Source organism: Cibotium barometz, chromosome 57, assembly GCF_041138505.1.
Source record: "Cibotium barometz isolate CiBa-2024 chromosome 57, ASM4113850v1, whole genome shotgun sequence".
Classification (NCBI taxonomy): Eukaryota; Viridiplantae; Streptophyta; class Polypodiopsida; order Cyatheales; family Cibotiaceae; genus Cibotium; species Cibotium barometz.
The window spans coordinates 9,140,636-9,212,724 of NC_141102.1; positions in this window are offsets into that span (position 1 = coordinate 9,140,636).

The window sequence follows — 72,089 nt, forward strand, 5'->3', positions numbered from 1 at the left end:
AATTTATGTAATTCTTAACTATCATTAATCAATTAACTTCAATAGCATTCATCAAATTATGTAACTCTTCACTACCATTCATCAATTAACTTCAATAGCATTCAAAAACCATTCCAATTAAGCTTCTCAAGCTTGAGAGGGGTTGAGAAGAGAGAAACATTGAGAAATTATAGAAAAGATCTAAATTCACCATTTACCTTACAAATTGGTTGATTCTTTATTCACGGTAGAGGCCCCCAACCAATCAATTGGTTTAGTATGTTGATGGAGCCACCAATGGGGATTGAAGAAAGAGGGAAGCTCCAATTTCTCCAATTTGGAGAGAATTTTAGAGAATAGTAAAAATTAGCATTATTTCAGCATAATTCTAACATAGTAAAATTCTCCTATTTTTTTCAAAGGATTCATGTTCTATTTATAGGAGAGGGAAGCTCTAACCAAAGCTAACTGATTTCTAGAATTTTCTAGATTTCAGTTTGATTGAACTTGGACTAGATTTTGGACCTAGTTTGGTTCCTTTTTTATTCGGTTTGGTTCAAGAGAGAGGAGAGATAAAAATATCACATTATTTTTTAGTTTAAAACTCATTCAAGCATGTGAAGTATGCACCTCCTTTAAGGGACTCCCCTTCCTTACATATGTGTCAAAATGGAATCATTATACCCAAAATATCTCATATTTTTTATATTACTCATAGTTTCTTACTAATAAACCTTGTACGTATTCAACTCTTCATCTTGTGTGAGCATTTACTCATTTTTGGATAATTTCTTTTACAAATTGGATTTATCTCCTCCCCACACATGGATTGATCTTATTGGCCCATAGGAACCTTAATTGGACCATAATCCAATTTTTTTTGAAAATCTAGACCCTTAGGCTAAGGTCCTTTATACCCTTAGGCTAAGGTCCTTTATACCCATTTTCAATTAATTCCAATTGCACATTGGAAAGTTCTTTTTGAATTTTTGTTTCAGGGAAATTCATTTTAATAAGATGAGATATTTTTTTATCCAAAAATATTAAAAATCTGAATATTATCTCTCTAGAATATTTTCTCTCTCTAGGTTAAAACAGTTAGAAACAAGATCTTTTATATTTTTGAAGAGGGATTTAATTACACGGGAAGATGCTGGACATCTTGAGAGGTTGGGGAGAAATCTTACATTCTCTCCCACTTGAAAAACGCGAGATGCCCTCATCTCGCAATTTCGAGTAATTCCGCAAGATGCACGAATATGAGACTAAGAGAAAATTTAATTAAGAGTAACCACCAAGAAAAGTCTCAAAGAGAGCAAGACTCAAGACAAGAACAAGATTTCAACTTTATTCACTCTTGGAACATATACAGCAAGATAGAAGAACTTTTTACAATTCCATAAGCCCGTCCATCATATGGTCACAAAAGCAGCACTAACAAGTAGCACACGTATAAGATAACTCATCTATGGGAATAATTCGACCGGTTATTGCAGCACCTACCTCATTGGTATGAGGTGACCTAATAAAAGGACCTCTAAGAGGTAAGCCAAAAATGGGATAAAGGCATATCTTCTGGTGAGGAAGAAAACACGCAAGTAAGAAGACCCGCTCAGAAAATCCACCATGCCTTGATCTCATCACACAATAGTATCGGGGACCCAAACCCAAAGCTTCAATAACCATAGCCAAGTGGACATTGTTACGAAAGTGATGCTGACCCCGTGGTGTTACCCTAGTTATGTCTCGATAGGTCCGCCATTTGGTCTGAGCTACAGAAGTTCCCAAGTGAGGGAAAAGTGAGCGCTCATACAGTTCTATAAAATCCTTCTTCACAGACTCGCTTGCATCACGTCTCGCGTAGCAAGGTCGGCCGAGGTCTTGACCAGCCTCGGTTCGATTTAAATGGTGAGCTTCAGGTACGGTGGATGAGGGACCAAGGAAGCGGCCTATGAGTGAAGCGCTAGGTGACCTGCAAAGGAGCCTAGAGGGTGCTGACCATACGGTGCTCAGGCTTTGGGTTGCCGAAGATAACACGCATGCGTTGAGAAAGAAAATGCAATAAGGAGTTAGAGTTGTTTTCTGAACTCGAGTATGGATCTGGTTGATTGGCCTTGCTGGTTCTCAAAATGGATGAGTCCATGACTCTTTTATATGGATCTGTTGGTTGATCTTGCTGATCTTCAACGGAGAGTCCATCTGGATTTTCTTATATGATTATATTGCCGAGTACTATGAGCTAGGAACTATTGAAAAGACCCCTGAGTGAACAAGTGGTGAACGTTCTAGTTGCCAATGATGCCATAGGTACACCGATGAAGGAATGATTGGAAATTAGAATTCAAGCTGGATATTTTAGAGGATTATGATCAGTGATACTATGGTTTCATTAAAAGATTGTTTTAAAAAGATAGCTGAATCTGTGAAACAGGCAATTTCATATTGGGTGTGTAAGTGGTGTGACTATCTTGAAGTTTGCTTGAAGTGCCGGCTAGGGGGCCTAGGAACTCTTTTCCCTGGTACCTCTGGGGCAAAACATAACCAAATTTCTAAATGGATCCTATCACTACAGTGGCTAACCCATGGGATTGGATGGTTGGACTGATGGATCCCTAGAATGAGACTCAATTTTGTTAAGTTATGATAGTTGAAGTAAACCCCAGATAACCCTTATTCTATGGAAAAGAATCAACAGCTGTGCCTCTTGATGAAGAAAAAAGCGTTGGACTCTATGACCCAAGTGCAAGTCTCTTCCTTGATCTGACCATGAGACTTACGAGTTCGGTTGGATTAGTTTGGTTAGTGAAGACCTTGATTACATTAGAATACATTATACTAGGAGGAATCGCCTATGTCTGCTGGGCGAGGAAAGTTTTTCCGGGTTCGGTTTTGGAAGAACCGAGGGATTAGTCTCTTGTCCGGATATTCGTTTTGGCAAGGTCCCAAGTGAGAGACTCTTCCCTGCATAAGAAGTGCTACTTCCACTGCTAGCACCCTAGAATTTGTTGCGCAGAGGGGGTAGGGATCTTTGAGATTTTGGAGTTCTTTATAGATTGGTCAGCCCCCCACAGAATCTTGGGATAAAGATCCCTTGTACAAGAACATACAAAACTCATTACCAGATAATAATTCATATTCTTAATACAATTGGTCAGCCCCCCACAAAATCTTGGGATAAAGATCCCTTGTACAAGAAGAACATACAAAACTCATTACCAGATAATAATTCATTCATATTCTTAACACAATAATGGTCCACTAGACCGGAAGTTCCATCTGAACATTTTCCATGGGAATTTCAGTTATGTAGGTTCTCAATTTGTCATTCCTTAATTAGGTCCACGGGGTTAAAGGTCAAATAGCACCAGCACAATCCACTAATCTCATAGTGATCTGCTGAAAGTCATAATCGTCTTTCAGTTACTAATATCATTCACTGGAATTCTCCCCATTCATCCTCGTTGTGGCTTTGTTCAACTTATCTTTTTTTAACCAAAATTCAAAAATCATCATCTTTCAGTTAGAATCCAAATCAATTCATCAATTCTCAACTAGAATTTTTAAAATCATATCAACCAGCATTCAAATTCATCATCTGGACAACATTTTTGCTTATAACTTCAAGGTCTTAGATTTACTCGTATATATTGCTAATAAAGAGCTGCAGTTATACTCATGGTATATACGAGTAATCACGGTCCTTGGAGCTATAAGGTAAATACCATCATATCTAGGCCTCAAGCAAGTCAGGGATTCCACACAATTGCAGTACTTCCATCTGAAGACCCAATTTCCAATTTATGAATCTTCATTCTAAATATCAATTTGTATGAATTTCATCACATAATTACAATCTTTTACTGGTACTTCATAAAATTTTGACATTTCTTGCTTCTCGATTGATCCTTTTTAGCCAATTCGCTTTGATACCAACTAAAAGATCCTTGCCCCCACTGCGCATCGAATTCGGGGGTGTTAGCAGTGGAAGTAGCACTTCTTGCGCACGGCAGAGCCTCTCACTCGAGGCCTCACCCACCACGGATATCCAGAAAAGAGACTAATCCCTCGGTTCTTCCAAAACCGAACCTGAAAAAAACTTCCCTTGCCTAGAAAGCACGGGCGATTCTTCCAAGAAAATTTATTCTAACGTAGTCAAGGGCCTTAAATTTATTCTAACGTAGTCAAGAGCCTTAAATTTACCCATTGACATTCCGACCAAACCCACAGGTCACATGGCCGGGTAAAGGGAGGAACTTGCACTTGGATCATAGAGACCAACGCTTTTTTCCTCATCAAGAGGCACAGTCGTTGATTCTTTTCAATAGAACAAGGAGTATCTATGATTTTACTTCAACTATCGTAACATAACAGAATTGAGTCTTATTTTAGGGATCCATCAGTCCAGCCTAATCCCATCCAATCCCATGGGTTAGCCAACCACCCAACCACTGTATTGATAGGGTCCATTTAGAAATTTGGTTATATTTTGCCTGGGTACCAGGGAAAAGAGTTCCCAGGTCCCCTAGCTGGCGCTTCAAGCAAAGTTCAAGATAGTCACACCACTTACACACCCAATATGAAAGTACCTTTTTCACAGATTCAGTTGTCTTTAAAACAATCTTTTAATAAAACCATAGTATCACTGATCATAATTCTCCAAAATATCTAGCTTAAATTCTAATTTCCACCAATCATTCCTTCGTTAGTGTACCTATGGCTTCATTGGCAACCAAAACGCTCACCACCTGCTCACTCATGGGCCTTTTCGATAGTCCCTAGGTCATAGTACCCGGAAATATAATCACATAAGAAGATCCAGATGGACTCTCCGTTGAAGATCAACAAGATCAACCAACAGATCCATATAAAAGAGCCATGGACTCATCCGCTGAAGACCAGCAAGGCCAATCAACCAGATCCATGCCCTTGTTCAGAAAACAACTCCAACTCATTGTTCCATTTTCTTCCTCACGACGCATGCATGGGTATCTTCAGCAGGGCGACCCAGAGCCCGAGCACCGTATGGTCAGCACCCTCTAGGCTCCTTCGCAGGTCACCTAGTGCTCCACTCATAGACCACTTCCTTGGTCCCTCATCCACCGTACCGGAAGCTCACCATTTAAATCGAACCAAGTCTGGTCAAGACATCGGCTGACCTTGCCACGCGAGACGTCCTCCATTGACTCTCCGTTCGTCAGTGTTGCAACTTTCACTTAGGTCATCACATGACCATAATCGACAAGATAGTCAAAATGCTTCCCAATATTCTTGACATAAAATAGTCTTTTAAAAAGAGGTTTCATAAATACAGTTTCTAATGAACTCTCATCTTTCCACATCGTTCCACATCATTTCTCCTTACTCCACATTCTTCTACATCAATTCACATTACTTATTCCACATCCATTCATATCTATTCCCATCGTCTTTCATCCATTCTCATCCTTTCACATCATATTACATCTCATCACATCTATCCACATCCATTCAGATCCACATCACATCTCATCACATCCATTCACATCTTATCACATCACATTCACATCTCATCACATCACATTCACATCCATTCACATCTCATCACATCACACTCACATCCATTTACATCCATTCACATCTCATCACATCACACTCACATCCATTTACATCACATCACATCACATCCATTCACATTTCATCACATCTATTCACATCTCAGCAGACCCATTCGCATCTCCTCACATCTGTTCACATCTCATCACATCCATTCATATCTCATCACATCCTTTCACATCTCATCATATCACATTCACATATCATCACATCACACTCACATCCATTTACATCCATCGACATTTATTCAGATCCACATCACATCTTATCACATCCATCCACATCACATCACATCCACATATCATAACATTCATTCACATCTTATCACACCCATTTGCATCTCATCACATCCATTCACCTCTCATCACATCCTATTCACATCTCATCACATCACACTCACATCTATTTACATCCATCTACATTCATTCCGATCCACATTACATCTTATCACATCCATCTACATCACATCACATCAGATCCATCTACATCTCATCACATCACATCCATTCACATTTCATCACATCCATTCACATCTCATCAGACCCATTTACATCTCATCACATCTGTTCATATCTCATCACATCACATCACATCACATCACATCACATACATTCACATTTCATCAGATCCATTCGCATCTCATCAGACCCATTCGCATCTCATCACATCTGTTCATATCTCATCACATCCATTCACATCTCATCATATCACATTCACATATCATCACATCACTCACATCCATCTACATTTATTCAGATCCACATCACATCTTATCACATCACATCACATCCATTCACATTTCATCACATCCATTCACATCTCATCAAACCTATTCGCATCTCATCACATCTGTTCATATCTCATCACATCCATTCACATCTCATCATATCACATTCACATATCATCACATCACTCACATCCATCTACATTCATTCAAATACACATCACATCTTATCACATCCATCTACATTCATTCAGATCCACATCACATCTTATCACATCCATCCACATCACATCACATCCACATATCACACGTGTACGGCATAGAATGTTCATGTTAGGCTCTTTATGGGCTGGTCCTCAATGATGTTGGAAGGAAAAATATTTGGAAATGAGGAAACTCTTAAATAAAGTTGAAAAGTACAGTTCAAATACCATGTACACTAACATACTAAAGTGAAAGCATATAGTTGCAAGGGAAACGAGGACTATGACGATGTGGGCTTAAAGAAATTTACAAAGCCGAGTACACATGTTGCACTAGGGCCACAAATCCATCATGCCTTGTTTCCTTGAATCCTAGTAGACTCCCCTTCCAATGGTGCTCAATCACATCTCGACACCGAACTCGATGAGGTCTAGTGGCACTAGGCTACAAATACACCCAATCTCCCTTTCGAAATTGTTTTTCAACCCAAGCATCGTGTTCATCCCTAGTATTGTGCATGAGCAGAGCCCCAACCTCGTCCCTTAGCCTTCTCCTCGACAAAGATACACTACCCTCCATAGTGTGTTTTGCTAGAAAGGTTTTAGGGGGGAGAGAGAAAGAAATAAGGTTGCACAGTATAGATTAGAGGTTGTTGGGGAGACGGAGGTAGATGTGGGTGTGAGGAGATTCGAATGTGTGTACGAGCAAGTGGTAAAGATAGAGAAGGCTACAAATCTGAGCACAGGAGAGAGAGAGAGAGAGAGAGAGAGAGAGAGAGAGAGAGAGAGAGAGAGAGAGAGAGAGAGAGAGAGAGAGAGGCTCCAAGCTCCCAAGAGAAGAGAAAATTTAAGGGATAATAAAAATATGATTATTTTAAGATAATACTAGCATGCTATAGCTCCCATATGAAAATACAAAGGAATGAGGGTCTATTTATAGGTGAGGGAGGCCACTAACCAAGTCCAACTGGGTTCTAGAATTTTCTAGCTTCAGTTTGACTCAATTTAGACAAGATGGACCAGTTTGGCTCCCTTTTTGATCTAGTCTGATCCAGGAGAGAGGAGAGATAAAAGTATCACTTTAAAAAAAAAATAAAAAACCCAACCACACATGTGAAAAAGGCACCTAACTCAAGAGTCTCCCTCTCCTTTTACCAGGGTGTCAAAAATGCATCATTTCTCCAAAATATCTCATTTTTTTACTAATATCTCTTAATTTTTAACTAATAAACCCTGTACTCAGTCAACTCTTCATCTTATGGGAGCATGTACTCATTTTTGGGTATTTTCTTTTATTCTTTGGATTTATCTCATCCCAACACTTGGATTAATCCAATTGGCCCATTGGAACCTTAATTGGACCATAATCCAAAAATCTCTGAAATGTGGACCTTTAGGCTAAGGCCCCTTATGCTATTTTCAATTAATTCCTAATGCACATTGGAAAGTTCATTTTAACTTTTGTTTTAGGGGAATCCATTTTAGACACTAGGAGAATTTTTGTATCCAAAGATATCTCAATTTTAATTTATCTCTCTCTAGACATTTTATCTCTCTAGGCCAAAACAAGGTAATACAAGATCTTTCTTCTATTTCAGAAAGGGGATGATTACAAGAATAGAAGGGGAGGTTCTTACACCTTTACATCTCAAAAGCCGGAGGGAGGAATCTTACACTGTTGAGCTTGTAAGGGTATCCATGCACCCTTCTTCCTCATCCACTGCTCTTATAACATAAACGAGTACACAAAGTGGTACGAGCTCAGAAGAATCGAAAGGAGACACTGGAATGCACTACATTGCACCTGAGATTCTCTCCTTTGTGCTCCCCCTCCACAATGTCCCACCCTTGTCCAAGAAAATTAACAATCTCTTCATAGCCTACCACCTTGCACATGTACATTATTGGCGTTCATGTGCAAGTAATGGCCTGAAACATGTGGGCAAACACATGCACATGGCATGCCCAGCTAAGACCAACCAATCTTGAGGCCCTTGTGTACTTCAAAGAAGAATGTATATTATTGGCCATCTTTGCTTTAAGAGCAACAATAGTCCAAACATCAGGCAGCATTGGCCATTCAACACTAGAGAGGGAAGGAGAAGGGACTTCTTCAAGCTTATCAAACCCGTTGACCTGTGTTGGGACTACATATTTGTGGGTGTAGAAGAAAATCTTTCAACTAGCAAGGTTAGAAGAGGCACTGTCAGAGAATACACCATTCCCAATGTGCACGTGTACGGCATAGAATGTTCATGTTAGGCTCTTTATGGGCTGGTCCTCAATGATGTTGGAAGGGAAAATATCTGGAAATGAGGAAACTGTTAAATAAAGTTGAAAAGTACAGTTCAAATACCATGTACACTAACATACTAAAGTGAAAGCATATAGTTGCAAGGGAAACGAGGACTATGACGATGTGGGCTTAAAGAAATTTACGATGCCGAGTACACATGTTGCACTAGGGCCACAAATCCATCATGCCTTGTTTCCTTGAATCCTAGTAGACTCCCCTTCCAATGGTGCTCAATCACATCTCGACACCGAACTCGATGAGGTCTAGTGGCACTAGGCTACAAATACACCCAATCTCCCTTTTGAAATTGTTTTTCAACCCAAGCATCGTGTTCATCCCTGGTATTGTGCATGAGGAGAGCCCCAACCTCATCCCTTAGCCTTCTCCTCGACAAAGATACACTACCCTCCATAGTGTGTTTTGCTAGAAAGGTTTTAGGGGGGAGAGAGAAAGAAATAACGTTGCACAGTATAGATTAGAGGTTGTTGGGGAGACGGAGGTAGATGTGGGTGTGAGGAGATTCGAATGTGTGCACGAGCACGTGGTAGAGATAGAGAAGGCTACAAATCTGAGCACAGGAGAGAGAGAGAGAGAGAGAGAGAGAGAGAGAGAGAGAGAGAGAGAGAGAGAGAGAGAGAGAGAGAGAGAGAGAGAGAGAGGCTCCAAGCTCCCAAGAGAAGAGAAAATTTAAGGGATAATAGAAATATGATTATTTTAAGACAATACTGGCATGCTATAGCTCCCATATGAAAATACAAAGGAATGAGGGTCTATTTATAGGTGAGGGAGGCCACTAACCAAGTCCAACTGGGTTCTAGAATTTTCTAGCTTCAGTTTGACTCAATTTAGACAAGATTTGGACCAGTTTGACTCCCTTTTTGATCTAGTCTGATCCAGGAAAGAGGAGAGATAAAAATATCACTTTTTTAAAAAATTAAAAAACCCAACCACACATGTGAAAAAGACACCTAACTCAAGAGTCTCTCTCTTCTTTTACTTACCAAGGTGTCAAAAATTCATCATTTCTCTAAAATATCTCATTTTTACTAATATCTCTTAATTTTTAACTAATAAACCTTGAACTCTGTCAACTCTTCATCTTATGGGAGCATGTACTCATTTTTGGGTATTTTCTTTTATTCTTTGGATTTATCTCATCCCAACACTTGGATTAATCCAATTGGCCCATTGGAACCTTAATTGGACCATAATCCAAAAATTTCTGAAAATGTAGACCCTTAGGCTAAGGCCCCTTATACTATTTTCAATTCATTCCTAATGCACATTGGAAAGTTCATTTCAACTTTTGTTTTAGGGGAATCCATTCTAGACACTAGGAGAATTTATGTATCCAAAGATATCTCAATTTTAAATTATCTCTCTCTAGATATTTTCTCTCTCTAGGCCAAAACAAGGTAAAACAAGATCTTTCTTCTATTTCAGAGAGGGGATGATTACAAGAACAGAAGGGGAGGTTCTTACACCTTTACATCTCAAAAGTCGGAGGGAGGAATCTTACACTGGTTAGCTTGTAAGGGTATCCATGCACCCTTCTTCCTCGTCCACTGCTCGTATAACATAAACGAGTACATAAAGTGGTACGAGTTCAATGTGCACGTTTACGGCATAGAATGTTCATGTTAGGCTCTTTATGGGCTAGTCCTCAATGATGTTGGAAGGGAAAATATCTGGAAATGAGGAAACTGTTAAATAAAGTTGAAAAGTACAGTTCAAATACCATGTACACTAACATACTAAAGTGAAAGCATATAGTTGCAAGGGAAACGAGGACTATGATGATGTGGGCTTAAAGAAATTTACGATGCCGAGTACACATGTTACACTAGGGCCTCAAATCCATCATGCCTTGTTTCCTTGAATCCTAGTAGACTCCCCTTCCAATGGTGCTCAATCACATCTCGACACCGAACTCGATGAGGTCTAGTGGCACTAGGCTACAAATACACCCAATCTCCCTTTCGAAATTGTTTTTCAACCCAAGCATCGTGTTCATCCCTGGTATTGTGCATGAGCAGAGCCCCAACCTCCTCCCTTAGCCTTCTCCTCGACAAAGATACACTACCCTCCATAGTGTGTTTTGCTAGAAAGGTTTTAGGGGGGAGAGAGAAAGAAATAAGGTTGCACAGTATAGATTAGAGGTTGTTGGGGAGACGGAGGTAGATGTGGGTGTGAGGAGATTCGAATGTGTGCACGAGCACGTGGTAGAGATAGAGAAGGCTACAAATATGAGCACAGGAGAGAGAGAGAGAGAGAGAGAGAGAGAGAGAGAGAGAGAGAGAGAGAGAGAGAGAGAGAGAGAGAGAGAGAGAGAGAGGCTCCAAGCTCCCAAGAGAAGAGAAAATTTAAGGGATAATAGAAATATGATTATTTTAAGATAATACTAGCATGCTATAGCTCCCATATGAAAATACAAAGGAATGAGGGTCTATTTATAGGTGAGGGAGGCCACTAACCAAGTCCAACTGGGTTCTAGAATTTTCTAGCTTCAGTTTGACTCAATTTAGACAAGATTTGGACCAGTTTGGCTTCCTTTTTTATCTAGTCTGATCCAGGAGAGAGGAGAGATAAAAATATCACTTTTTTCTAAAATTAAAAAACCCAACCACACATGTGGAAAAGGCACCTAACTCAAGAGTCTCCCTCTCTTTTTACCAAGCTGTGAAAAATGCATCATTTCTCTAAAATATCTTATTTTTTTACTAATATCTCTTAATTTTTAACTAATAAACCTTGTACTCAGTCAACTCTTCATCTTATGGGAGCATGTACTCATTTTTGGGTATTTTCTTTTATTCTTTGGATTTATCTCATCCCAACACTTGGATTAATCCAATTGGCCCATTGGAACCTTAATTGGACAATAATCCATAAATTTCTGAAAATGTAGACCCTTAGGCTAAGGCCCCTTATACTATTTTCAATTAATTCCTAATGCACATTGGAAAGTTCATTTTAACTTTTGTTTTAGGGGAATCCATTTCAGACACTAGGAGAATTTTTGTATCCAAAGATATCTCAATTTTAAATTATCTCTCTCTAGACATTTTCTCTCTCTAGGCCAAAACAAGGTAAAACAAGATCTTTCTTCTATTTCAGAGAGGGGATGATTACAAGAACAGAAGGGGAGGTTCTTACACCTTTACATCTCAAAAGCCGGAGGGAGGAATCTTACACTGTTGAGCTTGTAAGGGTATCCATGCACCCTTCTTCCTCATCCACTGCTCGTATAACATAAACGAGTACACAAAGTGGTATGAGCTCAAAAGAATCGAAAGGAGACACTAGAATGCACTACATTGCACCTGAGATTCTCTCCTTTGTGCTCCCCCTCCACAATGTCCCACCCTTGTCCAAGAAAATTAACAATCTCTTCATAGCCTACCACCTTGCACATGTACATTATTGGCGTTCATGTGCAAGTAATGGCCTGAAACATGTGGGCAAACACATGCACATGGCATGCCCAGCTAAGACCAACCAATCTTGAGGCCCTTGTGTACTTCAAAGAAGAATGTATATTATTGGCCATCTTTGCTTTAAGAGCAACAATAGTCCAAACATCAGGTAGCATTGGCCATTCAACACTAGAGAGAGAAGGAGAAGGGACTTCTTCAAGCTTATCAAACCCGTTGACCTGTGTTGGGACTACATATTTGTGGGTGTAGAAGAAAATCTTTCAACTAGCAAGGTTAGAAGAGGCACTGTCAGAGAATACACCATTCCCAATGTGCACGTGTACGGCATAGAATGTTCATGTTAGGCTCTTTATGGGTTGGTCCTCAATGATGTTGGAAGGAAAAATATCTGGAAATGAGGAAACTGTTAAATAAAGTTGAAAAGTACAGTTCAAATACCATGTACACTAACATACTAAAGTGAAAGCATATAGTTGCAAGGGAAACGAGGACTATGACGATGTGGGCTTAAAGAAATTTACGAATCCGAGTACACATGTTGCACTAGGGCCACAAATTTCCTTGAATCCTAGTAGACTCCCCTTCCAATGGTTCTCAATCACATCTCGACACAGAACTCGATGAGGTCTAGTGGCACTAGGCTACAAATACACCCAATCTCCCTTTCGAAATTGTTTTGCAACCCAAGCATCGTGCTCATCCCTGGTATTGTGCATGAGCAGAGCCCCAACCTCGTCCCTTAGCCTTCTCCTCGACAAAGATACACTACCCTCCATAGTGTGTTTTGCTAGAAAGGTTTTAGGGGGGAGAGAGAAAGAAATAAGGTTGCACAGTATAGATTAGAGGTTGTTGGGGAGACGGAGGTAGATGTGGGTGTGAGGAGATTCGAATGTGTGCACGAGCACGTGGTAGAGATAGAGAAGGCTATAAATCTGAGCACAGGAGAGAGAGAGAGAGAGAGAGAGAGAGAGAGAGAGAGAGAGAGAGAGAGAGAGAGAGAGGCTCCAAGCTCCCAAGAGAAGAGAAAATTTAAGGGATAATAGAAATATGATTATTTTAAGATAATACTGGCATGCTGTAGCTCCCATATGAAAATACAAAGGAATGAGGGTCTATTTATAGGTAAGGGAGGCCACTAACCAAGTCCAACTGGGTTCTAGAATTTTCTAGCTTCAGTTTGACTCAATTTAGACAAGATTTGGACCAGTTTGGCTCCCTTTTTGATCTAGTCTAATCCAGGAGAGAGGAGAGATAAAAATATCACTTTTTTTTAAAATTAAAAAACCCAACCACACATGTGAAAAAGGCACCTAACTCAAGAGTCTCCCTCTCCTTTTACCAAGGTGTCAAAAATGCATCATTTCTCTAAAATATCTCATCTTTTTACTAATATCTCTTAATTTTTAACTAATAAACCTTGTACTTAGTCAACTCTTCATCTTATGGGAGCATGTACTCATTTTTGGGTATTTTCTTTTATTCTTTGGATTTATCTCATCCCAACACTTGGATTAATCCAATTGGCCCATTGGAACCTTAATTGGACCATAATCCAAAAATTTCTGAAAATGTAGATCCTTAGGCTAAGGCCCCTTATACTATTTTCAATTAATTCCTAATGCACATTGGAAAGTTCATTTTAACTTTTGTTTTAGGGGAATCCATTTCAGACACTAGGAGAATTTTTGTATCCAAAGATATCTCAATTTTAAATTATCTCTCTCTAGATATTTTCTCTCTCTAGGCCAAAACAAGGTAAAACAAGATCTTTCTTCTATTTCAGAGAGGGGATGATTACAAGAACAGAAGGGGAGGTTCTTACACCTTTACATCTGAAAAGTCGGAGGGAGGAATCTTACACTGTTGAGCTTGTAAGGGTATCCATGCACCCTTCTTTCTCATCCACTGCTGGTATAACATAAACGAGTACACAAAGTGGTACGAGCTCAGAAGAATCGAAAGGAGACACTGGAATGCACTACATTGCACCTGAGATTCTCTCCTTTGTGCTCCCCCTCCACAATGTCCCACCCTTGTCCAAGAAAATTAACAATCTCTTCATAGCCTACCACCTTGGACATGTACATTATTGGCGTTCATGTGCAAGTAATGGCCTGAAACATGTGGGCAAACACATGCACATGGCATGCCCAGCTAAGACCAACCAATCTTGAGGCCCTTGTGTACTTCAAAGAAGAATGTATATTATTGGCCATCTTTGCTTTAAGAGCAACAATAGTCCAAACATGAGGCAGCATTGGCCATTCAACACTAGAGAGGGAAGGAGAAGGGACTTCTTCAAGCTTATCAAACCCGTTGACCTGTGTTGGGACTACATATTTGTGGGTGTAGAAGAAAATCTTTCAACTAGCAAGGTTAGAAGAGGCACTGTCAGAGAATACACCATTCCCAATGTGCACGTGTACGGCATAGAATGTTCATGTTAGGCTCTTTATGGGCTGGTCCTCAATGATGTTGGAAGGGAAAATATCTAGAACTGAGGAAACTGTTAAATAAAGTTGAAAAGTACAGTTCAAATATCATGTACACTAACATACTAAAGTGAAAGCATATAGTTGCAAGGGAAACGAGGACTATGACGATGTGGGCTTAAAGAAATTTACGATGCCGAGTACACATGTTGCACTAGGGCCACAAATCCATCATGCCTTGTTTCCTTGAATCCTAGTAGACTCCCCTTCCAATGGTGCTCAATCACATCTCGACACCGAACTCGATGAGGTCTAGTGGCACTAGGCTACAAATACACCCAATGTCCCTTTCGAAATTGTTTTTCAACCCAAGCATCGTGTTCATCCCTGGTATTGTGCATGAGCCGAGCCCCAACCTCGTCCCTTAGCCTTCTCCTCGACAAAGATACACTACCCTCCATAGTGTGTTTTGCTAGAAAGGTTTTAGGGGGGAGAGAGAAAGAAATAACGTTGCACAGTATAGATTAGAGGTTGTTGGGGAGACGGAGGTAGATGTGGGTGCGAGGAGATTCGAATGTGTGCACGAGCACGTGGTAGAGATAGAGAAGGCTACAAATCTGAGCACAGGAGAGAGAGAGAGAGAGAGAGAGAGAGAGAGAGAGAGAGAGAGAGAGAGAGAGAGAGAGAGAGAGAGAGAGAGAGAGAGAGAGAGAGAGAGAGAGAGAGAGGCTCCAAGCTCCCAAGAGAAGAGAAAATTTAAGGGATAATAGAAATATGATTATTTTAAGACAATACTGGCATGCTATAGCTCCCATATGAAAATACAAAGGAATGAGGGTCTATTTATAGGTGAGGGAGGCCACTAACCAAGTCCAACTGGGTTCTAGAATTTTCTAGCTTCAGTTTGACTCAATTTAGACAAGATTTGGACCAGTTTGGCTCCCTTTTTGATCTAGTCTGATCCAGGAAAGAGGAGAGATAAAAATATCACTTTTTTTAAAAATTAAAAAACCCAACCACACATGTGAAAAAGACACCTAACTCAAGAGTCTCCCTCTTCTTTTACTTACCAAGGTGTCAAAAATTCATCATTTCTCTAAAATATCTCATTTTTTTACTAATATCTCTTAATTTTTAACTAATAAACCTTGAACTCAGTCAACTCTTCATCTTATGGGAGCATGTACTCATTTTTGGGTATTTTCTTTTATTCTTTGGATTTATCTCATCCCAACACTTGGATTAATCCAATTGGCCCATTGGAACCTTAATTGGACCATAATCCAAAAATTTCTGAAAATGTAGACCCTTAGGCTAAGGCCCCTTATACTATTTTCAATTAATTCCTAATGCACATTGGAAAGTTCATTTCAACTTTTGTTTTAGGGGAATCCATTTTAGACACTAGGAGAATTTATGTATCCAAAGATATCTCAATTTTAAATTATCTCTCTCTAGATATTTTCTCTCTCTAGGCCAAAACAAGGTAAAACAAGATCTTTCTTCTATTTCAGAGAGGGGATGATTACAAGAACAGAAGGGGAGGTTCTTACACCTTTACATCTCAAAAGCCGGAGGGAGGAATCTTACACTGTTGAGCTTGTAAGGGTATCCATTCACCCTTCTTCCTCATCCACTGCTCGTATAACATAACCGAGTACATAAAGTGGTACGAGTTCAATGTGCACGTTTACGGCATAGAATGTTCATGTTAGGCTCTTTATGGGCTAGTCCTCAATGATGTTGGAAGGGAAAATATCTGGAAATGAGGAAACTGTTAAATAAAGAGTTCAAATACCATGTACACTAACATACTAAAGTGAAAGCATATAGTTGCAAGGGAAACGAGGACTATGACGATGTGGGCTTAAAGAAATTTACGATGCCGAGTACACATGTTACACTAGGGCCACAAATCCATCATGCCTTGTTTCCTTGAATCCTAGTAGACTCCCCTTCCAATGGTGCTCAATCACATCTCTACACCGAACTCGATGAGGTCTAGTGGCACTAGGCTACAAATACACCCAATCTCCCTTTCGAAATTGTTTTTCAACCCAAGCATCGTGTTCATCCCTGGTATTGTGCATGAGCAGAGCCCCAACCTCGTCCCTTAGCCTTCTCCTCGACAAAGATACACTACCCTCCATAGTGTGTTTTGCTAGAAAGGTTTTAGGGGGGAGAGAGAAAGAAATAAGGTTGCACAGTATAGATTAGAGGTTGTTGGGGAGACGGAGGTAGATGTGGGTGTGAGGAGATTCGAATGTGTGCACGAGCACGTGGTAGAGATAGAGAAGGCTACAAATATGAGCACAGGAGAGAGAGAGAGAGAGAGAGAGAGAGAGAGAGAGAGAGAGAGAGAGAGAGAGAGAGAGAGAGAGGCTCCAAGCTCCCAAGAGAAGAGAAAATTTAAGGGATAATAGAAATATGATTATTTTAAGATAAAATTGGCATGCTATAGCTCCCATATGAAAATACAAAGGAATGAGGGTCTATTTATAGGTGAGGGAGGCCACTAACCAAGTCCAACTGGGTTCTAGAATTTTCTAGCTTCAGTTTGACTCAATTTAGACAAGATTTGGACCAGTTTGGCTCCCTTTTTTATCTAGTCTGATCCAAGAGAGAGGAGAGATAAAAATATCACTTTTTTTTAAAATTAAAAAACCCAACCACACATGTGAAAAAGGCACCTAACTCAAGAGTCTCCCTCTCCTTTTACTTACCAAGGTGTCAAAAATGCATCATTTCTCTAAAATATCTCATTTTTTTACTAATATCTCTTAATTTTTAACTAATAAACCTTGTACTCAGTCAACTCTTCATCTTATGGGAGCATGTACTCATTTTTGGGTATTTTCTTTTATTCTTTGGATTTATCTCATCCCAACACTTGGATTAATCCAATTGGCCCATTGGAATCTTAATTGGACCATAATCCAAAAATTTCTGAAAATGTAGACCCTTAGGCTAAGGCCCCTTATACTATTTTCAATTAATTCCTAATGCACATTGGAAAGTTCATTTTAACTTTTGTTTTAGGGGAATCCATTTTAGACACTAGGAGAATTTTTGTATCCAAAGATATCTCAATTTTAAATTATCTCTCTTTAGACATTTTCTCTCTCTAGGCCAAAACAAGGTAAAACAAGATCTTTCTTCTATTTCAGAGAGGGGATGATTACAAGAACAGAAGGGGAGGTTCTTACACCTTTACATCTCAAAAGCCGGAGGGAGGAATCTTACATTGTTGAGCTTGTAAGGGTATCCATGCACCCTTCTTCCTCATCCACTCCTCGTATAACATAAACGAGTACACAAAGTGGTACGAGCTCAGAAGAATCGAAAGGAGACACTAGAATGCACTACATTGCACCTGAGATTCTCTCCTTTGTGCTCCCCCTCCACAATGTCCCACCCTTGTCCAAGAAAATTAACAATCTCTTCATAGCCTACCACCTTGCACATGTACATTATTGGCGTTCATGTGCAAGTAATGGCTTGAAACATGTGGGCAAACACATGCACATGGCATGTCCAGCTAAGACCAACCAATCTTGAGGCCCTTGTGTACTTCAAAGAAGAATGTATATTATTGGCCATCTTTGCTTTAAGAGCAACAATAGTCCAAACATCAGGTAGCATTGGCCATTCAACACTAGAGAGAGAAGGAGAAGGGACTTCTTCAAGCTTATCAAACCCGTTGACCTGTGTTGGGACTACATATTTGTGGGTGTAGAAGAAAATCTTTCAACTAGCAAGGTTAGAAGAGGCACTGTCAGAGAATACACCATTCCCAATGTGCACGTGTACGGCATAGAATGTTCATGTTAGGCTCTTTATGGGTTGGTCCTCAATGATGTTGGAAGGAAAAATATTTGGAAATGAGGAAACTGTTAAATAAAGTTGAAAAGTACAGTTCAAATACCATGTACACTAACATACTAAAGTGAAAGCATATAGTTGCAAGGGAAACGAGGACTATGACGATGTGGGCTTAAAGAAATTTACGAATCCGAGTACACATGTTGCACTAGGGCCACAAATTTCCTTGAATCCTAGTAGACTCCCCTTCCAATGGTGCTCAATCACATCTCGACATCGAACTCGATGAGGTCTAGTGGCACTAGGCTACAAATACACCCAATCTCCCTTTCGAAATTGTTTTGCAACCGAAGCATCGTGTTCATCCCTGGTATTGTGCATGAGCAGAGCCCCAACCTCGTCCCTTAGCCTTCTCCTCGACAAAGATACACTACCCTCCATAGTGTGTTTTGCTAGAAAGGTTTTAGGGGGGAGAGAGAAAGAAATAAGGTTGCACAGTATAGATTAGAGGTTGTTGGGGAGACGGAGGTAGATGTGGGTGTGAGGAGATTCGAATGTGTGCACGAGCACGTGGTAGAGATAGAGAAGGCTATAAATCTGAGCACAGGAGAGAGAGAGAGAGAGAGAGAGAGAGAGAGAGAGAGAGAGAGAGAGAGAGAGAGAGAGAGAGAGAGAGAGAGAGAGGCTCCAAGCTCCCAAGAGAAGAGAAAATTTAAGGGATAATAGAAATATGATTATTTTAAGATAATACTGGCATGCTATAGATCCCATATGAAAATACAAAGGAATGAGGGTCTATTTATAGGTGAGGGAGGCCACTAACTAAGTCCAACTGGGTTCTAGAATTTTCTAGCTTCAGTTTGACTCAATTTAGACAAGATTTGGACCAGTTTGGCTCCCTTTTTGATCTAGTCTGATCCAGGAGAGAGGAGAGATAAAAATATCACTTTTTTTAAAAATTAAAAAACCCAACCACACATGTGAAAAAGGCACCTAACTCAAGAGTCTCTGTCTCCTTTTACCAGGGTGTCAAAAATGCATCATTTCTCCAAAATATCTTATTTTTTTACTAATATCTCTTAATTTTTAACTAATAAACCTTGTTCTCAATCAACTCTTTATCTTATGGGAGCATGTACTCATTTTTGGGTATTTTCTTTTATTCTTTGGATTTATCTCATCCCAACACTTGGATTAATCCAATTGGCCCATTGGAACTTAATTGGACCATAATCCAAATTTTTTTGAAAATGTAGTACCTTAGGCTAAGGCCCCTTATACTATTTTCAATTAATTCCTAATGCACATTGGAAAGTTCATTTTAACTTTTGTTTTAGGGGAATCCATTTTAGACACTAGGAGAATTTATGTATCCAAAGATATCTCAATTTCAAATTATCTCTCTCTAGACATTTTCGCTCTCTAGGCCAAAACAAGGTAAAACAAGATCTTTCTTCTATTTCAGAGAGGGGATGATTACAAGAACAGAAGGGGAGGTTCTTACACCTTTACATCTCAAAAGCCGGAGGGAGGAATCTTACACTGTTGAGCTTGTAAGGGTATCCATGCACCCTTCTTCCTCATCCACTGCTCGTATAACATAAACGAGTACACAAAGTGGTACGAGCTCAGAAGAATCGAAAGGAGACACTGGAATGCACTACATTGCACCTGAGATTCTCTCCTTTGTGCTCCCCCTCCACAATGTCCCACCCTTGTCCAAGAAAATTAACAATCTCTTCATAGCCTACCACCTTGCACATGTACATTATTGGCGTTCATGTGCAAGTAATGGCCTGAAACATGTGGGCAAACACATGCACATGGCATGCCCAGCTAAGACCAACCAATCTTGAGGCCCTTGTGTACTTCAAAGAAGAATGTATATTATTGGCCATCTTTGCTTTAAGAGCAACAATAGTCCAAACATCAAGCAGCATTGGCCATTCAACACTAGAGAGGGAAGGAGAAGGGACTTCTTCAAGCTTATCAAACCCGTTGACCTGTGTTGGGACTACATATTTGTGGGTGTAGAAGAAAATCTTTCAACTAGCAAGGTTAGAAGAGGCACTGTCAGAGAATACACCATTCCCAATGTGCACGTGTACGGCATAGAATGTTCATGTTAGGCTCTTTATGGGCTGGTCCTCAATGATGTTGGAAGGAAAAATATCTGAAAATGAGGAAACTGTTAAATAAAGTTGAAAAGTACAGTTCAAATACCATGTACACTAACATACTAAAGTGAAAGCATATAGTTGCAAGGGAAACGAGGACTATGACAATGTGGGCTTAAAGAAATTTACAAATCCGAGTACACATGTTGCACTAGGGCCACAAATTTCCTTGAATCCTAGTAGACTCCCCTTCCAATGGTGCTCAATCACATCTCGACATCGAACTCGATGAGGTCTAGTGGCACTAGGCTACAAATACACCCAATCTCCCTTTCGAAATTGTTTTGCAACCCAAGCATCGTGTTCATCCCTGGTATTGTGCATGAGCAGAGCCCCAACCTCGTCCCTTAGCCTTCTCCTCGACAAAGATACACTACCCTCCATAGTGTGTTTTGCTAGAAAGGTTTTAGGGGGGAGAGAGAAAGAAATAAGGTTGCACAGTATAGATTAGAGGTTGTTGGGGAGACGGAGGTAGATGTGGGTGTGAGGAGATTCGAATGTGTGCACGAGCACGTGGTAGAGATAGAGAAGGCTATAAATCTGAGCACAGGAGAGAGAGAGAGAGAGAGAGAGAGAGAGAGAGAGAGAGAGAGAGGCTCCAAGCTCCCAAGAGAAGAGAAAATTTAAGGGATAATAGAAATATGATTATTTTAAGATAATACTGGCATGCTATAGCTCCCATATGAAATAAAAAAGGAATGAGGGTCTATTTATAGGTGAGGGAGGCCACTAACTAAGTCCAACTGGGTTCTAGAATTTTCTAGCTTCAATTTGACTCAATTTAGACAAGATTTGGACCAGTTTGGCTCCCTTTTTGATCTAGTCTGATCAAGGAGAGAGGAGAGATAAAAATATCACTTTTTTTTAAAATTAAAAAACCCAACCACACATGTGAAAAAGGCACCTAACTCAAGAGTCTCTGTCTCCTTTTACCAGGGTGTCAAAAATGCATCATTTCTCCAAAATATCTCATTTTTTTACTAATATCTCTTAATTTTTAACTAATAAACATTGTTCTCAATCAACTCTTCATCTTATGGGAGCATGTACTCATTTTTGGGTATTTTCTTTTATTCTTTGGATTTATCTCATCCCAACACTTGGATTAATCCAATTGGCCCATTCGAACCTTAATTGGACCATAATCCAAATTTTTTTGAAAATGTAGACCCTTAGGCTAAGGCCCCTTATACTATTTTCAATTAATTCCTAATGCACATTGGAAAGTTCATTTTAACTTTTGTTTTAGGGGAATCCATTTTAGACACTAGGAGAATTTTTGTATCCAAAGATATCTCAATTTTAAATTATCTCTCTCTAGACATTTTCGCTCTCTAGGCCAAAACAAGGTAAAACAAGATCTTTCTTCTATTTCAGAGAGGGGATGATTACAAGAACAGAAGGGGAGGTTCTTACACCTTTACATCTCAAAAGCCGGAGGGAGGAATCTTACACTGTTGAGCTTGTAAGGGTATCCATGCACCCTTCTTCCTCATCCACTGCTCGTATAACATTAACGAGTACACAAAGTGGTACAAGCTCAGAAGAATCGAAAGAAGACACTGGAATGCACTACATTGCACCTGAGATTCTCTCCTTTGTGCTCCCCCTCCACAATGTCCCACCCTTGTCCAAGAAAATTAACAATCTCTTCATAGCCTACCACCTTGCACATGTACATTATTGGCGTTCATGTGCAAGTAATGGCCTGAAACATGTGGGCAAACACATGCACATGGCATGCCCAGCTAAGACCAACCAATCTTGAGGCCCTTGTGTACTTCAAAGAAGAATGTATATTATTGGCCATCTTTGCTTTAAGAGCAACAATAGTCCAAACATCAGGCAGCATTGGCCATTCAACACTAGAGAGGGAAGGAGAAGGGACTTCTTCAAGCTTATCAAACCCGTTGACCTGTGTTGGGACTACATATTTGTGGGTGTAGAAGAAAATCTTTCAACTAGCAAGGTTAGAAGAGGCACTGTCAGAGAATACACCATTCCCAATGTGCACGTGTACGGCATAGAATGTTCATGTTAGGCTCTTTATGGGCTGGTCCTCAATGATGTTGGAAGGAAAAATATCTGAAAATGAGGAAACTGTTAAATAAAGTTGAAAAGTACAGTTCAAATACCATGTACGCTAACATACTAAAGTGAAAGCATATAGTTGCAAGGGAAACGAGGACTATGACGATGTGGGCTTAAAGAAATTTACGATGCCGAGTACACATGTTGCACTAGAGCCACAAATCCATCATGCCTTGTTTCCTTGAATCCTAGTAGACTCCCCTTCCAATGGTGCTCAATCACATCTCGACACCGAACTCGATGAGGTCTAGTGGCACTAGGCTACAAATACACCCAATCTCCCTTTCGAAATTGTTTTTCAACCCAAGCATCATGTTCATCCCTGGTATTGTGCATGAGCAGAGCCCCAACCTTGTCCCTTAGCCTTCTCCTCGACAAAGATACACTACCCTCCATAGTGTGTTTTGCTAGAAAGGTTTTAGGGGGGAGAGAGAAAGAAATAAGGTTGCACAGTATAGATTAGAGGTTGTTGGGGAGACGGAGGTAGATGTGGGTGTGAGGAGATTCGAATGTGTGCACGAGCATGTGGTAGAGATAGAGAAGGCTACAAATCTGAGCACAGGAGAGAGAGAGAGAGAGAGAGAGAGAGAGAGAGAGAGAGAGAGAGAGAGAGAGAGAGAGAGAGAGAGAGAGAGAGAGAGAGAGAGAGAGAGAGAGAGAGAGAAAATGCATTCGTTAATAAGGGTAAATAGAACAGAAGGCCGTTTTGAAGGCGTAAAGTAGGAAGTGGAAACTCCTTACCAGAAACTGGTGCTTAAGAGATGAGAACAATTAAGGCTGTAGTTCAGTATATGGTTTGACATGGTTCTTGCATATTTTAAACTTTTGATGTCAATGGCATTTTTTATCTGCATTGTTCAAAGGTTAGTGCACATGCGTTTAGCTCTTTAATTGTGATTGCAGCATGATTGCTTCATGTATGCCCTTCACATATGCTTGCAAAAACTCCTTTGCATGTGCAGCTTCCCCAGTTTCCAGTGTGCTAGAAATATGATTATTTTAAGATAATACTGGCATGCTATAGCTCCCATATGAAAATACAAAGGAATGAGGGTCTATTTATAGGTGAGGGAGGCCACTAACCAAGTCCAACTGGGTTCTAGAATTTTCTAGCTTAAGTTTGACTCAATTTAGACAAGATTTGGACCAGTTTGGCTCCCTTTTTGATCTAGTCTGATCCAGGAGAGAGGAGAGATAAAAGTATGACTTTAAAATAAAAAATAAAAAACCCAACCACACATGTGAAAAAGGCACCTAACTCAAGAGTCTCCCTCTCCTTTTACCAAGGTGTCAAAAATGCATCATTTCTCTAAAATATCTCATTTTTTTACTAATATCTCTTAATTTTTAACTAATAAACCTTGTACTCAGTCAACTCTTCATCTTATGGGAGCATATACTCATTTTTGGGTATTTTCTTTTATTCTTTGGATTTATCTCATCCCAACACTTGGATTAATCCAATTGGCCCATTGGAACCTTAATTGGACCATAATCCAAAAATTTCTCAAAATGTAGACCCTTAGGCTAAGGCCCCTTATACTATTTTCAATTAATTCCTAATGCACATTGGAAAGTTCATTTTAACTTTTGTTTTAGGGGAATCCATTTTAGACACTAGGAGAATTTTTGTATCCAAAGATATCTCAATTTTAAATTATCTCTCTCTAGGCCAAAACAAGGTAAAACAAGATCTTTCTTCTATTTCAGAGAGGGGATGATTACAAGAACAGAAGGGGAGGTTCTTACACCTTTACATCTCAAAAGCTGGAGGGAGGAATCTTACATTGTTGAGCTTGTAAGGGTATCCATGCACCCTTCTTCCTCATCCACTGCTCGTATAACATAAACGAGTACACAAAGTGGTACGAGCTCAGAAGAATCGAAAGGAGACACCTTTACATCTCAAAAGCCGAAGGGAGGAATCTTACACTGTTGAGCTTGTAAGGGTATCCATGCACCCTTCTTCCTCATCCACTGCTCGTATAACATAAGCGAGTACACAAAGTGGTACGAGCTCAGAAGAATCGAAAGGAGACACTGGAATGCACTACATTGCACCTGAGATTCTCTCCTTTATGCTCCCCCTCCACAATGTCCCACCCTTGTCCAAGAAAATTAACAATCTCTTCATAGCCTACCACCTTGCACATGTACATTATTGGCGTTCATGTGCAAGTAATGGCCTGAAACATGTGGGCAAACACATGCACATGGCATGCCCAGCTAAGACCAACCAATCTTGAGGCCCTTGTGTACTTCAAAGAAGAATGTATATTATTGGCCATCTTTGCTTTAAGAGCAACAATAGTCTAAGTATTTTCTTTTATTCTTTGGATTTATCTCATCCCAACACTTGGATTAATCCAATTGGCCCATTGGAACCTTAATTAGATCATAATCCAAATTTTTTTGAAAATGTAGACCCTTAGGCTAAGGCCCCTTATACTATTTTCAATTAATTCCTAATGCACATTGGAAAGTTCATTTTGACTTTTGTTTTAGGGGAATCCATTTTAGACACTAGGAGAATTTTTGTATCCAAAGATATCTCAATTTTAAACTATCTCTCTCTAGATATTTTCTCTCTCTAGGCCAAAACAAGGTAAAACAAGATCTTTCTTCTATTTCAGAGAGGGGATGATTACAAGAACAGAAGGGGAGGTTCTTACACCTTTACATCTCAAAAGCCGAAGGGAGGAATCTTACATTGTTGAGCTTGTAAGGGTATCCATGCACCCTTCTTCCTCATCCACTGCTCGTATAATATAAACGAGTACACAAAGTGGTACGAGCTCAGAAGAATCGAAAGGAGACACTGGAATGCACTACATTGCACCTGAGATTCTCTCCTTTGTGCTCCCCCTCCACAATGTCCCACCCTTGTCCAAGAAAATTAACAATCTCTTCATAGCCTACCACCTTGCACATGTACATTATTGGCGTTCATGTGCAAGTAATGGCTTGAAACATGTGGGCAAACACATGCACATGGCATGCCCAGCTAAGACCAACCAATCTTGAGGCCCTTGTGTACTTCAAAGAAGAATGTATATTATTGGCCATCTTTGCTTTAAGAGCAACAATAGTCCAAACATCAAGCAGCATTGGCCATTCAACACTAGAGAGGGAAGGAGAAGGGACTTCTTCAAGCTTATCAAACCCGTTGACCTGTGTTGGGACTACATATTTGTGGGTGTAGAAGAAAATCTTTCAACTAGCAAGGTTAGAAGACGCACTGTCAGAGAATACACCATTCCCAATGTGCACGTGTACCGCATAGAATGTTCATTTTAGGCTCTTTATGGGCTGGTCCTCAATGATGTTGGAAGGAAAAATATCTAAAAATGAGGAAACTGTTAAATAAAGTTGAAAAGTACAGTTCAAATACCATGTACACTAACATACTAAAGTGAAAGCATATAGTTGCAAGGGAAACGAGGACTATGACGATGTGGGCTTAAAGAAATTTACGATGCCGAGTAAACATGTTGCACTAGGGCCACAAATCCATCATGCCTTGTTTCCTTGAATCCTAGTAGACTCCCCTTCCAATGGTGCTCAATCACATCTCGACACCGAACTCGATGAGGTCTAGTGGCACTAGGCTACAAATGCACCCAATCTCCCTTTCGAAATTGTTTTTCAACCCAAGCATCGTGTTCATCCCTGGTATTGTGCATGAGCAGAGCCCCAACCTCGTCCCTTAGCCTTCTCCTCGACAAAGATACACTACCCTCCATAGTGTGTTTTGCTAGAAAGGTTTTAGGGGGGAGAGAGAAAGAAATAAGGTTGCACAGTATAGATTAGAGGTTGTTGGGGAGACGGAGGTAGATGTGGGTGTGAGGAGATTCGAATGTGTGCACGAGCACGTGGTAGAGATAGAGAAGGCTATAAATCTGAGCACAGGAGAGAGAGAGAGAGAGAGAGAGAGAGAGAGAGAGAGAGAGAGAGAGAGAGAGAGAGAGAGAGAGAGGCTCCAAGCTCCCAAGAGAAGAGAAAATTTAAGGGATAATAGAAATATGATTATTTTAAGATAATACTGGCATGCTATAGCTCCCATATGAAAATACAAAGGAATGAGGGTCTTTTTATAGGTGAGGGAGGCCACTAACCAAGTCCAACTGGGTTCTAGAATTTTCTAGCTTCAGTTTGACTCAATTTAGACAAGATTTGGACCAGTTTGGCTCCCTTTTTGATCTAGTCTGATCCAGGAGAGAGGAGAGATAAAAGTATCACTTTTAAAAAAAAATAAAAAACCCAACCACACATGTGAAAAAGGCACCTAACTCAAGAGTCTCCCTCTCCTTTTACCAAGGTGTCAGAAATGCATCATTTCTCTAAAATATCTCATTTTTTTACTAATATCTCTTAATTTTTAACTAATAAACCTTGTACTCAGTCAACTCTTCATCTTATGGGAGCATGTACTCATTTTTGGGTATTTTCTTTTATTCTTTGGATTTATCTCATCCCAACACTTGGATTAATCCAATTGGCCCATTGGAACCTTAATTGGACCATAATCCAAAAATTTCTGAAAATGTAGACCCTTAGGCTAAGGCCCCTTATACTATTTTCAATTAATTCCTAATGCACATTGGAAAGTTCATTTTAACTTTTGTTTTAGGGGAATCCATTTTAGACACTAGGAGAATTTTTGTATCCAAAGATATCTCAATTTTAAATTATCTCTCTCTAGACATTTTCTCTCTCTAGGCCAAAACAAGGTAAAACAAGATCTTTCTTCTATTTCAGAGAGGGGATGATTACAAGAACAGAAGGGGAGGTTCTTACACCTTTACATCTCAAAAGCCGGAGGGAGGAACCTTACACTGTTGAGCTTGTAAGGGTATCCATGCACCCTTCTTCCTCATCCACTGCTCGTATAACATAAACGAGTACACAAAGTGGTACGAGGTCAGAAGAATCGAAAGCAGACACTGGAATGCACTACATTGCACCTGAGATTCTCTCCTTTGTGCTCCCCCTCCACAATGTCCCACCCTTGTCCAAGAAAATTAACAATCTCTTCATAGCCTACCACCTTGCACATGTACATTATTGGCGTTCATGTGCAAGTAATGGCCTGAAACATGTGGGCAAACACATGCACATGGCATGCCGAGCTAAGACCAACCAATCTTGAGGCCCTTGTGTACTTCAAACAAGAATGTATATTCTGGGCCATCTTTGCTTTAAGAGCAACAATAGTCCAAACATCAGGCAGCATTGGCCATTCAACACTAGAGAGGGAAGGAGAAGGGACTTCTTCAAGCTTATCAAACCCGTTGACCTGTGTTGGGACTACATATTTGTGGGTGTAGAAGAAAATCTTTCAACTAGCAAGGTTAGAAGAGGCACTGTCAGGGAATACACCATTCCCAATGTGCACGTCTACGGCATAGAATGTTCATGTTAGGCTCTTTATAGGTTGGTCCTCAATGATGTTGGAAGGGAAAATATCTGGAAATGAGAAAATTGTTAAATAAAGTTGAAAAGTACACTTCAAATACCATGTACACTAACATACTAAAGTGAAAGCATATAGTTGCAAGGGAAACGAGGATTATGACGATGTGGGCTTAAAGAAATTTACGACGCCGAGTACACATGTTGCACTAGGGCCACAAATCCATCATGCCTTGTTTCCTTGAATCCTAGTAGACTCCCCTTCCAATGGTGCTCAATCACATCTCGACACCGAACTCGATGAGGTCTAGTGGCACTAGGCTACAAATACACCCAATCTCCCTTTCGAAATTGTTTTTCAACCTAAGCATCGTGTTCATTCCTGGTATTGTGCATGAGCAGAGCCCCAACCTCGTCCCTTAGCCTTCTCCTTGACAAAGATACACTACCCTCCATAGTGTGTTTTGCTAGAAAGGTTTTAGGGGGGAGAGATAAAGAAATAAGGTTGCACAGTATAGATTAGAGGTTGTTGGGGAGACGGAGGTAGATGTGGGTGTGAGGAGATTCGAATGTGTGCACGAGCACGTGGTAGAGATAGAGAAGGCTATAAATCTAAGCACAGGAGAGAGAGAGAGAGAGAGAGGCTCCAATCTCCCAAGAGAAGAGAAAATTTAAGGGATAATAGAAATATGATTATTTTAAGATAATACTGGCATGCTATAGCTCGCATATGAAAATACAAAGGAATGAGGGTCTATTTATAGGTGAGGGAGGGCACTAACCAAGTCCAACTGGGTTCTAGAATTTTCTAGCTTCAGTTTGACTCAATTTAGACAAGATTTGGACCAGTTTGGCTCCCTTTTTGATCTAGTCTGATCCAGGAGAGAGGAGAGATAAAAGTATGACTTAAAAAAAAAAAAAACCAAACCACACATGTGAAAAAGGCACCTAACTCAAGAGTCTCCCTCTCCTTTTACCAAGGTGTCAAAAATGCATCATTTCTCTAAAATATCTCACTTTTTTACTAATATCTCTTAATTTTTAACTAATAAACCTTGTACTCAGTCAACTCTTCATCTTATGGGAGCATGTACTCATTTTTGGGTATTTTCTTTTATTCTTTGGATTTATCTCATCCAAACACTTGGATTAATCCAATTGGCCCATTGGAACCTTAATTGGACCATAATCCAAAAATTTCTGAAAATGTAGACCCTTAGGCTAAGGCCCCTTATACTATTTTCAATTAATTCCTAATGCACATTGGAAAGTTCATTTTAACTTTTGTTTTAGGGGAATCCATTTTAGACACTAGGAGAATTTTTGTATCCAAAGATATCTCAATTTTAAATTATCTCTCTCTAGATAATTTCTCTCTCTAGGCCAAAACAAGGTAAAACAACATCTTTCTTCTATTTCAGAGAGGGGATGATTACAAGAACAGAAGGGGAGGTTCTTACAACTTTACATCTCAAAAGCCGAAGGGAGGAATCTTACACTGTTGAGCTTGTAAGGGTATCCATGCACCCTTCTTCCTCATCCACTGCTCATATAACATAAACGAGTACACAAAGTGGTACGAGCTCAGAAGAATCGAAAGGAGACACTGGAATGCACTACATTGCACCTGAGATTCTCTCCTTTGTGCTCCCCCTCCACAATGTCCCACCCTTGTCCAAGAAAATTAACAATCTCTTCATAGCCTACCACCTTGCACATGTACATTATTGGCGTTCATGTGCAAGTAATGGCCTGAAACATGTGGGCAAACACATGCACATGGCATGCCCAGCTAAGACCAACCAATCTTGAGGCCCTTGTGTACTTCAAAGAAGAATGTATATTATTGGCCATCTTTGCTTTAAGAGCAACAATAGTCCAAACATCAAGCAGCATTGGCCATTCAACACTAGAGAGGGAAGGAGAAGGGACTTCTTCAAGCTTATCAAACCCGTTGACCTGTGTTGGGACTACATATTTGTGGGTGTAGAAGAAAATCTTTCAACTAGCAAGGTTAGAAGAGGCACTGTCAGAGAATACACCATTCCCAATGTGCACGTGTACGGCATAGAATGTTCATGTTAGGCTCTTTATAGGCTGGTCCTCAATGATGTTGGAAGGGAAAATATCTGGAAATGAGGAAACTGTTAAATAAAGTTGAAAAGTACAGTTCAAATACCATGTACACGAACATACTAAAGTGAAAGCATATAGTTGCAAGGGAAACGAGGACTATGACGATGTGGGCTTAAAGAAATTTACGATGCCGAGTACACATGTTGCACTAGGGCCACAAATCCATCATGCCTTGTTTCCTTGAATCCTAGTAGACTCCCCTTCCAATGGTGCTCAATCACATCTCGACACCGAACTCGATGAGGTCTAGTGGCACTAGGCTACAAATGCACCCAATCTCCCTTTCGAAATTGTTTTTCAACCCAAGCATCGTGTTCATCCCTGGTATTGTGCATGAGCAGAGCCCCAACCTCGTCCCTTAGCCTTCTCCTCGACAAAGATACACTACCCTCCATAGTGTGTTTTGCTAGAAAGGTTTTAGGGGGGAGAGAGAAAGAAATAAGGTTGCACAGTATAGATTAGAGGTTGTTGGGGAGACGGAGGTAGATGTGGGTGTGAGGAGATTCGAATGTGTGCACGAGCACGTGGTAGAGATAGAGAAGGCTATAAATCTGAGCACAGGAGAGAGAGAGAGAGAGAGAGAGAGAGAGAGAGAGAGAGAGAGAGAGAGAGAGAGAGAGAGAGAGAGAGAGAGAGAGAGAGAGAGAGAGAGAGAGAGAGAGAGAGAGGCTCCAAGCTCCCAAGAGAAGAGAAAATTTAAGGGATAATAGAAATATGATTATTTTAAGATAATACAGGCATGCTATAGCTCCCATATGAAAGTACAAAGGAATGAGGGTCTATTTATAGGTGAGGGAGGCCACTAACAAGGTCCAACTGGGTTCTAGAATTTTCTAGCTTCAGTTTGACTCAATTTAGACAAGATTTGGACCAGTTTGGCTCCCTTTTTGATCTAGTCTGATCCAGGAGAGAGGAGAGATAAAAGTATGACTTTTTAAAAAAAAATAAAAAACCCAACCACACATGTGAAAAAGGCACCTAACTCAAGAGTCTCCCTCTCCTTTTACCAAGGTGTCAAAAATGCATCATTTCTCTAAAATATCTCATTTTTTTACTAATATATCTTAATTTTTAACTAATAAACCTTGTACTCAGTCAACTCTTCATCTTATGGGAGCATGTACTCATTTTTGGGTATTTTCTTTTATTCTTTGGATTTATCTCATCCCAACACTTGGATTAATCCAATTGGCCCATTGGAACCTTAATTGGACCATAATCCAAAAATTTCTGAAAATGTAGACCCTTAGGCTAAGGCCCCTTATACTATTTTCAATTAATTCCTAATGCACATTGGAAAGTTCATTTTAACTTTTGTTTTAGGGGAATCCATTTTAGACACTAGGAGAATTTTTGTATCCAAAGATATCTCAATTTTAAATTATCTCTCTCTAGACATTTTCTCTCTCTAGGCCAAAACAAGGTAAAACAAGATCTTTCTTCTATTTCAGAGAGGGGATGATTACAAGAACAGAAGGGGAGGTTCTTACACCTTTACATCTCAAAAGCCGGAGGGAGGAATCTTACACTGTTGAGCTTGTAAGGGTATCCATGCACCCTTCTTCCTCATCCACTGCTCGTATAACATAAACGAGTACACAAAGTGGTACGAGCTCAGAAGAATCGAAAGGAGACACTGGAATGCACTACATTGCACCTGAGATTCTCTCCTTTGTGCTCCCCCTCCACAATGTCCCATCCTTGTCCAAGAAAATTAACAATCTCTTCATAGCCTACCACCTTGCACATGTACATTATTGGCGTTCATGTGCAAGTAATGGCCTGAAACATGTGGGCAAACACATGCACATGGCATGCCCAGCTAAGACCAACCAATCCTGAGGCCCTTGTGTACTTCAAAGAAGAATGTATATTATTGGCCATCTTTGCTTTAAGAGCAACAATAGTCTAAGTATTTTCTTTTATTCTTTGGATTTATCTCATCCCAACACTTGGATTAATCCAATTGGCCCATTGGAACCTTAATTGGATCATAATCCAAATTTTTTTGTAAATGTAGACCCTTAGGCTAAGGCCCCTTATACTTTTTTCAATTAATTCCTAATGCACATTGGAAAGTTCATTTTGACTTTTGTTTTAGGGGAATCCATTTTAGACACTAGGAGAATTTTTGTATCCAAAGATATCTCAATTTTAAACTCTCTCTCTAGATATTTTCTCTCTCTAGGCCAAAACAAGGTAAAACAAGATCTTTCTTCTATTTCAGAGAGGGGATGATTACAAGAACAGAAGGGGAGGTTCTTACACCTTTACATCTCAAAAGCCGAAGGGAGGAATCTTACACTGTTGAGCTTGTAAGGGTATCCATGCACCCTTCTTCCTCATCCACTGCTCGTATAACATAAACGAGTACACAAAGTGGTACGAGATCAGAAGAATCAAAAGGAGACACTGGAATGCACTACATTGCACCTGAGATTCTCTCCTTTGTGCTCCCCCTCCACAATGTCCCACCCTTGTCCAAGAAAATTAACAATCTCTTCATAGCCTACCACCTTGCACATGTACATTATTGGCGTTCATGTGCAAGTAATGGCTTGAAACATGTGGGCAAACACATGCACATGGCATGCCCAGCTAAGACCAACCAATCTTGAGGCCCTTGTGTACTTCAAAGAAGAATGTATATTATTGGCCATCTTTGCTTTAAGAGCAACAATAGTCCAAACATCAGGCAGCATTGGCCATTCAACACTAGAGAGGAAAGGAGAAGGGACTTCTTCAAGCTTATCAAACCCGTTGACCTGTGTTGGGACTACATATTTGTGGGTGTAGAAGAAAATCTTTCAACTAGCAAGGTTAGAAGAGGCACTGTAAGAGAATACACCATTCCCAATGTGCACGTGTACGGCATAGAATGTTCATGTTAGGCTCTTTATGGGCTGGTCCTCAATGATGTTGGAAGGAAAAATATCTGAAAATGAGAAAACTGTTAAATAAAGTTGAAAAGTACAGTTCAAATACCATGTACACTAACATACTAAAGTGAAAGCATATAGTTGCAAGGGAAACGAGGACTATGACGATGTGGGCTTAAAGAAATTTACGATGCCGAGTACACATGTTGCACTAGGGCCACAAATCCATCATGCCTTGTTTCCTTGAATCCTAGTAGACTCCCCTTCCAATGGTGCTCAATCACATCTCGACATCGAACTCGATGAGGTCTAGTGGCACTAGGCTACAAATGCACCCAATCTCCCTTTCGAAATTGTTTCTCAACCCAAGCATCGTGTTCATCCCTGGTATTGTGCATGAGCAGAGCCCCAACCTCGTCCCTTAGCCTTCTCCTCGACAAAGATACACTACCCTCCATAGTGTGTTTTGCTAGAAAGGTTTTAGGGGGGAGAGAGAAAGAAATAAGGTTGCACAGTATAGATTAGAGGTTGTTGGGGAGACGGAGGTAGATGTGGGTGTGAGGAGATTCGAATGTGTGCACGAGCACGTGGTAGAGATAGAGAAGGCTACAAATCTGAGCACAGGAGAGAGAGAGAGAGAGAGAGAGAGAGAGAGAGAGGGAGAGAGAGAGAGAGAGAGAGAGAGAGAGAGAGAGAGAGGCTCCAAGCTCCCAAGAGAAGAGAAAATTTAAGGGATAATAGAAATATGATTATTTTAAGATAATACTGGCATGCTATAGCTCCCATATGAAAATACAAAGGAATGAGGGTCTATTTATAGGTGAGGGAGGCCACTAACCAAGTCCAACTGGGTTCTAGAATTTTCTAGCTTCAGGTTGACTCAATTTAGACAAGATTTGGACCAGTTTGGCTCCCTTTTTGATCTAGTCTGATCCAGGAGAGAGGAGAGATAAAAGTATGACTTTTAAAAAAAAATAAAAAACCCAACCACACATGTGAAAAAGGCACCTAACTCAAGAGTCTCCCTCTCCTTTTACCAAGGTGTCAAAAATGCATCATTTCTCTAAAATATCTCATTTTTTTACTAATATCTCTTAATTTTTAACTAATAAACCTTGTACTCAGTCAACTCTTCATCTTATGGGAGCATGTACTCATTTTTGGGTATTTTCTTTTATTCTTTGGATTTATCTCATCCCAACACTTGGATTAATCCAATTGGCCCATTGGAACCTTAATTGGACCATAATCCAAAAATTTCTGAAAATGTAGACCCTTAGGCTAAGGCCCCTTATACTATTTTCAATTAATTCCTAATGCACATTGGAAAGTTCATTTTAACTTTTGTTTTAGGGGAATCCATTTTAGACACTAGGAGAATTTTTGTATCCAAAGATATCTCAATTTTAAATTATCTCTCTCTAGACATTTTCTCTCTCTAGGCCAAAACAAGGTAAAACAAGATCTTTCTTCTATTTCAGAGAGGGGATGATTACAAGAACAGAAGGGGAGGTTCTTACACCTTTACATCTCAAAAGCCGGAGGGAGGAATCTTACACTGTTGAGCTTGTAAGGGTATCCATGCACCCTTCTTCCTCATCCACTGCTCGTATAACATAAACGCGTACACAAAGTGGTACGAGCTCAGAAGAATCAAAAGGAGACACTGGAATGCACTACATTGCACGTGATATTCTCTCCTTTGAGCTCCCCCTCCACAATGTCCCACCCTTGTCCAAGAAAATTAACAATCTCTTCATAGCCTACCACCTTGCACATGTACATTATTGGCGTTCATGTGCAAGTAATGGCCTGAAACATGTGGGCAAACACATGCACATGGCATGCCGAGCTAAGACCAACCAATCTTGAGGCCCTTGTGTACTTCAAACAAGAATGTATATTCTGGGCCATCTTTGCTTTAAGAGCAACAATAGTGCAAACATCAGGCAGCATTGGCCATTCAACACTAGAGAGGGAAGGAGAAGGGACTTCTTCAAGCTTATCAAACCCGTTGACCTGTGTTGGGACTACATATTTGTGGGTGTAGAAGAAAATCTTTCAACTAGCAAGGTTAGAAGAGACACTGTCAGGGAATACACCATTCCCAATGTGCACGTTTACGGCATAGAATGTTCATGTTAGGCTCTTTATAGGCTGGTCCTCAATGATGTTGGAAGGGAAAATATCTGGAAATGAGAAAACTGTTAAATAAAGTTGAAAAGTACACTTCAAATACCATGTACACTAACATACTAAAGTGAAAAGCATATAGTTGCAAGGGAAACGAGGACTATGACGATGTGGGCTTAAAGAAATTTACGACGCCGAGTACACATGTTGCACTAGGGCCACAAATCCATCATGCGTTGTTTCCTTGAATCCTAGTAGACTCCCCTTCCAATGGTGCTCAATCACATCTCGACACCGAACTCGATGAGGTCTAGTGGCACTAGGCTACAAATACACCCAATTTCACTTTCGAAATTGTTTTTCAACCTAAGCATCGTGTTCATCCCTGGTATTGTGCATGAGCAGAGCCCCAACCTCGTCCCTTAGCCTTCTCCTCGACAAAGATACACTACCCTCCATAGTGTGTTTTGCTAGAAAGGTTTTAGGGGGGAGAGAGAAAGGAATAAGGTTGCACAGTATAGATTAGAGGTTGTTGGGGAGACGGAGGTAGATGTGGGTGTGAGGAGATTCGAATGTGTGCACGAGCACGTGGTAGAGATAGAGAAGGCTACAAATCTGAGCACAGGAGAGAGAGAGAGAGAGAGAGAGGCTCCAAGCTCCCAAGAGAAGAGAAAATTTAAGGGATAATAGAAATATGATTATTTTAAGATAATACTGGCATGCTATAGCTCCCATATGAAAATACAAAGGAATGAGGGTCTATTATAGGTGAGGGAGGCCACTAACCAAATCCAACTGGGTTCTAGAATTTTCTAGCTTCAGTTTGACTCAATTTAGACAAGATTTGGACCAGTTTGGCTCCCTTTTTGATCTAGTCTGATCCAGGAGAGAGGAGAGATAAAAATATCACCTTTTTTTTTAAAAATTAAAAAACCAAACTACACATGTGAAAAAGGCACCTAACTCAAGAGTCTCCCTCTCCTTTTACCAAGGTGTCAAAAATGCATCATTTCTCTAAAATATCTCACTTTTTTACTAATATCTCTTAATTTTTAACTAATAAACCTTGTACTCAGTCAACTCTTCATCTTATGGGAGCATGTACTCATTTTTGGGTATTTTCTTTTATTCTTTGGATTTATCTCATCCAAACACTTGGATTAATCCAATTGGCCCATTGGAACCTTAATTGGACCATAATCCAAAAATTTCTGAAAATGTAGACCCTTAGGCTAAGGCCCCTTATACTATTTTCAATTAATTCCTAATGCACATTGGAAAGTTCATTTTAACTTTTGTTTTAGGGGAATCCATTTTAGACACTAGGAGAATTTTTGTATCCAAAGATATCTCAATTTTAAATTATCTCTCTCTAGACATTTTCTCTCTCTAGGCCAAAACAAGGTAAAACAAGATCTTTCTTCTATTTCAGAGAGGGGATGATTACAAGAACAGAAGGGGAGGTTCTTACAACTTTACATCTCAAAAGCCGAAGGGAGGAATCTTACACTGTTGAGCTTGTAAGGGTATCCATGCACCCTTCTTCCTCATCCACTGCTCATATAACATAAACGAGTACACAAAGTGGTACGAGCTCAGAAGAATCGAAAGGAGACACTGGAATGCACTACATTGCACCTGAGATTCTCTCCTTTGTGCTCCCCCTCCACAATGTCCCACCCTTGTCCAAGAAAATTAACAATCTCTTCATAGCCTACCACCTTGCACATGTACATTATTGGCGTTCATGTGCAAGTAATGGCCTGAAACATGTGGGCAAACACATGCACATGGCATGCCCAACTAAGACCAACCAATCTTGAGGCCCTTGTGTACTTCAAACAAGAATGTATATTCTGGGCCATCTTTGCTTTAAGAGCAACAATAGTCCAAACATCAGGCAGCATTGGCCATTCAACACTAGAGAGGGAAGGAGAAGGGACTTCTTCAAGCTTATCAAACCCGTTGACCTGTGTTGGGACTACATACTTGTGGGTGTAGAAGAAAATCTTTCAACTAGCAAGGTTAGAAGAGACACTGTCAGGGAATACACCATTCCCAATGTGCACGTTTACGGCATAGAATGTTCATGTTAGGCTCTTTATAGGCTGGTCCTCAATGATGTTGGAAGGGAAAATATCTGGAAATGAGAAAACTGTTAAATAAAGTTGAAAAGTACACTTCAAATACCATGTACACTAACATACTAAAGTGAAAAGCATATAGTTGCAAGGGAAACGAGGACTATGACGATGTGGGCTTAAAGAAATTTACGACGCCGAGTACACATGTTGCACTAGGGCCACAAATCCATCATGCGTTGTTTCCTTGAATCCTAGTAGACTCCCCTTCCAATGGTGCTCAATCACATCTCGACACCGAACTCGATGAGGTCTAGTGGCACTAGGCTACAAATACACCCAATCTCACTTTCGAAATTGTTTTTCAACCTAAGCATCGTGTTCATCCCTGGTATTGTGCATGAGCAGAGCCCCAACCTCGTCCCTTAGCCTTCTCCTTGACAAAGATACACTACCCTCCATAGTGTGTTTTGCTAGAAAGGTTTTAGGGGGGAGAGAGAAAGGAATAAGGTTGCACAGTATAGATTAGAGGTTGTTGGGGAGACGGAGGTAGATGTGGGTGTGAGGAGATTCGAATGTGTGCACGAGCACGTGGTTGAGATAGAGAAGGCTACAAATCTGAGCACAGGAGAGAGAGAGAGAGAGAGAGGCTCCAAGCTCCCAAGAGAAGAGAAAATTTAAGGGATAATAGAAATATGATTATTTTAAGATAATACTGGCATGCTATAGCTCCCATATGAAAATACAAAGGAATGAGCGTCTATTTATAGGTGAGGGAGGCCACTAACCAAATCCAACTGGGTTCTAGAATTTTCTAGCTTACATTATTGGCGTTCATGTGCAAGTAATGGCCTGAAACATGTGGGAAAACACATGCACATGGCATGCCCAGCTAAGACCAACCAATCTTGAGGCCCTTGTGTACTTCAAACAAGAATGTATATTATGGGCCATCTTTGCTTTAAGAGCAACAATAGTCCAAACATCAGGCAGCATTGGCCATATGGAGAGCTCAATCTCTACCTCATGCCAATAGTATTCAAACAGGGCATGGTAGACAACAATGTGAAGGTAGAAGAGAAGAGAAGCGAGAGCACTACCATTCCTACTCGTCGCCTACACCAACAATCTAAGCAAGCAAGAAACAACACAAGCAAGCAAGAAACCATAAACTCAAATGAGAGAGAGAGAGAGAGAGAGAGAGAGAGAGAGAGAGAGAGAAGGCAAAACTCAATTGAGACAAATGGGATTGCCCCCTTTCATATTTCATGAAATGTCTTGTATACATGAGCTCATATTTACAATGTTCGGCCACCCAATTAAAAGTGGGGGCCCAAAACTAGTCTTCCTAGTTTAACTAGCTCTATGTACATCAATTCCTTATGACCGGTGCTACACAAGTCGTAAGCTCGGTCATCCCATGTCTCTTTTACAATAAGAACTTAGTGCAGTTACAAAAAGGCATAATATCCACGCTAAAGGTCATGTTAATCGAAGTGGTTAACAACTCACCAATCATTTCTGCAAGATGATAGCCATATTTTGATTCTGTCTTTCTACTGCAACATTGTGTGGATGGGGAAGACCAAACACACACAAACTATATGGCCTGATACAATTTACAAGTAGCTTGGAAATAACACGATAACCATTTCTGTTGATGGATCGCACACCTGTAGTACATTCTCTGGCCTTACTGCACATTCCAACCCTACATCTTTCAGCACAGTTTGGCGTTTATTTTGAAATTTAGGGTCTTTAAGAATCTTTATGATGTCATTTTTTTGTAAACTTGTTTGATTATTGAGATTATTTGCTCCATATTCTTGCAATGCAAACCCCCTATAGTCCTTAACTATCTCATTCTCTTCTTTCTTCCCACCGCAGTCTCTTACTATACTCGTCATGCTCTTGAGTTTTCTTTGACACTCCCTAAGACTAAGAGGAGTACATTTCACCTTCTCAGATTCTTTCAACTGCAACTCAAGCTCAGCTATACATTTGTTTTTGTCTCCTCTTCTAAAAGTTTAGTTTACTCTACACAAGTTTTTTTCAATGCTAAAACTTCTAGTATGTGCTACTTTGGATTGATAGAAGTCGGTCTCTACTTGCTCTTATGGTTTCATCATGTTGATTAATAAGATGATGACAATAACCTAATATTCCATCTTTTCCATCTCTGAAAAACCTTGCAATATCATGAAGCATGGCAAATGGTGGTGGCTTACCACCTAGCGAATCAAGTTGGTATAGTTGTCCTTGAACTCAAAGATCAATGCTCTTTTTCCCTTCACTCTGCAATCTTGTAGCTTCACGTGTATCTTGCAAAACTCTACATGATGATGAGCACTCCTCCATGTCATATACTCTTCATCCAACTCCAGACGTATTTCAAACTTTCTCTTTAATGGTGTTGCTCGCTCCATGTTTGCTCCTTTGTTGCATATTGCTACTCCATGATGTTGTTGTTGGCTTTCATGGTTATGATGTTGCTCCATGGTGTTGCTCCAATGGACTCAATGGTATTACTTTCCGTGTTGCTCCATGGTATTGATATTCGTCTCCATGGTATTGATATTCGTGTTGGAATATATGATCAATGTCATGGTCTAAGGTTAAGGCACACAATGAAATGTAAAAGGACCATGTAATATAAAGGGAATCCAGGTGAATGAAGGGTAAACCCCCACTTGAGATAGGCGAGTTTCATTAGATGCTCTGGAGGCTATATTCTAGGGAGCCATGTGGGGGGAGATGGCCTTGGATGCCCTTGATAATATGTAAGCAGTGATGTCACTCAACCATGTACACCTTGGCTATAAATGGTGGCACTCCTAATGAGAAAAACACGAATTTATATGCTATGAGAAGCTCCTTATTATGCTGTCATTATGTTCTCTTAATCCTTGATTAAGTGCTAGTTAATTACATTTTTGCTCATGTGACCACCATGGTTTATCTTGAACCACCATAGCTCTTTTATCACTCCTTTCTCACATTAAGCTTGCATTATCACTCATTATGCTTTTCCCAACACGGTATCAGAGCCATGATTATCCTTAGGCATAGTAATTAACCACATTAATTAGATTTCTCATTTTTTCAAGCTTTCCATTAAAGCTCCAATTCACCCCCTGCTGGTCTTTTGCTTCATACGAGCTCTATAGTCCATCAAATCACAAGCTTTTTGATTCAAAAGAAAGCTAACAGCTGGCTCCATCGATGTCTAGCTCCATTTGAGCTCCCACGAACTACACGCGACGCAATCAACTCTGCAAAACAGCACGCTTCTACGCAGCGAAATTCGTCAAATTGGTGCCGTACGATGAATGGTTTGCTAATTCCTCTTGTGAGCATAAAATTGATGCTATGAAGCTCCCACGTGTTGATTTTCATGAGCAATGGTCCACTGTAGCTGCTGTTTGAACTAATTTATCAGTGACAGTACATGCTGTGTTGCAGAGAAGATTTCCAGAGATTGAAGCAGAATCTTGACATGTTTGAGTGCTGAGTTTAAAGCCAACACCTTGGTTTTCACTTGGTTTAAAGCATTTTATGTTTCTCATTTAGGAAGGGCTTCATTCAATTGCTCAAAGCTCACTCTATTTTTGGGGCAGTTTTTTCTCTTTGAATTAATCACCTCCACTAATCATCATATACTTAATAGTAATTATCTATTGAGATGACATTCTAACATGCATATTGAGTTGAATACCTCTTTGCTATCATGCCTTCGAAGCTTATATCAAGAAATCATTGAAACCCAAAAGCAAAACTAGAAAACCTAGGATGAAAATCAAGTCTAGGCCCAGTTATTATTACTATGCAAAGGCTTATGGGTTTGGGGAATTCTTGAGTAGTATTATGCATCTATATGGTGAAGGGGGATTCTAGCTTTTAATATTTTGCATTGTTCAAATCCAATCATGGAGTCAACTTACATATCATCCTCTTTCATCAAGAAATTCAACGGTCATGACTTCCACACTTGGCAAGTCAAAATGAGGTTTTTATTAATGAAAGAAGGAGTTTGGGGCATAGTCAATGGTACTATACCTAAACCTGCCACACAAGAAGGAGAAGTCTCTTGGAAAACCAAGGATGAGAAAGCATTAGCTCTCATTGCCCTTGGAGTTGAAGATAGTTATATACATTACATTGGTAATGGAACATCTTCACAAATTGCTTGGAATTCACTAGATAAATCCTTTGGTGCTCAAGGCCTCCACAGCAAAATCAGTCTCAAAGTAGACTTTTATAGTCTAGAGTACAAGATTGATGAGACACTTGCATCTCACATCAACACCATGAAGAGCTTGATGGCCCAGCTCGAAGCCATCAAAATGAACCAGTCAAGGAGAGTGATGCCATAGCCATCCTCCTAAAGTCAATGCCATCCGAGTATGATACACTCATGCCGACCTTAAAGTACATGCAGGATCCCACTTTGGAGGGAATAGAGAGTGTTCTCTTGGAAGAAGAAAAGAAGTTGACAGGTAGAGCCATTGATCTTGTCTCAAACCAGGCATACCTTGTTCAAAAGCAAGCCGGCAAACCACTCCAATGTACACATTGTGGAAGGATAGGACATCTTGCCAAGAATTGCTACCACAAAGACAAGCCAAAGCGAATATGCACCAAATGTGGAAAGCCAGGTCACCTCACCGACAAATGTTACACCAACCAGGCAAATATGGCAAGCACTTTGAATGATTCTGAAGAAGCAATTCAAGCATGTAACAATGTTACTACCTCTTTTGATGAAGCGGTAGATGCAGAATGGGCTTTCTAAAGACAACAATGTTTATGCCCTCTCTTACCCAAATGTTTATGTATGGACACCTCTAACCACCGATGATGTAGGTTATGTGTTATTATGATGCCCACAATATCTCTCAGTAGGCCATGTAGCCCTCAAGGGGGGATTGATGGGGAGTTGGGTCTCCATGACCAACAAATGATGATGATGCCCATGGATATGATGATGATGATGCTATGATGATGATGGGGTATGGGAGAGGAATGTTTTCATGTAGGAATGTTTTCATGTCATGCTATTTTCTTTTCGCAATGTAGAAGCTATGCTCCCTATGAGCAATGCTAATTTCTTTTATGTACTATAGAGCTATACTCCTTATGAGTTAAGCTTTTTCTTTCATGTAATGTTTGGATCAAGGGAGGGCAATATACCATGCCATGATCAAGGGAGGGTGTTGGAATATATGATCAATGTCATGGTCTAAGGTTAAGGCACACAATGAAATGTAAAAGGACCATGTAATATGAAGGGAATCCAGGTGAATGAAGGGTAAACCCCCACTTGAGATAGGCGAGTTTCATTAGGTGCTCTGGAGGCTATATTCTAGGGAGCCATGTGGGGGGAGATGGCCTTGGATGCCCTTGATAATATGTAAGCAGTGATGTCACTCAACCATGTACACCTTGGCTATAAATGGTGGCACTCCTAATGAGAAAAACACGAATTTATATGCTATGAGAAGCTCCTTATTATGTTGTCATTATATTCTCTTAATCCTTGATTAAGTGCTAGTTAATTACATTTTTGCTCATGTGACCACCATGGTTTATCTTGAACCACCATAGCTCTTTTATCACTCCTTGCTCACATTAAGCTTGCATTATCACTCATTATGCTTTTCCCAACAATTCGTCTCCATGACATTGATATTCGTCTCCATGGTGTTTTTGGGAGTGCTCCACGGCATTGTTGTAGGCGACCCTACATAGTGTTCTTCCATGATGCTGCTCTTCTACTCTATTGCTGTTGGCTAAGGAATAGGGCCAAAGAAAGTAGTGACGGAAAGATAAAGTGGGAAAGCTGGTATAATAGAACAAGGAGATGAAAGAAACGGATAGTGGGAATGTTTGAAAGTGGGAAAGTATCATTTTGCAAATTCCCTAAAATTATGAATTCAATGCCAAGAAGAGTTAATGAACAGCTGATTGGCACACACTTGAATGATGAAACCATCAAATTTTGGCAGGTGGATATGCTCTATTCAAATTAGTTAAGTTTTGATTTTAGTCATTTTTCTTACAGGGCCCCTTTTTTCCCACTATTGGCCCTAATGGAGTGAATAATTGATCGCAACTCTTGCCTTGGATACAAACTCAATAAGAGGGTGGGAAGAGGGTACATTGGAGTGAAGAATTGGACCCAACTTTTGCCTTGCATAAAAATTCAATAAGAAGGTGGGAAGGCTTGGCTAGGAGATTGGTGAGCACAAAGCTCTTCACTAACACACGTTCTTCTTTGACATATCATTCTTGGTATTTGACAAATGCAATTAAGGAGCAATTGGTGCAAGGGAGATACATTAGACACACTTGTGATTTGAGAGATTCGGTTGCAAAGGAGGTTATGCTAAAATATTTGTAAAGTCCATGAATAAGGCTTATGGATTGAGTTTGGGATGCAAGGGAGATACATAAGACACACTTGTGATTTGAGATTCGGTTGCAAAGGAGGTTATGCTAAAATATTTGTAAAGTCCATGAATAAGGCTTATGGATTGAGTTTGGGATGCTCAAGTAAATGCTTGAGGTTGGTGGATAAAACTTTTGATACATCGACATATTGGCAAATGCAAGTAGGTCACATTATATGAATTTGGGGTACTTTGACTATGTTCTGTAGAATTGCAAAATCCTAATTCAATCAGAAAGGGTTGGGGATATTTTGTGGGTGTTTGTATACCCTCATAGTACTCTCTAAAGGGCTACATCTAGAGCCATCAAACTCCCAATTCCGATATCATCTGCATGTTCAACCAACAAAAGTTCATCGACTAAAAGGTGGACCAGTCCAAATATCGTGATATCTTTGGGAATTAAGCATATGGATGGAGTTTACAAGTCACTAACTTCCTAACAAACCAAAGATCACTCGATTTGGATGTCGGTATTTGACTTGGTCAAAAATGGCAAAAGTTGAATGATCAAAGAAGTTAAAATAAAGGACAGTTACTTGTCAAACTTGTTAAAGGGTATGCATGGATGTATAATGCTTGTCAAAATCATTCCATCAATCTATAGTTGGTTGAATTTGGACATTGATTGGTCAAGTTATGACAATTTTATCTTATGATTGAATTTTACCAAAAAGTCTAAATAGAGAACACTTTCTCTTTGACCCAGTTAAAAGTGATTGCACACATGGATAGTACACTCTAATACCATTCCAAAGAGACATAGAACACTTTATTTGGACTTTATAACCATCTTCAAAGTGCAAAAGTACTAAATCATGGTAAACCAAGCACATCAATCGAAGCCAACATTCAGCATTCAAGGTCTAAGAGGAGCCTACCTCTCTGATCATATAGGGATGTTGGTGATTAAGAGAAATTGCATGAAGACATTCCTTTGGAAAATAACAATGCACATAAGGAGAATTGGGCTATGTCCACATCATCATTGCCTACCATTTAAATGGTCAAAAACTTTCTTCTTCATGAAGTGGGTATAGAGGACAGCAATTGGTATCTTCCAATGATGGAAAGCTTGTTGCCTCTTTGATGCATAAGGTTCTCATCAAGGTGGATAAGGATGTGGGTGCCTCAATGCCTAGAGTGGATGCAAATAAAGAAAAGCAATCTATGCATCCACCTTATGTTTCTATAAGCATGCACGGTGTTGTGATAAGGGTACAAACCATCCTAATGTTTATGGTTTGGATGGTGACATCTTTCATGAGTATGAGAGGGCATATAAGCACATGCTTTTGTGGGTGTAAAGACCGGATGTGGGCATGGAGCAGTGTAAACCAAAACATACTACCTTGCACAAGAGAGGGGGAGAAGAAGAGAATGATGCCATCATGCAAGGCTCGATTCAGAGACTTGCATTTAGCCAACCTTAATGAGGGTTAACTCCCTTATGGGAAGCCGCTAGGGGCACACTCCACCTCCACTTATGTCACTGCTTGGAATGGAGATCCACAAGCGAGGTAATGAGCAAGGAAGAAGGGAGCTATGGAAAGTCTACCTCCACTCAATGCTAATGTGCATGCAAGAGGGATCTTGAGAGAAAGACAAGAGAAGGGATGAGAGAAGAGAAGCTTAGACTAACACCATCCACTCCATGCATACACCACAATCAAGCAAGCAAGCATTCACAAACACAATCATGCAACTGTAAACACAAGAAAGTGAGAGAGAGAGAGAGAAAGAAAGACTCTATTGTGACAAATGGGATTGTGTCTTTTCATATTCCATAAAATCATTCATATACATAAGATCACTTTTTAAAATGGCCGGCCACACATTTACAATTAGGGGCCCAAAATTGGCTTCCTAGCTCTATGTACATCTAGCTCATTCCTACAACCGGCATTACACAAGCCATAAGCTTGGTCATCCCATATATCTTTTTTCAATAAGTGCTTAGCGTAGTTACATAATGATACATTACAAGAAGCATAACCACGCTTGAAAAATGATGTTAGCTAGTGTGGTTAACATACCCCCTCCCTAATTTAGGTCCGTCCTCGGAACCGGTAAGGGATCTAGCAGTAGTAGATCGAGTATGTGCGGACGAAGTCGTACCATGATGTGGGATGCGGGGGGGCGGGGGGCGTCACGGCACGGCCCCGGGGGGGCGTCACGGGGCTGCGGGGGGCATCACGGCACGGCCCCGGGGGGGCTGCGGGGCGTCACGACACGGCACGGCCCCGGGGGGCGGGGGGCGTCACGGCACAGCACGGCCCCGGGGGGGCGGGGGGCATCACGGCAAGCACGGCCCGAGGGGCATCACGGCACGACACCGGGGGGGCTGCGGGGGGCGTCACGGCACGGCACCGGGGGGGCTGCGCGGGGGCATCACGGCACGGGCCGTGCCGTGACGCCCCGCAGCCCCCCCGGTGCCGTGCCGTGATGCCCCCCCGGGCTGTGCCGTGACGCCCCCCCGCCCCCCCCCCCCCGGGCCGTGCCTGCCGTGATGTCCCCCACCCCCCCGTGGCCGTGCCGTCACGCCCCGCAGCCCCCCCGGTGCCGTGCCGTGATGCCCCCCGTGGGGGGCTTGATGGAAGACTTTGTAACTCGTCCAGAAGGTTGTCTCCATCATATCTTCAAATGTTTGTAGGCACTAGGTAGGCATCCACTCCGATGCACTCATAGTAGCTAACAAGTTGCTTTAGAGTCAGTCCTTTGTTGAGGTCGAGCGAAGGCCAAGCCTTGACTGCCCTCATGGTAATGGCACCAATCTGGGAAGGTCTCCAAGAGAGAGATGATAAGATTGAAGAGCTAGATGGTGGCGACCATGGATGGATGATCCAGCACCTGCTTATATTAAGTGATGAAGTTGTGGATGCGTTTGAGCATGGTTTCTTTAGTGCAAGGGTTCTGGGGCATCGGAGGAGCGAACCACGGGAAGTTGTAGAGAAGCTTTAGGTTATTTTCCTACTCTTGATGATTCCGGGCCCAACAGGTGGTAGATTAGCAAATATTATGGATTAATTCGGAGCTGTTGGTGGCACCTTGGAGTATTTCTCCCATATGAAGGACTTGAGGAGGAAAGGGCGCCGCCAGGCGGGCTACTCGATTATGAGTTCAAACATGATGGTGGGCGAGTAGTGCAGGGGGCTTGTGGTAGCCTCCATGTTGATGAGGGGGGTGTTTGCACTTCCAGGTGTGATGCTTGGTGTTGAGGTATGCCTGCATGACATGGAGGTCCATGCGGTCAATCACCCTACTGATGGGAGCCTTTTGGAGTTGTCAACTGACTAGCAAGATATTTATGGCCTGCTCGAACTTCGTGTGATCAAATGGATTGTGCCAATTGAGGGGGTTTAGCAGGGTATTGATCTCCTCTTGCTCTTGTGGTGGGGGGGGATTTCCCCTTCCTCTCCAAGGGTGCGGGGGAAAGGATGTCGGGTGGCAGTTGTGATGAAGATGGAGGGGTGGCCAATGATGAGGCGATGGTGACAAGGCTTGTAGTAAATAAGGGTGGAGAAGATTCAAGGTGGTAGGGGAGGGAGGAGTTGGTGATGTGGGTGGAGTGGGTAGGTGAGGAGGTGTAGAGGACTGTGAGGGGAAGAGAGGAAGAGTGGTGGTGCTATGTGGGGGTGGGGGAGGAGGTGGTTGGGTGCTTATGCTGGGGTGAGATGAGCTGGGAGGAGGGGGTTGTGAAAAGATGCAGGGGGGAAGAGAGCTTGAGCTCTTGCAAGCACACACACACTCACAAAACCCTAATAGAGAACACACAAGGTGAGAGGCTGAAAATCTTCTTCTTCTCTACTCAACACTCAACACACCATATACAAAGATAAGAGTACACACAATATGAAAGGTACTCAACCAATACATACACGGGTTCTCTATAGTGTGAACCCAACTAAATGAGCTGGCGTTATAACTATGCCAGTCTCTAGAATGGCTGTCTCACAGCCTATCATCCCACTGGCCGCATATCACCCAAGATCTCACCAACCATGCCAGTGGTGTAAGTGTGGGGCCTCAGTGTCCACTGCCTCACTAGACGAGCTCGATATCTCAACACTTCCCCTCGAGCTCAACTCCATCTCATGTACACAAGTGAAGCCCTGAATCTGCGGAGCTTCTCTGTACCCAATGCTTTGGTGAAGATGTCAGCTACCTGATCCTTTGTGCTGACATAAACAAGGTCAAGGTCTCCTGCTAAGACCTTCTCTCTGATGAAATGGTAGTGAACCTCTATGTGCTTCGTACGAGCATGAAAGACTGGGCTCCTGGCCAATTGTATACTGCTCATGTTGTCACAGAAAATGACAACTTGTCTATCCACTGATAGACCCAAATCTTCTCAACCAAGCTACCTCACATGCTGCCATAGCAGCTCCTCTGTACTCGGCCTCTGTACTCGATAGAGCAACCATAGGCTGCTTCTTGCTGCTCCAAGTCACAGCAGCACTCCCCAAAGAAAACATGAATCCACTGGTAGATTTTCTATCTGAGATACTACCAGCCCAATTAGCATCTGTGTACCCATGTACACATATCTCTGTCCCAGTCTCATAGAATAGTCCACAATGCAAAGTAGACCTCACATACCTCAGTATGTGTCTCACTACATCCAAATGCGGTTTCCGGTGGAACCTGCATAAACTGACTCACCAACCCAATAGCATAGCTCAAATCTGGTCTGGTGATCGTCATGTAGATCAAGCTTCCTACTATGTGCCTATACATAGTAGGATCCTCTAGAATCTCTCCTGAATCTGCACTCAACTTGCCATTCTGATCCAATGGCACGGAAATAGGCTTACAGCCTATCATACCATACTTGGACAACATGTCCAAGCCATACTGTCTCTGCAGTAATCCAATACCATGTGGTGACCTAATCACCTCAATGCCCAAGAAATATCTGAGCTCCCCCAGATCCTTCATCTCAAACTTCTGTCTAAGCAAGATCTTTACATCAAAGATCTCTACATCATGGTCCCCCGTAATGATCAAGTCATCTACATAGATGACAACAAGCACAACCCCTCTATCACCATGTCTCACATACAGCGAGAAATCTGCATTGGCTACATGAAAGCCAATAGTGACAAGATATTCAGAAATCTTGTCAGACCATGCTCTTGGTGCTTGCTTTAAGCCATATAAGGTTTTCTTCAACCTGCAAACATGCTCGGGGTGACCCACATCCTCATAACCAGGTGGCTGCAACATATACACCTCTTCTTGCAAATCCCCATGCAAGAATGCATTCTTTACATCCATCTGATGTAAAGACCATTGCTTTGACGCAGCCACTACTATCACAACTCTCACTATTGCCATCTTGGCAACTGGGCTGAAAGTTTCCTCATAATCAATGCCATATGTCTGCGCATATCCTTTGGCTACCAATCTAGCCTTGTACCTGTTTATGCTTCCATCACTGTTATGTTTTACTTTGTACACCCACTTGCATCCAATGGCTTTCTTGCCTTCAGGCAATTGCACTAAATCCCAAGTCTCATTTCCATATAGTGCATCCATCTCCTCATCCATAGCTTTCTCCCAACACACATTTCCAACAGCCTCATCAATGCATGTGGGCTCAACAACCTGCACAACCTTTGCCATATATGCATAGTGATGTGCCACATAACCATCATAGGTAAATCTCTGCATAGGATTTTTCACTCTCCCTGATCTTCATAGTTTTTCATTCATGGCTTCCATAGCCTTCTTTACACCAGGTGTTCTCATAGCTGGGATCCCAAGCTCCTCATCAAGGCTCATATCTGAGCCACTAGACTCTCCAACAACATGAGAATGCCTTGCAGAAATATCAGGCATACCAAGGGGCTCAACCACTTTCTCTTTTCCTTTACGTGATGTACTAATCACATTTGCAGGACTGGTATTATGACGCAGCCTACCACTCCATGGTCTATCAACAACAGACCCACTAGATGAGGACTCTCCTAGTCCACTCAAAGACTGTGATTGTTGACCTGCATTCTGTGCAACCACACTTCCACTCACATCAGTCCCAACAGCTTCTTTTTCAACAGCATACCAGCTGCTCATCTCATCAAAGACAACATCCCTGCTTACCCTCAACTCACGTGTAGTAGGGTTATAACACTTGTATCCCTTTTGCTCAAGGGAGTATCCAATAAACACACATTTTTCAGCTTTCGGATCTAGCTTAGTTCTCAGCTCATCTGGCACATGCACATATGCAATGCATCCAAAGACTTTCAGATGAGACAAATCTGGTTTTCTGCCAGTAAACCTCTCCTCTGGAGTTACAGCTGCAGTTGGAGTCCTGTTCATGATGTATACTGCTGTAGAAACAGCCTCAACCCAATAGCTATGCGGCATATTCTTCTCTTCCATCAATGCTCGTGCAATCTCAGCAATGTGCCTGTTTTTCCACTCAGCAACTCCATTTTGCTGCGGAGTGTATCTGCATGTAAACTATCTCCGAATACCATTCTTCTTCAAAAATTCAGAGAACTCATTGGAGAAGTACTCTCCCCCTCCATCTAACCTTAGGCACTTTACATATTTCCCTGTTTGCTTTTCAACCAAAACTCTGAAATTCTGAAAGTGAGTGAACATCTCACTCTTCTCCTTCATGAAATATACCCACACTTTCCTTGTGTGGTCATCAATGAAAGTCACATAATACCTGCAGCCTCCCATAGATATGGTCTTCGTAGGACCCCATACATCTGAATGCATAACATCTAGTGCATTTTTGCTCACATATCTGTTACGTGGAAACACATGTTTTGTTTGCTTCCCAAATTGGCATGCTTCACATATTTTCTGCATACCTTCCACTTTAAATTTTGGCAGCCCTGTCACAATTCCTTTAGTCTGCATAGACTTCAATCTCTGCACATTCACATGTCCAATCCTTTTATGCCAAATGTCTGTGTCTGCAACGATTCTTGAACCGTTTGCAAACATCGCAGCACTTATTTTAGGCATGTCTACATTCAATGTAAACATTCTGCCCACTCTGTTGCCTTTTGCAACCAACCTGCACTTGTCTTTAAAATCTTCAACATAATAATCATCAGGGTTAAACCGAACCTACAAACCCCGCTCAATCATCTGGCCAATTGAAACCAGATTCTTTGTTTATTCTTAGCCACAATCTGGGTTATCCCATCATTTCACATCTTGCCAAACACATAATTTTACCAGAAACAGCACTCTGGTTTGTCCTGCACAAACTGCTGTATTTCCTGCAGCGGTATTGTAGTACTCTCAAATGTCACAACCAGTGACTTCAATGTGCATACATACATACACCCAATGGCAACTATAGACCTCTTTGCAGCACCCACAACGTCTGCATAGTCCGAATCTGTCTTCTTGCAGTTCTTAAAACAAAGTCCTGCAGAGAATCAATGACTTACCCACAGTGCTCGAAATCGCTTTCTTTCTGAAAAACGGAGGTCCAGACGCGCTCGAAACGCATTTTCGGCCCAAAAATTTTGTCTAATAGGATTGTATAGTTGCCCTATAGCTTTACTCCCACGAAAAAAGCTCCTCAATCAGAGATCGTTTGTCGGTGCCTCCCGTAGGGCTCCCGACAAGGGTGTAGTCACCAACACAAATAGGGAAGAGTAGTTGAAGCTCTTACCCTCGTATCGCTTCATGTGGTTCTCTTGCTTGCAGCTCAGCCCTTAGTACGAACCAGGCTCTGATACCATGAGAAGATGCAGGGGGAAAGAGAGCTTGAGCTCTTGCAAGTACACACACACTCACAAAACCCTAATAGAGAACACACAAGGTGAGAGGCTAAAAATCTTCTTCTTCTCTACTCAACACTCAACACACCATATACAAAGATAAGAGTACACACAATATGAAAGGTACTCAACCAATACATACGCAGGTTTTCTATAGTGTGAATCCAACTAAATGAGCTGGCGCAATAACTATGCTAGTCTCTAGAATGGCTGTCACACAGCCTGTCATCCCACTGGCCGCATATCACCCAAGATCTCACCAACCATGCCAGTGGTGTAAGTGTGGGGCCTTTACCCCAGGTGGGTCATCAGTGTCCACCGCCTCACTAGACGAGCTTGATATCTCAACAGGTTGAAGCAGGGGAGATGAGGGTGGGGGTTGCAGATGGGGGGATAAGTGCCTAGGGATCCTTTGTTAATTATCGTTGTCGTTGTTGTCTTCGTCATAGAGGAAGTGTTATCGAGGCTTTTGAGTGGTAAAAAGCTTTGGCTTTTGCAGCGTCTTGGGGGGTGACCTCCATGGGGAAGGCCACATGGGAGTTGTTAAACTGCATTATGCCCATGGCTCGTATAACCTCCATTTGGAGATGGTAGCGATGATAGAGGATTAGGAGACCCTCAGTAGAATACGGCGGGAGCTCACAGCATCGAAGAGATTTGTAGGCTGCATAGACGATATCCCAACCAGTGCAGTGTAGGAATCGGAGGGCCTTTACTATTCTGGGGGAGGAGTATGGGTAAGGGCATAGCCCATCGGGGAGACAACGAGGTCAATTGGATCGGTTTGCTCGGTGGGCTGGCCATAGCAAAGGAGAGGGCCTAGTTCATAAGATTGGCTTGGAGAGGATGGGCAAGGAGTTCAAACAAGATGGTGGGGTGGGTGAAAGAGAGCTATCCCGAAAAGAAGAGGGTGGCTAGGAGGGAGATTCTATGAAGAGGTAGTTTGGTTAGGAGATAAGAGAAGGTGGCTTGTGATAGTGGTTCATCATAATATCATGTTGGAGTATGTTAAGGCGAATGGTTTGGAAATTAAGCTCAAGGATTTGGGATGGGTTCTGGGGAGGAATGGCAAGAAGGGAAAGTTATGTGGCAGTGTCCCATCAGCGCATCGACCTCTCTTTCAAGCGCACTGGGGAGATGGGGTGGTTGGGGCCCAAGCTTCCTCTCTTTCAAGTGCACTGGGACAGGGCTAGATGGGGTGGTTGGGGCCCAAGCTTCCGCAACTTCAAGTTGGGTGGTTTTGTGGTGCAGGTCCTCCTCCGCGGCCTCGTGGTATTACTTAGAAGTTCAGGTTGGTTTTTGTGAGGGTTTCTTCAGCTTGGGCTGCTCTTTGGCGGAGGTTCTGTGCTTCGATGTGGGCGAGGGAAAGGTCGTACCAGTGCCCTCTACTCTACTACTTGGGTGCCTCAATGTTGGAACCAGGGCCATATTGGGGGGATCTACTCATGCAGCTGTGGGTCTGGGTGATGGCGCTTTGGGGTTGGAGAGGTGGGAGAGGATTAAGGGGGAGGGAGAGAGGTTGGCATTGCACTTGGCCCCTCCAACTAAATGGCCCTGGGGAGTTCGTCCCATCCTGTGGCATGGTGGTACAATACCTTTGTGATTAGGGACGCGACCACGAGCTGTCCTAGTGGGTTGGCACATATGGACTGTAGCTCTTTATGCAGGTACTCTGCCTAGTTGATGGGTGCGCCTTGGTGGACCTTGGCGAGTGTAGAGAGGTTGCATCTGCTAAATCTGTATGTCCATATAGTGGTGTAGTAAAAAGGACAGGGCCTAGGTGTGTGACATGTCAAGTTCCTATTTGGTAATGTTGGTCCACTCTACCCCATCCTTTGTGGTGGTGCCTTGGTAAGCTTTGCAAGCCAAATGGGCGGTGTTGGTCAGACAGACATACGGCTAGTCCACCCTCGGGAGGTGCAGGGCTTCGTGGAACATGTCGAGTTCCTATTTGGTAATGTTGGTCCACTCTATCCCATCCTTTGTGGTGGTGCCTTGGTAAGCTTTGCAAGCCAAATGGGCGGTGTTGGTCAGACAGACATACGGCTAGTCCACCCTTGGGAGGTGCAGGGCTTCGTGGAACATGTCGAGACTCAGGTGGATGGTAGGCTTTGGCATGTAGCATCCAAAATCTGTCTAGTGGTAGCATTTGCATCATAGGTCTTGGTGAAATAGAGGCAGTTGAAGAGATCAGGGCCCCAAGGTTCCAAGGTGGGCAGCTCGTCGAGCCCAATCTGCTCTAGGCGAGCGACAATAGCTATATCTGTGATGACGACAGCTCTGTAACGAGGCCCTGTATAATAAAGGAGCTCATGCTCCACCTTATGATTATTTTTCATAAGGCTATGGACAATGTGTCCACTCACCTGTTTCATCAAGTGCTCCTCCCCCGAGGTGGGACAGCTATGCAGGGTGTCGGCCATATTCTTCAAAGCGTCCTCCAGATGGACGCTTCTTCTTCTATGAGGTATGGTGAGGACCTCGAGGGAGGATTCTGAGTGCTCGACCATTGTGTGGAAGATGGGAGGTAGGAAGGTGCAAGCTCAAGAAAAAAATTGGCAAGGGTTTATCTAGAGAGAGAGAAAAATGAAGTGGTGGGCCCTTTTTTTATAGTTTTACAAGAAGGACACGGCCATGGTAAGATTGGTATAGTCGTTTGGAAAAACAACCAGGAAGGAATGGGCATGGCTTCTTTAGGGTATGGGCGTGGCTTAAAGTTGGTATGGCTGTGGCTTCTAGGAATAGCCATGGTGCAATGGATGGGACGAGCGTACGCTCTAATGGGGTTTCTTCTGGGTATGGTAGTGGCTTTTGGTTGGTACAATCGTGGCTTATGGGATATAAAATGGAATGGTTGTGGCTTCATAAGGGTATGGCAATGGCTTCCAGTTAGTATGATTGTGGCTTTTTTTGGCACCTTGCAAACAAGTTTTGTGCCCCGAGCTATGTAGCCAAAACCCATTGCGGGTTTTGTACTGACTCCATGCCTAGTTTGTCAAAGTGAGAAGATGGTTCCAATTAGGTGATGGTGAGGTTGGTATATCCCTTGGGAGTTCATAGGCTTTCAAGGAGGGAGAAGCTGAGGGTGGACCAAGGGTTAAGTGGGAGTACTCCGAGGTAGCTGGATAATGAGGGGTGGGGGAGTAGCCAAAGTTGAGTGTATATCATAGTTAGGGACCATAAGCTTTGTTTGGAGGGGCAAGGGTGCTTCGTGAAGTTTTTGTTTCCCTTTTGCATGTGCAGTAGTAGAGGTGGAGGCCTCTTTGTGCTTCCATTGAAATGTTGGTTAACTGCAAGATGACAAGAGGAGGAAGGGGGTACCTTGGGGGTTTGGGGACCCAAATGTGGTGATTGCCTTGATAGTAGTTTTGAGCTTGAAGTAGAGGTTTGGGGATCCACCAGAAATATGTTTTTGGGTGAGGCTTAGGGTGTGGGCGAGGATGGTTTAGCCTTGGGGAGCATTTGGGCCTATACCCTGTGGGCTTGGGGTTGCCGAATGGGTTGCCTTCAAGAGGGACGAGGAGTTGGTGTTGCTAGTATGTGAGTAAAGGAAGTGGATAGTCAGGGTATCCATAGCATAGTGGTACCTTCATAATACCCTTGGGCTCTGAGAAGCTTCTTAGGTATCCACTATCAAGAGTGTGTGCTCTGTGTGCGTGGGTTAGATATGTTAGTAGGGTTAGTGTTGTTAGTGAGGTCAGCAGTGGGAGCGGGGGTCAGCAGTGGTGGTGTCCTTGGGGAGGTTGGATTGGGTTGGTGCAGAGTTGAGTAGTGTTGAGGATACATAAGGCAATGGGGTGTCCAGAGCGGTATGGATCGGTGTGTTGATCAGAGGGCGGAATAATAGTGGTGAGGGGAGGAGGGGGGTGATCATCTTGGCATGAGTGATTGGAGGAAACGGGTTCTTCATCTGTCATAAGGACTATAACTTGTCCAGAGGCCAGTTGTAGGGTGGTAGTACTTGCATCCTACCCAATGCTGCAGTGGTTGTGTCCCATCCATCCTCACCCAAGAAGAATTTCCTCACGCATAGTTCCTGCAAGCATCACATAAAACTTCCCTTCCAAGGGATTACTTCCAATGTGAAATAAGGTTGTGATTGTGCCTAAACATTGAATTGCTTTTGCGAGGTCATTGTTGTGACCATGGCTGGGGTATGTTTTAATGGGGGCCTCTAGAAGAGGGAAAGCCATGTGTCATAAGACATTAAGTTGTGATTAGCCCGTGTATCGACAAGAGCCAATTTTTGGGTGAAGCTTGTCGGGATCGTCATTCCTAACCACAACCGAGCCGTCAAGGTCTATGACTTGGGCCATGTTGACCACAATGTTTTTCCCCTGAAGTTTGATTTGCTGCTATTTGGCCTCTCGATGGGTTGTTTGTTTCATCTCTTCATGTTCAGTTTTTCATTGTTTTTTGTCATGAATGGCCCTGAGGGTGGTTTTAGTTAGTGGGCCATAGTAGCGTTTCAATTTGCTACCATTGAAATACCCCTCCATCTTGATGTCATCAAGTGTCTCTATGTGCATTGCGCCTTGCAGAGGGGGGTTATCTCACTGACTAGGAAAGGTCCTAAGCCTCTGAGCTTTAGTTTCTTTTTGTGGTTTATTTGTGCTAAAGAGGAGAGCTATGTCACCCTCGTTCATTTGTTTTTCCTGAAGTTGGTCATCAAATCACTGTTTGTGCCTAAATTTTTTGACAATCATACTATGGACACTGAGGAGGCTTGTTTCATCAACCTTTTCAAGCTCAACAGGCGACAGGAGGACATTGCCCATGTGTTTTTCCTTTACTACAATTTGCAAACTTGGGACCAAGAACTCCATAGGCATAACCACTTCAATACCATGGGTTAAATTGAAGGGTGTCACATCGGTGGAAGCCTTGTAGGATGCTCGATAGGCCCAGAGTGTCACAGGCAACGTTTGTTCCCAATCGTTACATTGGCTTCAACTCTTTTGGTTAAAATGCCACAAAGAACTTTATTAGTGCTCTCTGTTTGGCCATTAGCTTGGGGGTAGTATGGGGAAGCTTTCCTGCAATGAGTGACGATGAATTCTTGTAAAAGGAATTGTATAACCTCATTACTAAAGTGCGTGCTATTGTCGCTCATGATCTCAAGAGGGCATCCAAAGCGAGTGATCACTGACTCATATAGGAATTTGGTAGTAGATCACGCATCAACCTTGCAAGTAGCCCTTGCTTCGACCCATTTCGTGCAAGCCTGAGTGTATCGAGTCGCAGGACTAATGGGTCCAATGAAATCAATGCCCCATTTTTTGAATGGTTGCAAGGGTACAATGGGGTTTAGGGGCATATTTTCATTAAAGCATGGAATTTCCACTCATTGGCATTTGTCGCACACCACTTAACATATTTATCTACATCAGCCATCAAGGTGTACCACCATAGCCCACTATGAGGACTTTGAGTGCAGTGATATTGCTACAAAGTGCCCCCTAGCACAGGTGGAGTGAGCCTATTTTAAAAGGAATACATATTCATCTTCTCAGACACAACGTCTTATAATTTTGTCATTCCCTTGCCTGTAGAGTTGGCCTGCAATCAATTGGTAGGGGGCCACCTATTTAATGAGGCACCATATGTGGTCTTTGTTGAGGATTGGGTCAATTGGTAGGCCATTGGTGAAGGAAGTGTGCAACCTCCTCTCCCCATTCCGAAATTAAGCACAATTGGAACAAGGCAACGTCTGGTAAATCATCATTGACTCCCATCGGTGCCTCGCCGTTGGGGAATGTGTGATATATGGTCCACCAAGACATGCTATGAGCCCTTCCGCACTATACAGTGAAGTCAAACTCAAGCAAGATCAGCAATCATCGAGTGATTCTTCTAGTTGTGCAGGGTTTGTTTACTAGATAGAGAAGAGCTTGATGGTCTACAAAGAAGATAAATTTGGTTGCCAAAACATAATTGTAAAATTTGGTTGCCAAAAGATAATGTGAAACTTCTTGACCGTGTAAAACATAGCTAACCTTTCCCTCTCAGTGGTGGTATAATTTCATCCTGCCTCATTGAGTTGGTAGCTAGCAAAGCTAATAGGGAAATCCATCTTATGTTCACCGGGTCGAGCCAACACACACTCAATTGTTTGCAAAGGTGTAGGCGTCAATGTGGACATGAAATATGATGTCTCAATTGGGGGACCTCAAAATAGGAGCACTTACCAAGGCTTTCTTTAGGGTATTATATGCATGTTGGCATTCCTTTGTCCACTCAAAGAGGATCAAGAGTCTGTAAAAGGGGCGAGCTATATCAGCATATATGAAAATGAAACACCGATAGTACCCAACATGTCCCATGAAGCGCTAGACTCCCTCAAAGTTGGTTGGTGGTGGTAGCTCAAGGATAAGCTACACCTTGCTATCATTAGTGGAGATTCCTTGTTTGGAGACAATATGTCCTAGGATGACTCCATGCCTAACCCAAAAACTGGCATCTCAGAGAGTTCAAGGAAATACGATAGAGCCTACATCTTTCTAGCACCTTTTGTAAAAACATTTAAGGTGTGCTTTCCATGTGGAATTGACACAGAGGTAATCCATAAAGACTTTAAGGAATTTTCAGAGATACTCCTTGTAGGCCGTGCACATTTGACGACTCTGGAAGGTGTCGAGGGCATTGGTTAGCCTAAAAGGCATGACATAGTATGTTCCTAATTTAGTATCAAAGGCTATTTTGTGTTGATCTTTAGGATTGATCGATACATGATTGTATCCAAAGAATACATCCAGGAAGTTGTAGGGTTCCTTTCTTGCGACTCTTTTGAGCACGTGCTCTGTGAAGGGTAAGGGATAGTGATCCCGTAGAATGGCAGCATTGACCTTTTTAAGGTCCATGCACACTCGCCTTTCTGTTATTTTTGGGCACTATCACTATGGGTGATACCCATTCCATGTGCTCAATTTCATGATTCGATCAATTTCTTCCCAAACCATCTTGGAGTACTTTGCATTCATAGGGTAAGCTCTTTGCTTGACTAGTATTGCTCCATCAACCATAGGAATGGTGTGTTTGAGCACTTTGGGAGGGTACACCCTTCAGATATGTGTACTTTTCTAGGGGAAGCAATCCTGGAATTCAATGAGGAAAGCAATGAGTTTACTTTCTTCCTTAGTTGAGAGGTCATCCCCAATCTAGACAGGCCTAGGGTCCTCCCCCGAGCCTACCAAGTTAACTTCCTTCACCTTGGCTAGACCATCATACATACGAGGTCCCTGGCTCTCCATTGTGAGACCTTTGGGCCGAATTGTTTTGTACAAATCTATCGGCCATCTTAAAAGTTATGAAGTGTTTGGGAAATTGGTTAGTCCCTTTTTTGCTTTAGCGCTTTCCTCTTCTATCAATTTTTTGGCTTCTTTCTCAGCAAGCGCTAACTTCTTGCTACGTGATTTACGCACAGAAGAACAACGTTTTTGGGGTCAACGGGTTCCATTGGTTTGGGGGTAGTCATGTGGACCAGGAGAGAGTTATTGGTGAACTCCATTTGCCAAACTTGGTTAAAGTATTCATGTGCTTCAACTACCCCTACGTATTTAAGCCAGTGGGCCTTTGAGTCATTAGGGAAGACATAGTGTTCTTGTCCAGGGAATCCATTGGGTTTGCGAGTTCTACGTGAATGTGTTCCCCATGATGGTTCCTCATTATTGGCCTTTTTAGGCTCATGAGTTGTGACTTCGGGCAAGTATGCAATGCTGAGCATGTAGAGAGATGTAATCTCATGCCCATCGGTTGTTGTGAACCTGGTGCGCCTCGAAAGTATGTCCAAGGTGGCAAGGATATGCATCTGATTATCAGAGTCTTCTGGCTCTGGGAGGGGTGCACATTCCCAGCCATCCTTTTCCTCATATATTGTTTTGTGGGCAAGCACAGGTAGATAGAGTGGATCGGGTGGTTTTTAATGAGTCCTCTACGAAGGGTCGGCCTCTCGTGAGATGAACCTTCCAAGTGTGTAGGTTGATCTTGACTATTTGGTCTTTTCTCCGAATATAGATGTGGTTGGTATCTTAGTCATGGATCATTTTTGTCTACCTCATAAAGGGTCATCCAAGGATGCAATCGTACGAAACTGGCTAACTGAAGTTCATCACCACAAAGGTTGATAGAAGGTGATCCCAAGGATCTTGACTTTTAAATCCTTCAAAAGGCCTATGGGCTTAGCGGTGGCTCCATCAATGAGTTTTACCAACAAGGTCATGTCCTCTATGGTAGGTGCCCCCCATTTCTCCCAACATTGTTTGGTGATAATGCTTCCCCCTACCCCCCAACATTGTTTGGTGATAATGCTTCCCCCCACCCCCCATCTAGGATGGCAGTGACCTAGAGGCCTGTTTATGGGCTACCACACCTTCAAGAGGGAACTCAACACATTCACCTAAGGGATAAGCAATAGATCACAATTGTTGTTAGTTACCACCAATGCTTCGAACTTGAGTCCCTTGAGGGCTCCAAGCTCACTCGTTAAGCTCCAACCTCCAAGCTCCACCTCTTCATGCTGTCACCGTAGAGTCGCTCTCACCGTCCGCATAAGGCAATCACTCTCTCTCTCTCACTCTTCCACACAAGCATGAATCACACAAGCATAGAAGAGGAACAATGCTAGAATGCTCTCTCTCTCTCTCTCTCAATCTCTCTCAAGACACAAGGAAGGGCTCTTTATAGCACAAAGGGGATTGTGCCTTTTTAGTATGAGAAAATGCCTTATATACATTTGGCCCTTATTCACACTTGGGCGCCCAAAACTTACTTACTAGGCCTTGGGTGGCCAATATCTCATAATGTACAACTTTTATAGTGCCGTTTCATGACACTTATTAATGTCCTCAATTGGAGGATCATGTTTGTTAATCCAATGGGATTAACATCCCCCTCTTCTTCCTAATGTAGGTTCTGTCCACAAAACCTATTTACCGAGGTCTAAAGACGTGGTCACCAAACTCATGGTGTCAGTAGAAGTTCCTTCTGGATTGGAGCTTTTTGAGTGTGCGTCAAAATGCTAAGTGTGATCACCAGAATCCTGTATCCACCATGTCGAAAGTGATATGCATGTAACCTGGAAGACATCACAGTCGGTGGTAGTAAAGCATGATACCCCTGTCGACGGATGGCCCTTAGTTCATGTCGAACTTCAAGTGTTCTCTCTACTTCATACCCATCGTAGGGCTCCTTTGGTTGGTTTATAAGCATCACCACCAATTTTTAAAATCTGACGCCGCTATCCACAGTTGTTGTAGGGTCTGGAATTCTGTGCCATACTCTTATCCATGTAAGCATTTGTTGTCTCTGCTCTTGTATGGTTTGCAAATGTTGCTGGTATGAAAATTGGGAAGTTGTAGCAAACATGTGAGTCATGCCTTTTGACTTCCTGAAATTCCAGCGGTGTCCATCTTCTTTTAATTGGCATGTATAAAGGATCTACCCACAGTGTTGGTGGTGTGTCCATATACACTTGGTTGTATTTCGAAATTGCCAGGTACTCCTTCCATAGCCAGCCTGGTTGTATGCCAAAGTCTTCCAATCTGGGGTGCTCTTCATTGGTGACTATGGTGGTGTAGCCACCTCTTGTGTGCACAAGGTTTGCTTTCCACCACCTTTGAAAACAGTAGTATCTAATCATGAATGTAACGATCCATATCTCTAGCATATCAGCTAATTGGGGGTTTTCCAGCTTTGTGTTCCTTGCCATATTCACCCATAATATACCCTCTCCAACCAATGGAAGTAGTTCTACTAATTCAGAGCATGGAGCTTGGAGAGGGTATGGTTTTGTTGGAGTGATTTCTGAATAAGCTTCTAGCATGATTCGTCCTATGGACTCAAATGGAATTATCTGCATGAGGACTTTGAACATTAACTTTGGCTTCAAAAGAGGGTTGCCAGCACGAATGAACCCTCATACTCTACACCTAATAAAGATTCCAATATGGTATCATTAGTAAATGCCTCAATATTATCTTGCAGGATAGGATGTCGTACCTCTTGAGAGTGCCATTGTGGAGAAGGGTGAGGTGCTAGTATCTCCTCGCGGGGGCGAGAGTGTTAGTGGGAAAATCTATATCTGGAGGATTGAAGGATGAGAAAATGCACTCAGCTTGAGAAGTGTTAGTAGGTGGAGTGTTAGGATATGGGTTAAGTAACTTACTAGCGACATTAGAATAGATAGGGTAAGTTGATTTTGAAAATGCAAATGAGGATTCTTCTTGACCCTGACCTGCTAGGGGGTGGGTGGCTAGGTTTATGAGACTTAATAAATTCTTGTAAGTCTGGAATTTCTTCGGGATTTATAGTGGGATATTCTATGTGGGTAGCATCAAAATTATATTGTACATTTGTTAGCATGGCTTCTAAGTGCTCGTAGATATTAGAATAGAGTTTTAGAATGCCAAAAGGATGATATAAGGTGGAATGACATAAATTTAGATGCTGGTGAGTGTTATATACTTCTAGCCACCCATGACTAATAATCCATTAGGAACTTTATGCGACTACCTCATAGTTGGCAGGCGTCTCAGGAATGTCATTTGGGACAAACGAGTCTAATTTTTTGACACTGTTGTCTAGAATTTTGGAATTTTGGAGAACGTGACACCAACTATGAAGGTTTAGCACTATAGGATGTAAGGGGTAGAAAAAGATGTCTTGGGGATTAGTTAATACTAAGTCTCCCTCTAAAATTTCCATTATTATGGTAGGATCAACATCTCGTTTAGTATTTTGTTTAATTAGGGTTAGTTCTCCTAGGCCTATATCTTCAGATAGATTTATGTCGTACTGAAGTAGAGAGAGTGTTAGTATTTTGTTTAATTAGGGTTAGTTCTCCTAGGCCTATATCTTCAGATAGATTTATGTCGTACTGAAGTAGAGAGAGTGTTAGTATAGATAAAAACAAGGTAAGAGTTTGAGAACGGGCCCGAGGAGTTATTGGGAGCAGCTGACCCAACTCGGAGGCATACTCAAGGAGGAGGCAGAGATCATCGCTATGCTCCGGCCACACTGACTTCTATCTTGTACCGCCATCCGCCGATGCTCTAACTCTTGTGTAGGCGGGAGTTAGTGTTGCTAAGGAGGTTTGAAATTGTCGTTTCTCTGACCATCCTTGCAGCATCTAATTCTTTGAATCTTCTAGTTGCGTCTTCTTGGGCCCGCTTGGCTGTTGCTTCTCTTTCCTGAACTGCAGTGATCTGTTGGAGCCTTTGGGCAGCTAGCGTCTGAGTGTCGTGTAGTTGTTGTGTAAGTTGCTCCATCACCTCTTAGTGTGTTAACTCTTTTCTTTGTACTTCAACTTCGCTTGCACTTCTTGTTTCATTAAGTGCTCTAATCTTTTCTACATGGGCCTTGTTTGTTTGTTCCCTTTTTTGTGCTGTAAATGGGTTGCCCTTTCCTCTTCTGCCTTTAGCTGTGCTATTAGTTGCTAGATTTGGCATTCCAAATCTTCTTCTTTGGCCCTAGCATTGGCTTGGAACTCCTGTATTTGTTGTGCATGAAGTGTAGTGAGTTCCTTTGTGTGGGTGACCTCTTTTTGAAGCTTCTCCTTCGCTTGTTCTAATTTGGCATTGAGGTTCACATTGTCCTTGATTCTTTGCACTATTGTTTGGCTCTTAGGACCTTGTTATTACTCTCCAGGGTGTTATATATTTTCTCCTGCTCCTCCGTGGCCTTCAAGCTCTTCATGGATGACATCCTTATGGGTCGCTTCAGCTATTCCAAGTTGGCTTTTAATTTTTTCACTTCTGTGGATATATCTTTTACCTGTTTCCACAGGGCAGCATTACGGTCATACATGGAGCATGTGCGTTGTCAGGAGGTGGCACCGTCAGACTTTTTGTTCTTGCTCCCACATTGCACTTGTGCTTGATCCATCTTCCAGTCCCGTTTGTGGTTGGTTGAGCAGCTCATCGAGTCCTTCCATGGTCTCCTACAAGAATTGGTGATAGTCTATCGTGTGCAGGGAGGTCAGCTGGGGTAGTCTTTCAAAATCTTCCAACCGCCTTCTCTTTGCTTAGACTGGATGGCTTTGGAGTTCTTTGTCTTTTGCTCAATTTGGGCCTTTGGTTCTTGTACTAGAGCTATGGCTGCCTCAACGTCTTGTCTTTCCTCAGCCTGTATTGGTGCTGCTTGTTCGGGCACTACCTCTGTTGGCGTGTCTGCCAGAGTTGATTCTTTGAGAGGAGACAGATCTGTAAATATTAGTTATGTTGGGCTTGTCGAAGGAGTAATTCGTTGTAGGGGCTCCTATGTGGCTTGCACGGTTGTCTCTTGCACGGCCTCTTGGTATGTGTGGATTTCCTGGGCCACTTCCTCCTCTAATCTCTATGACTCAGCAGCTATATCTGGCAGCATTCATTGTAGGGAGTCCTGTGTGGCTTGGCTGAGAGTTGTCTCTTACACGACCTCTTGGTATGTGTGGATTTCCTGGGCCACTTCCTCCTCTAATCTATATGACTCAGCAGCAGCTATATTTGGCGGCGGCATTCCCCTCATCTTCTTATCTGGTTTCTTCTTTCACCCCTTCTTGATCTGCTTCATGATTTCCTTGGTCTCCATTAAGATTTCCTGCCCTTCTAGCATATCTTCAGCTGTTAATGTGGGTTGGTCTTCTCTGGTAGCAGTGCCAATTGCATGTGCTCCTCTGGTTCGGGCTGCCTTCAAGTAGTTCTCCATCTCCTTATGGACATAATATGCCCAGTCGTCTTCTTTCTCCTCATGTACTTTGGCAATCTTGTTCAAAGTGACCCTGTTGTATCTGTCCATGGGCTTCACCTGGCAGCATCAAGGACATAGACTTGCAATCTTTCTCCATAGCCTCATCCTGGACGTTTTCGTACTTGGCCCCAGTTGTAGGAACTTTTCTTGATTATGACATCCTGTTAGATCTCCGTATCGCCGCTACGGGTGCTACTATAGGAGGGGACGGGCTCACCACCTAGCCATAGAGGAAGAATGAGGATTGCCCCTCGTCCCTCAGGCTATATAGAGTGCGGCCTGCCGTCCACACTAGCTTGGCCACCCATGACTTCACAGTCCTCTCCCACTGAACCCCGGATGGCCACGTATTCGATGCTCAGCTTAGGCGTTAATGCTAAAGCCTCGTTTGGCCATCCGGTCAGCCGCATCGGTCATATGCGTTACAACCTACGTGACATTACCCCCCCTTAAGAAGAGTTTTTGTCCTCGAAAACAAACTGGGGATACCTCTTGGAAATTGCATTACGGCGTTCCCAAGTAGCTGCCTCCTCATCCTTATCTGTCCATTTAACAAGTACCTCCTGGTACACTTTATGTCGGGTTTGTCTGTCACACGATACCCTAGAATCTTTTCAGGTTTATGTGGTATCTTTGGTGGCTCTATCAAGTCTACCAAAATATCTGGAGAAACTGTGTTCTCTAACTCGTGAACTGATTTCTTTAATTTACTGACATGGAAGACAGGATGGACTTGAGAAGTCTCTAGTAACTCAAGTTTATATGCTACGTCCCCACTCTTCTTAAGGATTTTAAAAGGACTACAATATCTCGGAGAAAGTTTATCACACTTTCCCGTTTTCATGGTTTCTGAGACTGCGCAGGAACCTTGAGGAATACAAAGTCACGTTCTGCAAAGGTCAACTTTCTATGTTCTTTATCCGCATAAGTTTTAGCGCGATCTTGAGCGCTACGAATGCTCTCACGTGTGGCTCTGAGCATATTATTCATATCTTCAAGGAAATCCTTGACAGATTGAATCTTCTCCTTTTCTAGGCCTACAGCCATCGGAGATCTCGACTGGAATCCATACATTAATATGAATGGTGTAAATCCAGTCGTCGTCGTCGCTGTGTTTGGAGCTGTTATAGGCAAACTCCAATAAGGGCAAGTACTCTTCCCAATTAGATTGCTTCTTACTAACATAAGAACGCAACGTATCCTCTAGAATTTGGTTAACTCTTTCAGTTTGACCATCCATTAGGAACTCAATGGAGTCTTCTTGGGCCCTTTTATTTGGCAGTTTAAGGGAGTCAAACCTTTTCTCTTAAGAAGAAACGTTTTCTAATTTGAAGCTTCAAAACGGCTACTTTATTCGAATTTGAATTTTGGGGGGGAAATGGAATTTAAAATCTAGCGGATAAAACCATATCATGTAACATATCTATGGAAAGCTCTTGATGCGTAGATCACGGATCTATAATCTCCGCTCAAATCGGAGCTTGTATGTAGAAGTTATGGAGGTCCGAAAATTGTAAAATTGCCCCCTCCACTTTTTGGGGAAAAAAGTGCACCCTTTGACCACTCTTACACCTCTCTTACAAACCATTGGTTTTTGCTTACATGGCAGGCTCCTATTTGTCAAAAAGTTTAACGTTTCCATAACCTCATGGCAAATTAAAGGGCCCAAAAAGACTCCATTGAGTTCCTAATGAGACTCCGGATGATCTGCGTACTCATACTCAAAGTAGTATCCAACTTTTTGAAGACTTTCCTCCAAAAATGACTGTTGAACTTTCTATCTCTATCCGACACTATATCTGCGGCGGGCGGGCAGGCCATATAGCTTGTAGAGATGTTCAATAAAGAGTTTTGCCAACTCTGGCATTTTAACAATTTTCTTCGTGGCAATAAACTTTGCCACTTTAGTTAACCTGTCCACTACCACCCACACCGAGTCATTCCCTCGACTTGTCTTGGGTAAACCGGTAATGAAATCCATGGAAATGCTTTCCCATTTCCCCTGAGGAATCTCCAGCGGATGGAGTAGTCCTCCAACCTTAAGACGTTTGTGTTTATTGACCTTGCACCACTTATTGCATTTCAGCACATAAGTCTGGACGTCCTTAAGCAAACTAAGCCAATAAAACTATCTTTTTACTAGTGCATAGGTCTTCTGAATCCCGAGACGATCTAACTTTTTACTCTCAAATGCAATTTGGTGTCCCCTTTGCATAAGTACGGCCCCATCACTAGCATCTATTTCCAAGACGAACGGCTCATTTGGATCGACAATAGTTAAAATAGGTGCAGCTGCTATACGGCCACCTTGAGCTTATCAAAGCTCTTCTGTTGGGCTTCTCCTCAACTAATGTTTTTAGTTTTTAACCTTAACTGGACAGTCAATGGGACCGCGATCTTCGCGTAGTCCTTTTCACATACTGTCGGTGGTAGAACCCCGACATGCTAAGAAAAAATCTGCAGCTCCTATAGATTCTTCGGTGCTGGCCATTTAAGAATAGCATCTACTTTTTTTGGCTCCATCTGCGTACCATTGGCAGATATAATATGGCCAAGGTAGTGAATTTCTGTTTTAAAAAATTCACATTTACTCTTCTTTGCAAATAGTTTGTGCTCTCGCAACAACTCGAACACTAGACGCAAATGCTCTATGTGTTCTTTCTGTGTCTTACTGTGCACAAGAATATCATCTAGGAAAACTACTATGAATTTTCCCAGATATGGACGTAAAATGCTATCCATCAGCGTCATAAATGTTGCTAGAGCATTGGTTAGCCCAAATGGCATAACCAAAAACTCAACATGCCCGAAACGGGTCCTAAATGCTGTCTTCACAACATCTTCTGCATTAATTCTAACCTGATGATACCTTGATCTCAGGTCTACTTTTGTAAAGTATCTTGATCCAAACAACTCATCCATGTGTGGCATCAGATACTTGTTCTTAATCGTTATCTGATTAAGAGCCCTATAGTCTATGCAAATCCGCATAGATCCGTCTTTCTTCTTTACCAGAAGAAGATGCCTACAGACTTGAACTAGGCCGAATAAAGTATCTTGATCCAAACAACTCATCCATGTGTGGCATCAGATATTTGTTCTTATCTGATTAAGAGCCCTATAGTCTATGCAAATCCGCATAGATCCGTCTTTCTTCTTTACCAGAAGAAGATGCCTACAGACTTGAACTAGGCCGAATAAAGCCTTTGTTCAAATATTCCGTCAATTGTTTTTCCACCTCCTGTGCCTCGGAGTGGCTTAACCTATAAGCAGGTTTGCTTATAGGTTTTGATCCTGGCATAACTTCGATGCCATGGTCTACTTCTCTAGATGGTGGTGGTAAGCCATCTGGCAAATCATCAGGAAAAATATCCTGAAATTCCTCTAATAAATTCATTAAAGTATCTATGTACTTTTTCTTTAATGTCTCTTTCACCTTGGATTTCTTCTTGTTTGAATCGCATGCATGCCAACAAACAGGGTTTTCAAACAGTGGGTCTCGTCCAAGGCTATTTTGTTTTCCTTGTTTGTCTACGCAAACATCATCTACAGTTTCATCTATGAAAACAGAATTTAAAACAGGGTAACAAGCATATACCTCTACTATCTAGCCTCTGCGGATCGCTGTGCATAGCTCCATGGAGGAAATAAGTGGTGTGGCGATGGGGACAGTACGATCGCCCTGCAGGGTAATGACTCTACCTCCATGCTCAAAACGTAGCGTATTATGTAGGTAACTCCGAGCTAGACTAGGGCCCAAGCCATACAGCCACTCCCTGCCTAGATATACGTCTGCTCTGGCTAAGTGCATGACTTGAAAGTCAAGTGGAGCCTCGTAGTCTTGCATAGATAATGGGACCCCCAATACTACGGTATTCCATACAGTTTTGTCATACTCGTTGGCTAGGCCAACAGTATACTTATGATCGCTCTAGGTCTCAGTCAACCCCAACTTCTTGACTAACAAGTAGTTCAAGAAGTTGTGGCTAGCTCCATCATCGATAAAAACTGTGACTCTACGACCACCTATGGTGCCATACATGTGCACCATGTCATGCAGACCTACAGTAGGCTGCCACATCGCTGGTGTCACGAACAAGCGTGATGCTCATCACAATGACACACTATCACCTCTCTGAACTCTGCAGAACTAAGAGTCTCTGCATTGTATGCAATTGCCTAGAGGATTTACCATCTCTTTTGGGCTCGTTGTCGCTCGTGCTGGCTTTAAGCTTTGGACACTCAGCCTTTGTGTGTGCCCTACATCGTTGCAACAATTAAAGCAACGATTTTCCTTTCGCGCTTTAATATACTGCTCTTTCTTTTGGACTTCGTTGTCTCTTTTCTTCCTGGATAGTCGCGTTTTTTTAGACCAAACAATGACCACCCTGTCCTCCCTGGTCCATCCTATCACCCTGCTTATCACTGTGGAACCCTTTTCTTTTAAGGCCTGACCTCCTCTTCTCACTACCCTCGACCCTGCTCGAACCACCACGTGCACTACGGCGCTTGATGTCATCAAATATCTGCGCATACTTAATTGCCTCTGCTAAGTCTTTAGGCTATAAGGGCTCTATGTACTCAAGGTAATTATCTTTGAGGCCTCTTTTAAAGCCTCGCAATGTTGGTTCTCTCCGCCTCATTAATAACAGGCAAAAACTCTTTTCGAAACATCGTTTCAAACTCCGTCCAAGTGGCAAGACGAGTTGTCAAACTCATCCACCACTTATACGCTTTGCCGATTAATGAGAGGCTAGCCTCTACGGGCTGCACCCAGCTGCTGTCGCAGCGCGTGCAAGTCTGACCACTTCACTAGAAACCTGTTGACCGAGTCCTTGTTTCTCTCCTTCTCCTCGCCACCACCAAAACTAGGCGGCTTCAAGTCTTTCAATAACGACAAAGCTGTCTCTACGGACGGCCCCGTACTGTACTCCTGTAACCATTGGCGAGGCTACGCTCACCCGTGCCGCAGGAGCTCGTCTACCACGAGGAGTCGGAGTACTAGCCGAGGCGGCTGTCAGTGCGTTTAACCGTGTGGAGATGCTCTGTAGCATTGTGACTAAGTCAGCCTGGACTTTATTCATATTGTTTAGTTTTGCATTAACATAGTACGTCTCAATGTCCGTCATAGGTTAACATGCCCCCCTTCCTGATGTAGATTCTGTCCTCGGAAGCTATGGAATGGTAAGCTCGATAAGGTTGTTGTGGTAGACCGTCTGCAAAACAAGGAAGTAGAGTGAAAGTATGCTGGAATTCAAAAGATATAAAGTGTATAAATTCAAGCATGTTAGACCACAATGGATGTTGCTATGAGAATTTAGTTTAAGGGTCACATGAATGAGCTAGTGTAGCAAATTAACAAGAGTTTAAAATTATTGAAAGTTAATTATAGAGTTAGCAAGGTGTCAAAGGTTAATCAAGGTTTATAACTGGCCTAAGTCAAGGAAAATAACCAAGCTTAATAAATAAACAGATGACCACACTGTGTCTACTCTAAGAACAAGTTAATACCACGAGCCTAGGGACATAAGATACATCAGAGTTATAGGAGCCTTTTGCCTTTATTTCTTTATGCACGTGATAATTTTTAAACACAATGGCGACCTTCCTAAGGCAAAACTAACATCGATCCTGGTACCATGTTTAACACAAGGCATTATCCAAGAATCTATTAGTTCACCTTAGGCAAGGCTACCCCCTACCAACCAAGGCATCGGCGGTCTGGAGTAGAATACTCCTCGCCCAACAAGGCGATAGGCCAACATTAGAGCACATAATAGACTTGTATTGCCATTTATTGTAGGCCTTTAAAAAAAAAATCTTTTGATCTTCGCTCTCCTGAACTGTAATGTGTTCTTATATTCTTTCGACAAGGGGTAAAAGCTATGTCCTAGAGGTCAACACACACATGGCCAGGTATCAAACATTAAGATGGTTTGACCCTAGACCTAAGACAATCGTATTCCAAGGTTAACTAAATGTATTCTCAAGAATATATCCAATAAGGTTAAACTCATTAATGATTCACACTAGCACGTCAGGCAACTTCAAAAACTAAGTAGTACATTGACAACAATTTTCATGTGGTCATGCATTATAGTTTATGCAATTAATTGAACAGTAAAAACGAAAGAGAGTGGGTATGGAAGAATTACACTTGTATTTTGGAGATCTCCTTGATTCGATGAGAAAAATGCCTGCAATTTGATGAGATATTTATGTATGAGCATTGCGGCTATCTTAGGACTTGAAAGCGAACCCACCTCAAACTTTTCAACCTATACAATCAACTAACAAGCACTATACCTCGAGAGGCACATCAGTGTGAAAAATTAAAGACTCGTTTAAGGAATCCAAACTAGAAAAAACTTGAAAACACTAACCTGCCTACCAGTCACCACACTACTACTGAGGATACGGTAAGAGGATGTTGTAGAGTCCTGGCTCTAGCCCTAAGGCTAAGCCCCGCATCATCCAAATAAATAAAGTCAACCTCAGTAGTGCCATGAGTTTCATCCGTCCATTCATCATTGTCAGATATTTTCTTTTCATTTTCCCATCCGCATAAACTCATCAAGAATGTAACCATACGAGGATAGTCATCTTGTGGAAAAGAAAAGCATTGGGCTATCGGGGATATTTCCTCTACGGAGTAGGGGTCAGTCATGGTCAATAGGCGAATTAGCCATTCTAATTCCTCAACATTTTCCTCTCTGGCTAGTACATCTATATGATCCCATTCAGTTTCAATTACAGGATAGCACATGTGAAATATCTGAGAAAGGTACAGATGATACCTCTCACCAAAGGTGGGAGTGGATGAAGTGTATGATGATCGTGCATCTGCCATATCTGCAAACACAAATATAGCATCAGTAGGTTTATGATGACAGGTCAATCTAGTTCTTGATTGTATATGGATATTTCTCCTCTTTTTGTGCTCTTGCTCTTTTTACTATTTTTTGTTTTTCTTTTCTTTGTTTTTTTTAAAATGTATGAAGCTATATATATACATCCCCTTGAATTTGGCAATTACATGGTCAGGGGAGAAGGTTAAGGAGGAAGCATTAGAATGTCGAGCGTGAGTACATGCTCCCCCTTTCCTTGGGTAGATCATATTATTTGCAATGATGTTGCAGCCTCTTGGAACCAATTCGTCCAGCGGGTCATAGGTTGTGATGTGGGCAGATAGCTTTTTATGACCCTTGTGGCCACATCCAAGTGTAGAGATGGTAGTGTACGCTCCCATTGACGAATGGAGGAAATGGTTTTCGACGATACTATTACAAGGGGAGACGTAGACTCATCGGTTTTTTGTTGGGTGTTGACAAGAGTGGGTGTAGAGCATTGAGAAACTTCTATATGAGTGTGTGCCTGGCATAAGGAGCTTGAAGCTTCATGTGGCTCCCCCCTTCCTGAGCTAGGTGGTAATGATCAATATCGTTTGGGAATCCAAACTAACTCTGGAAGAAGTGGTGCGGAGCACTTTGTTACCTTTCCCTTACCACGGTCTTGAATTGTCATTGGGGTGGCAACAATTGGTTTGCAAGGTTTTACAGGTGATGTAGAGGGATTCAGCTTATGTTTAGGGACCCAAATCTGGTCATTCCCCTCGTAGTACCCTTGGGCTACTAATAATTTTCTAGGGATCCATCGCGATGTTACATTGCCCTTTCTCGGGTGGGTAGCTGCTTTCCTTTTACGAGGCTTCTTGGTGGCTGAACGAGATTGAGCAGGGGAAGTAGCTATTAACGAAGCTTTTGGGA